We start from the raw sequence: 70,316 nt of genomic DNA on the forward strand, positions 1-70,316 counted from the left end.
ATCATAATGAATGTTCTTTTATTTTAAGGAGTGGAAAGTCCTAATTTTTTAAAAATATTGCACATAAAAAGGAATAATTGGTCTTGAGGGAGTTTGTATATTTTCATGACTGTGTGATGCTCAAGTGGCTCAACATTTATCTCTCCATTGACTTGACATGGTTTTGACTCCTGCAGTACTACACTATGTCCCCTTTCCCCTTTATCTTTTTTATATGACTTCCAATTTCATACTTTAAATAAACAGACAACGAAACAAAATCTATCTCACCTCAGGAAAAGAACAATGGTATGATGTTTATTATATTAGTCTAATATTAAGAATATTACCATGTTATTACTGTAACGTCCCGTAGTATTTTGGGGGATGTCTCTGTTGTGTTTTGGTCCCTATGTCTTTCAGCTCCTGTGATTGGACATCGCACCTGTCAATCTTTGTTTCCAGAGCGACAGCGGTTCCCGTGGGAACCAATGAGACAAACCTAGCCGTATATAAAACCCGGAAGTGACGCAGGCAGGCGCGTGGCTTCTTTTTTTTCATTCATACTGTTACGGCGACGCGGTGATTTGGTGATTTGGTGATTTCTCTCTCTCTCTCTCTCTCTCTCTGTCTGTCTGTCTCTCTCTCTCTCTCTCTCTCTCTCTCTCTCTGTGTGTGTGTGTTTAGTTGACTCCGCCCAGTAAGAGTTCTTGGCCGTATCTCCAGTTCACGGTGTCGAGTCAGTGTTAGTTGACCCGAGTGTGTAGATAATCAACACTAAGAGTCAGATTTAACACTAGTGAGGAGTGAGAGATGATTATTGTACTTCTGTTAGTGTTAGTCAGTGGAGTTAACGACCGCGGTGAAGTTAGTTTGATATTCAGACATTCGACAGACATTCGGAAGCGGTATTTTAGGGACCGTCGACAAATTTCTGTCCAAATGAAAAGTGAAAGTACTTGTTACTTACTTGGCTACGTGCCCCAGTTATTATAATTTATTATTAAACATACAAATGCCATGCATACTGCTTTTGTTTATTATTGATTGTTAAATTAATAGATAATCTCAATTGAGTATTGTGAATTAATTTGCAAATATTATATATATTTTTATTAAATCACTATTTCTTCAATAGCTTTTTGGTTGTGTGACCCAAACTAGTACCAAAATAATCTCATTAAAGCACCCCACAAGGTACACCTCATCTTATCCCAAGATGTCTTCATTGATTTTATTTTATTTTATTTGTTATTTTTAAAAAATGCTATTTCTTCACTATCTTCTAGGTCGTGTGACCTAGTGACCCAATACTGGTACCAAAATAATTAGATCGGAGACCCCCAAAAGGTACACCTGATTTTATCTCAAGATATGTCTTCATTTATTTTATTATAAAAAAAAAAAAACAACAACACTATTTTAATTACAAAAAAAAAAAGAGACAAACCTAAAAAAAAAAAGGCTTTAGAGGTAAATGCTGTGAAATGCTTCAAATGAACAGATTCTGTCTTTGGTGTGAAGGAAAGTTACAGTTCCGCTCTGATGTCTCTAACATTACGGTCAGGGACAGCAAGACTGGATCCAGCAGCCCAACACATCCCACATCATAATACACTGGATCATTAAAGTGGAGATTCATTTTAAAAACCACATACTAGTATAAAAATATAACAAACAAAAACGTAAATTAAAAAAGTATCACTGAACATATTTTGGGTCATATTTGTAAAACAAAGAAAAGAACAATAAGTTCATTATTCAGATCAGTGTAAAGTTAGTATGATTTTAAAAGTGCTATAACTCCACCTGGCACAATTTCATCCCAGTGAAACAATCTGACTACATGTGCAGTGCCATTAAAAATTATTTCCTATTTAACCTCATTAAATTTAATTAAACTAGCAACCTTGAGTATCTACGGTGGCCCAGAATGGCAAATCCTCTCTCTCCTTGCCTTGTAAATGTATGCTTTTTCTCGTGTAAGTGTAATATTTTTCCTGTGTGTGCGCAACTACTTCTTTCCGTGTAAGTGTATGATTTTTCCCATGTGAGAACTCTCTTTCTCCTGTATTTTGCAAGCTAAATGCTAATGCGGAAAGGACTATGGGAGTGAGGTCAAAACGTAATGGAAGAGGGAACCTTACCGGTGTTATGCGCTAAAATTCCCCCCGCCCTCGGATTGTCCCCCTACATAATCTCTATCAAATATTATATTAGAACATAAATTCATAGGTTTATGATTTACGAATCACAAATTACACTAAACAAATTGAATTATAAAATAAGCAATATAAAAAATCCGTGGCAGGGGGTTGGGGGCATTTTAGCACATAACCCTGGCTTCCGAGTTTTAATTTTGTCCGTCGTTGTTGTTGTTGGTCTTTCGGCTGCTCCCGGCAAGGAGTGCCTTCCTGACGTAACCCTCCTATTTTATCCGGGCTTGGGACCGGCACTGCATCCAGTGGCTGGGAGTCGAACGCCTCAAAATCCCATAGTGCCTTGCGCTTAAGCTTTAGCATTTAGCTTGCAACTTAAATGAGAAAGTAAGTTCTCGCACACGGGAGAGATGCTTTGCCTTTCTGGAGCATGTTTTTACGCAGAAGGGCAAATCATCTTTCCCGTATATGTGTGGTTTTTTTCCCTTGAAAATGTGCTTTTTTCCCTTAAAAATGTGCTTTTTTCCCTTATAAATGTATGATTTTTCCGATATAAATGTGCTTTTTTCCCCCTAAAAACGTGTGCTTTTTCCCGTGTAAATGTGTGCTTTTTCCCGTGTAGCCGTCTGCTCTTTCCCGTTTGTGCGCAACTAATTTTTCCTGTGTGAGAACTCTCTTTCTCCCGTATTTTGCAAGCTAAAAGCTAATGCGCAAAGGACTATGGGAGTGAGGTCAAAACGCAACTGAACACGGAACCTTTCCGGATATCAGCTCCAGAACTCAACATCATGGAGTATACAGTGAATTATAGCGTGATAACGTTATAATTTTCACTAAATTTTCAACTGCACACACTTACCAGGTAATGTTTAATATATAAAATTAATCAGATGTTACTGTTTTAGGCACTAATGATAACTTTGTAGCAGTGTTAATACTATTGGAGTGTTTGGGGGAAATGCCGAGCCGAGTGTAAATGGCAGTGATTAAAAGGAATATCATCTCATTTAGACCATTAAACACTGATGTAAACCATCAGCTCCATGGCATCTCTGTAATATACATCCACATATGGATCTATAAGCAAGCTAATATTACTATGCTAACCGATAGCGCTTAGCATGGGGAAACTAGCTTGTTTATTAATATATATTAGTTTAATAGTGTATTTGGACACACATACGTGATGTAAACAGTTAGCTCTATTGTTTCTGTAAAATGCCTGTCCAAATATGGATCTATAAGCAAGCTAATATCACTATGCTAACCGCTAACGATTAGCATGGGGAAACTAGCTTGTTCATTAATATATATTAGTTTAATAGTGTATTTGGACACATATACGTGATGTAAACAGTTAGCTCTATTGTTTTTGTAAAATGCCTGTCCAAATATGAATCTATAAGCAAGCTAATATAATTATGCTAAGCGCTAGCTTACTAAAAAAGCTAAGATAGCAGCAACTATTGCTAATTATCCCTGAGCTGCTCCTGTTATGTGCTAAATGTTACAGATGGTTAACGAATTGTTGTATGTAGTTTATTGGAGCTCCTGAGTGCCATATAATGTATACTGCTGTATAATGTAGTGGTTTTATCATAGCTAGAGATCTTCTGAATAGTTAGTTATGTGCTTACACAATGTATGTAACAGTCAAGAAAAGGGGCTTTTGTTCAGGTTTTATCTATTCTATTATAAAGTCATTAAATATATGTTTATACTCCTTATAATATGTATGATTGTGTATTTTTCTTCTCACAGTGAACTGTGTGTAAATCATCAACTGCCTGTGTATCAGCTGATTTCTACACCAGCTTTACATCCTGAACAGAAGGTGAGTGCTCAGAAGTATTTACCTCTCTTTTCAAGAACACCACTGAGCACATCTTAATCAGGGGACAGGGACACATTTCTCTTCATGGACATGTGTGTGTTAATGAATGGTGGAGATGGGGCCAAATTTTGCAGCAATCCTTAATAGCAAAACCAAATAATTGGTTTTAATACACAGCATTACTAAAAGCTTGCATTCTATGAAATTTTGTGTGCGTGCCTGCCTGCGTGTGTCAAACTGATGTCATATGATGTCAAACATCATGAAGTGATATTAACTTGCTTATAAACCCATATGTGGATGTATATTACAGAGATGCCATATGGAGCTGCATAGTAACACCATGAAGTATTTTTACTAGACACTTATAATAACGTGTCTTTATTTCTCCCCTGTTGTAGATTGTCGTGGAGAGGTCGGACCCTTGATGCTCTGCTTTTTTGCACCACCAATACATACATGTATTTTATTAATTTGTAAATAAAGTCTTTAATATAATTTACAGTTGAGTATTTATTTCTAGTTTGCTTATTATTTAGCAAAACAGTTAAAGTGCATGTAAAGCACATGTTACTCCACTCTGTGTGAGGGTACAGGCTCAGTATGATACAGTATGTGATTTTAGCATCAATAATGTTTTCTGCTAACTAAAGCATGCTGCCTTGGAGATATTAGTGACATCTCTGTTTCAGTTCGAACAACATATTCCATAATATTTATGAATACATTAATCCCATATGTTCAGCAGTTAAAACAGAGGTTCTTAAACATTTTACAGCGAAGGACTCCTTCAACTGTAAAACAAACACCTCTGCATACATTTACTTATAGTGCATTTCCAAAAATATTTTTTTATGTTATTCAAAAAGTAAAACTTTTTGTTTTCATTTAAATGATTACCGAAGATGATCATCTACACCTTCCAGAAGGAGTGTTGTGCACAAACGGGAAAGAGCACACAGTTACATGGGAAAAAACACACTTTTATAAGGGACAAAAAGCACATTTATAAGGGAAAAAGCACACATTTTCGAAGGAAAAAAGGACATTTATAAGGGGGAAAACACATATACGGGAAAGATGATTTGCGCTTTTGGGCCACCGTAATTCCTGACTAGTGAGTGCTGCTGATCTGAGTGTCTCGCTGCTCGCTCACTGTGCACCTCTGCTTCCCTCTGCTGGCGGCCAGTGGTATGTTACAACAGATTACATTATATTAGATTAAATCCTCTTCTTAAAAAATCTAATTTAGACCCGAATGAAATAACAAATTATAGACCGATTTCAAACCTTCCGTTTATATAAAAAATATTAGAAAAGGTAGTATCAGCTCAAATATGCACATTCTTGCAGGAAAACAATATCCTTGAAGAATTTCAGTCAGGTTTCAGGCCCCGTCATAGTATAGGAACTGCACTAGTCAAGATTGCAAATGACTTGTTTTTAGCTTTGGACCAAGGCCGCATCTCAATACTAGTCTTACTTGATCTTAGTGCTGCATTCGACACTATAGATCATAATATTCTCATAGATCGCTTACAAAATCACATAGGTATTCAGGGACAGGCATTAAAATGGTTTAGATCATACCTGTCTGATAGATACCATTTTGTAGATCTAAATGGAGAACCATCTGGTGTAATGCCAGTAAAATATGGGGTCCCACAAAGGTCAGTTTTAGGACCTCTGCTGTTCTCAATATTTTTTCAACATTTTTCTCACACATACACACTTCAATAAATTTTCCTTTTTAAAAATTTATTTCATTTTTGTGAAGCTGCTTTAAGACAATGACCATTGGTAAAAGTGCTATATAAATAACATTTAATTAAATTGTATTTAATAATAATAATTTGTGGTGTAGAAGTTTTTCTTCCCCATTCACTGCCACTAGAGGGCCTAAGAGACCTTATGGATTAACCTTTTGATTTGATTTCTCTCTGGTATTCCAGCAACTCATATATACAGTACAATCAGGTACGCTCTCTCTCTCTCTCTCTCTCTCTCACACACACACACACACACACACACACACACACACAAACACGGTGAAGCATATTTTTATGGGTAAGGACATGGGTGAGGAGGAAAATTATGGGTGGTGAAAAAAAATCTGTGCTCATTACTTTAGTCTTTAGTAGCTGTAACAAAACATCAATATTAAATATTAATATGGATTTCTTCACAACTTTATAGTCTTAACTTACTATATATTACAGGAACAACAGGGAAAAAAAATAATAATCATAAAATGACCACACTTTGTGAACATTGATAAAATTGTGACAGTTTTGAAAATCTCATGTTTCCAAAAAACCTGCAGACGCCATGCACACAGACCCCGGGGTGGGAATTGAATCCGGAACCTGGAGGTGCAAGGTGACAGTGGGTTGGTGAGTTTCCTCCGGGGACTCCTTTCTCCTCCCACAGTCCAAAGACATTAGGCTAACTGCGTTCACAAATTGGCCACTCCAAGGACCTTGCCATCAACCCAATTACAGTACATCATAAATTCAAATTTTGTTCCAAATTAAAATTTTATTTGTCACGTACACAGTCATACACAGTACTATATGCAGTGCAATGCTTATACGCCACCTGTGACCTTAAAATAAAAAAGGTTAAAATAAAAAATAACTTATGGAATAAAATAAGAAATAGAACATAGAAAGATTTAGCTATAGGAAAACATAGCTATTGAAAATAGAACAAAAATATATTTAAAAAATATATATATATTATATATAAATATTATATTTTATATATAAAATATAAAAACTTAAAAGCTATACAATATAGTAAATTATAAAAATCTATAGAAAACCTTAGCTGTAAGGTTTTGTTGTAAATATAAATATACACATTATGTACATTGAAAAAAATGGATTTGTACACTGAAAAATAACTGCATTGTAGTAGAATTTAAGAGAATAGAATTAAATTAAATTTGCACACGGAGTGAAATAAAATAAAAATGTCCAGCGTGTGTGAGAATGTGCCTGAATGTGCTGCTGTCCAGAAATGTGGTGTTCTGATTGAAAGACCTTATCGCCTGTGAGAAGAAGCTTCTCCTCAGTCTCTCTGTGTTGGCCTTCAGGGAACGAAAGCGATTTCCTGACTGCAACAGAGAGTTTAGTCCATTGTTGGGGTGGTTGAAGTGCTTCACGATCTTCCTGGCTTTGGTCCAGCACCACTTGCTGTAGATACTGTAGAGTGCAGGTCAGGGAACTCGGTGTGGATGATGCGTTCAGCTGATCACACCACCCTCTGTAAAACTCGTCTGTCCTGCATGGTGCTGTTCCTAAACCAGGTTGTAATATTTCCCATCATGATGTGCTCTATAGTGCAGAAGTAAAAGTTCCTAAGCACCTTGGATGGTAGTCTGAAGTCTCTCAAGCGTCTGAGTTGGTAGAGATGCTGCTGGGCCTTTTTCACCTCAATGTTGACGTGACAGGACCATGACGCGCTAACGAACGCAACGAATTCCACTCCGCAGGTGCCTTGGATTTTGACTGTGGTGAGTTGACTCCCCTGCCCCTTGTACTCTCTCTTGGCATCTCTGATGGCCTTGCTGATGTCATACATGGCAGCTTTGTAGTCACCAGGGTTCCCCAAATTGAAGACAGATGTCCCTGCTTTTAGCTTAGTGCGGATCGTCTGATTCACCCAAGGCTTTTGTTTAGGGTAGAAGTGGACAGTGGGTTTAGGAACAATGTCTTCAATGCACTTACTAGCCTATATAGTCAGTGTATTTATTAATGTTGCCATCAGCTGTATCATCAAACATCTGCGAATCAGTTGTTTTAAAGCAGTATATTAACACCTCAACAGTCGCTTTGGTCCACTTTTGAATGTCTCTGAAAACAGGTTTATCGTCTTTTCACTTTTTTTTTGTATATATGCTGGCAACAATAGAATTGAGCAGTGGGCTGATTTTCTGAAATCGGGCCGAGGGAAAGGTTTATAGCAGGCTCTCAAAGGAGTATAACAGTGGTCCAGAGTTTGGTTTCCTCTGGTGGGGAAAGTAATGTGCTGTTGATATTTTGGAAGCAGCTTTTTCATATTAATTGTGTTAAAGTCCACCAAAACAATGCTGAATGTGCCCAAAATATGTAATAATCTCCTTAACATTTGATGTTAGATGCATTCCAGAACAACAACCTTTGTGTCTTAATCACATAATAACATGTGTTATTTCATAGTTTTAAAATTCTCAGTAGTGTTCGAGAATGTAGAAAATAAATCACAAAAAAAATTGAATCAGATAATGTATCCAAACTTTTGAATGGTATTGTTCTTTCTAGAATAAAATATTTTAAATATAGACATCACACAATCATAGGAATGTGATATGGTTAGTTTTTCCTTTCATGTCAGTTATGGCCTTTAGGCTTGTTTGCACACAGTGGCGGCCGGTCAATAAGGGTCGCATTCAGTGAGTAATAAAGTCGAGATACTGCAAAAAAAAAAAAAATACATTTGGTTAGGATGTTAAACATTAAACGTTAATTTAGTTGAACAGAGGAGCAAAAAAATCGTAGAAAATGGCTAAAAGATATGAACTGGTTAAATTAAATTCAAACAAATGTGGATCAAACACTTTTCTATTTAAGGGCATACTCTTATTTTTCATAAGAGTTTCATATCCATAATGAATTTGATGCAAGCAGTGGATTTCTGGATCAGTTAACAGCTCGGCACAATATTATTTTTAAATGTATATCCAGTTAGGGCGAATTGCTTCCTGGACAAAGTGTTAAGTACTGAAGAAACAATGGTTTGCCAGCTATGATTCATGGTTATGCTTCGCGCAATATGTGTGTTATCTTGTATTATCTTCTACAAAACATCCTTTGATAAGATAATGCATATAAAGGTAATCTTTGTCATAGACTAAAGCAGCCCAACGTTTGATTTAAAGTAAAGTTTTTTGCAAACGTAGATGTATAAGTATGAGCTCTTTATTAAGTAAGATCAGTCACTGGCAGATGCTGTAATCTTCCCATGCACAATAGAAATATTTAATCTAAATAGAAATATTTGATCATAATAGAAATACTTATTTTACCGAGGAGTTTACCAATTAATTCATTAAAAATCCTACAATGTGATTTTCTGGATTTTTTTTTTCTTATTTTGTCTCTCATAGTTGACCTATACCTACTGTATGATGAAAATTACAGGCCTCCTTCATCTTTTTAAGCGACTTGCACAATTGGTGGCTGACTGAATCCTTTTTTGCCCCACTGTAAACTGCTCTCCATCCAGCAGACACACAACAGTGAACTCTGGGAAACCAGTACTGTATGTCTGAGTGTGACTGCAGTGTAGTGGTACTGCAGAGTATGTCTGTTAATACGTTAAACAACAATAGAACACTAATGACGGAGCAGTGCTCCAGAACCACACAATCTCAATATTTTAATGTCATGTTTTCATGACAAAGGCATGACTCTTATATTGGTGAACTAGTGTATAAATACTCAATATTATGCCATTTTACCCATAAAACATGGATGTCAAATTGGAATTTAAAACCTTCAGACACAGTGTAATTAACCAGTGTGCAATGATCTTATTTATCAAGTTTACCTGCAAAGAAACAGCCCCGTACAGACAGAAATGACCTGATTTTGATTGCTCTGTGCAAACCACCATCTCTATCTGCTGTTTTTTTTTTTTTTTTTTGCAAATACTTAGCATCAATGCAATGCAAATTACTGTGTGACTCATTTAGGGACATCTAGTGACATCTCCAGCATGCTTTAGATACTTTCGAGTGTTAGGCAACACTATATGTAAGTGAAGCCAGACACGCACTAACTCTATCATTGACCGTTGTGTTCTGGTATTACAGTTAGGAATATAAAATACATTTGTAGAGGGTGGGGACTCTGGGTTTTTAGTAAAATACAAACATGTTAAATTAGTTACCACTAGAGCCGCAAATGAAAATTAAATCAGATGGCAGGTCAAGGTAAAATCAGAGCTGCATATGAATCACATAAGAAATTGTACCATGGTACTACAGTAAGGAGGGAGAGGGGGATCTGTACAGGTTGGCAAGGCAGAGAGATAGAGATGGGAAGGATGTGCAGCAGGTTAGAGTGATTAAAGATAGAGATGGAAATGTACTGACAGATGCCAGGAGGGTGATGGGAAGATGAAAGGAGTACTTTAAGGAGTTGATGAATGAGGAAAACGAAAGAGAACAAAGAGTAGAAGAGGTGACTGTTGTGGAACAGGAAGTAGCAAATATTAGTAGAAGTGAGGTGAGAAGGGCGTTGAAGAGGATGAAGAGTGGAAAGACTGGTGGTCCTGATGACATACCTGTGGAGGTATGGAAGTGCTTAAGAGAGGTGGCAGTAGAGTTTCTGACAAGTTTGTTTAACAAAATCTTGGAAAGTGAGAGGATTCCAAAGGAATGGAGGAGAAGTGTATTGGTGCCAATTTTTAAGAACAATGGAGATGTGCAAAGCTGTGGCAATTATAGAGGTATAAAGCTAATGAGCCAGACAATGAAGCTGTGAGTAGTGGAAGCTAGGTTAAGGGCAGAGGTGAGCATTTGTGAGCAGCAATATGGTTTTATGCCTAAAAAGAGTACATCAGATGCAGTATTTGCTTTGAGGATGCTGGCGGAGAAGTACAGAGAAGGTAACAGGGAGTTGCATTGTGTCTTTTTAGATTTAGAGAAAGCGTATGACAGGGTGCCAAGAGAGGAGCTGTGGTATTGTATGAGGAAGTCTGGAGTGGCAGAGAAGTATGTTAGAGTGGTGCAGGACATGTATGAGAGCTGTAAGACAGTGGTGAGATGTGCTGTAGGGGTGACAGAAGAGTTCAAGGTGGAGGTGGGTCTGCATCAAGGATCGGCTCTAAGCCCCTTTTTGTTTGCTCTGGTGATGGACAGGATGACAGATGAGGTAAGACAGGAGTCTCCATGGACTATGATGTTTGCAGATGACATTGTGCTCTGTAGCGAGAGCAGGGAACAGGTGGAGGAAAATTTGGATAGGTGGAGGTATGCTCTGGAAAGCAGAGGAATGAAGGTTAGCCGCAGCAAGACGGAATACATGTGTGTAAATGAGAGGGACCCAGGAGGATCGGTGAGGCTACAGGGAGCAGAGGTAAAGAAGGTGCAGGATTTTAAGTACTTAGGGTCAACGGTCCAGAGCAATGGAGAGTGTTCAAAGGAGGTGAAGAGGCGGGTACAGGCAGGTTGGAATGGGTGGAGAAAAGTGTCAGGTGTGTTGTGCGATAAAAGAGTATCAGCGAGAATGAAAGGAAAGGTGTACAGGACAGTGGTCAGACCAGCAATGCTCTACGGCTTAGAGACAGTGGCGCTGAAGAAAAGACAGGAGGCAGAGTTGGAGGTAGCAGAGCTGAAGATGTTGAGGTTCTCTTTGGGAGTGACAAGGATGGATAGGATCAAGAATGAGTTCATCAGAAGGACAACCCACGTTAGATGTTTTGGAGATAAAGTCAGAGAGGCCAGATTGAGGTGGTTTGGACATGTTCAGAGGAGAGATGGTGAGTATATCGGTAGAAGGATGCTGAGGTTGGAACTGCCAGGCAGGAGGTCTAGAGGAAGACCAAAGAGGAGATTTATGGATGCAGTGAGAGAGGACATGAAGTTAGTTGGTGTGAGACAAGAGGATGCAGAGGATAGGGTTAGATGGAGGCAAATGATTCGCTGTGGCGACCCCTGAAAGGGAACAGCCGAAAGACAAAGAAGAAGAAGACTACAAAGGTAGCTTACCTGCACATACAGTAGAACTGCAACATTTGTAACAGTACCATGACACTTACGTACTGATATAGAAGAGAGAGTAAACACAAATGTTTATTACTTTTCTGTTACTTTAACTAGAATCATGTGTGAAGCACCTGTGCAGATCCTGTGCTTTTTCTGTCCATCACTTGATATTTATTTTTTTGGCTGCTGCTTAATACAACCCATGTGAGCACCATGACACGGCAGAAAAACAGTTTCCACACAAGACGTATTCAAATGTGAGTGACAGGTGAAGCTTGTTGCTACACCTGTCAGGCAAGAAAAAATTAGAGGGTGCTGCTCATAAAAAAAATAAAACTATTATGTGAGCAACAGCTCTATAATAAGCAGAGGAGGATTTAGATATGGGTGACATGGACAAAGGTGCCCAGAGGTGGCAAAAAAAAAGGGAATGTTGGTGAGATTTTTGTAATTGGTTTTCTATTCCTCTTTTGCATGTTACAGTTTTCATGTCACTGTGTGGCTAGTGGCCTGATTCTAGTTTAAGAGACCAGCAGCATAAGAAGGTCTCTCAGTAAGTGTATAAGAAGGAGAGGGGCGGTGAGGTGGAAACCACCTCAGGTCTCGCTACATGAAGCCCAAATGCAGGGAAGAGTGAGGAGAAAGTTTGTACACTGATGCAATTAGTAATCAATCCCACTATAAAATGCTTCAGAATAAACAGATCAGTCATGATATTGTGACCATACATTATATAGTCTCACGGACATGGTACACTTTTTCTGGTTTGTGTAAAATCGATAAAAATAATATAAAACCAGTCTACATGCCCCTATGGTGAAATGGTTTAGTTATGATTCCTAATTGGGGGTGGATCAATGTTCTGGTGTTAGTCAAATTAAACAAAAAAATATATAATATTAATAAATACATTTAAAAACATCAAAGCCATTAGACGCACAGTTTAGAATAAAGGAAAGAAAAGAAGGGAAATAGGCTAAAGATGAAGGTATGCAGCTATGTATCACTCTATATGTATGGATGGACTGAAATAGGCCAGTATAATACTTATGTTTGTTAACCTGCCTTAACATGTTGCTAGCTTACAGAACACAGGATATAATTTTACACATATGTAGCTGGCAGCAAAACCATTACAACCAGAGGCCATAGATGTTTAAAACATATTTGACTTGTTCAGAATCAGTACTCAAATGAGTCTTCTTTATTACACACGGTGTTTACCGTATAAACCTTTTTCTATGTACAGGTGCAATCAGAAAAATGTAACCAGAAAACAGCATATAACTTCAAACTAACATTCATTAGCAATATAAATAACACACCTATGAGGCTAGACAATGGAATAAACTGTGTGGGTGCCAATAATGTCAAACATTTATCTGTTAATTCTTTGACAATACTGCTGCTTTTTGTTGAAACTGGCAGACATAAAAAAATTTTATAAATATAAATTAAAAAAAAAGTAGTTTCTGATGCAATGACTTGAATCAATGTTGGGAACACAGTGTTAATGTGCCTGAGAGGGCGCCGAGGGCGATCACCAATTTGTGTGATGTTTATGGAGAATTTTTAGGGGGGCTGAGTAGAAATGTTAGGGGGGCTAAAGACCCCCCCCCCCCCAAAAAAAATGGCCTAGCGACGCCCATGATTACAACCTAAATAACACATTACTGATCTTACTAACTTTTAGTGATGTGTCATCATAAAGGTTTTCTGTGATTGTATTGTGGTCCAGAGATGACCCTGTGAATTACCAATACTATACGCAACCTTAAAAGACATTATGCTGATATTTTGTCCCCTTTGTGATATATTGAGTCTTTTGCGGTGCATATGCGTAGAATTGGAGGTTCATTTTGTTCCTGTTCTAAATGTCTGAAAAACAACAATAATGTTGCAACAGAAGGGTCATTTCTTCTGCTTCTTCTGTGGTGCTGAAAGGGAGTTTGCCCAGGGCATTATACATGTTACAATCAGAGATGTGAGGTCTCTTTGCTGGTCATTGTTGCCTCCTGAAAAGAGTTCTAATGTGTAGAGAAAGCTTACAACATGGCTTAGATCATCAATGAGTCAAACAAGGCTGAATATTGTGGCCATACAGTATGTCATCTGCATCAGGAGAAACTGGACAGACTGGCTTTCATGGAAGTCAGTAATATGCTGAAAAAGACATTTGGATCCCATGGATGTAGCTACAGAGAAAGCATTGGAGTGGATCAAATCATTTTTCTTTCTTCCTTCCTTTAACCATGCTCTGGTTAAATGTTTTAGTGGCCTCCAATAGGTATCACTGCCATCCAATCCCCCTGTTCTGAAAATGATAGCAAATGTAAAAGTAACACAAAAGTAACAAGTTACTTTATATAGTAACTAATAACAATAACCTATTACTTTTATAAATATCTAGCTCAACACTGACTATGGTACATATTTGTACTATGGTACAATGACACATACCACAATATGGTACACACTTCTACTATGGTACAGACTTTGATACATCAGTACCAAATTCCATGTACTATAGTATAGTTCCATAGACTGATACATACTATAACATACATACATATGTTAAATTATTGAAAATAGTAGTAGCAAAGGAAAAACTAATAATGCTACACAGCATAGGAGAAAAGGCATCCATGAATAAGTATCCTCATCCACATAATGTATATTCAGTCACCACTTACACTTAAAATTAGCTGGGCAAGATTGTTACACACAATACTTTATGAGATCATAGAAAATGCTCTGTGTGTTGTTTTGGTGGCTGGTGACTCATAACTGCTTAGATTCCCTTTAAATTCCTTGTAATTGCACATGCACCTCTTCATTTGTAGCAACTCTCTTAACACTAACAAACCACATGTTGCTTCCTGTTGCATTTTAACTGCTAGTGAGTCACCTTGAAAAAAAAAAAACATTGTGAAGCATATGACTATCCACCCAACATGTGTTGCAATCTTATAATAATCAAATCTGTAAATGCATATCATTTACCATGTTCCAATTTTCAAAAACCAAATAATAATAATACTATTAATTAGTAATGTGATATATGCTAATTAAGCACCGCTGAGGCTTTTCCTAATAACTCTTTGTTAATATAACTGCAAAAAAGTAAAAGTTATGTAAATAAGCATGCAAACATTCAAACAAACAAATAAGCAATAATAAACTGTAAGCATATTTTAATTAAATATATTTGTGTATGCAGCAATGTAACAAAATAATAATATTAATCAACATAATATTCATCTTAGTGAAATAATATAGAGGTTAAGTGAGAAAAGCAGACAGGTTGTAAAACATAGCAGTAAGGGCATGGTTAGAGTGACCCAGGTAAGACAAGATAAGGTGCCAGGTGTCGGACTTGGCCTAATGAAGGATTGAAACAAGTGTTGGATACACGTATACATGTCTAAGTAAGAATATAGACAAATATCCACACAATCAGTTTTAGGAATACTGAGTTTAATAAAAGTAGACACAAAAATAAACTAGTATGTGCATCTACCAAATAAAGACATGCTCATACATGGTCTGTCTCTTGAGAACTGTAGAATAAACCAGGAACAACCAACTGATAGAAAAAACCAAGGGCAAAGCAGGGAGGATAAAATCCTGGAAAAACCAACTAAAACCCAAGGACAGAAGAAATAATCAGGTGACAGACACCAGATAAGCACAAGGCACTAGAAACCAGATAAAAAGAGGGGCTAACGAGGTGTACGGGAAACTATGTAATAAACTATACACTGAAACTAAACTTGAAAGAATCAGGGGAATCTCCCTGCGAGACAGCGTGTGTGTGTGTGTGTGTGTGTGTAGATGGCCATGTGGGCAGACTGAACGGGCAGATAAGAAATAGGAAAAATCAGAGACACGGAGCTAGTCTTGTAAATAAAATATTTTAACAAAAGTAGACACAGAATAAAAAGGCATATCTACATGGTAATAATATAAAATACAAAGTATAAAAGCCCAATGTAAAATACAAAACATAAGGGGCCAGGGTAAAAGCGTCAACAGAAATAAAATTCCTCAGAAGGAACACGGTCTGAACTGCCCTGGCTGTCCGAATCATCCAAAGGGATGAAGTCATCAATGGAGAAGTCGCAGTTGGCTATAAAATAGAATAAAATGTATAAAAACATTGAATAGGGTAAAATAAGGCAAATAAGTAAAATAGTGTAAAGGAGATGCTTACCCATGGCTGGTCTCTTGAAAAATGAAGAACATACCAAAGAAAAACAAGGAAAAAGCCTTGAAAACAAGCGGCACCCCTATATTTTTATAAAAAAAATATGAAAAGTGTAAAGATAATAGCAAATAATTATTAAAGAAGATGTATTATAATGGAGAGAAGTTTCGAGCATAGTAAGAGTCAGATAAGCGCAGGAAGAAGTCAAATAACGAGGTGTAAATATAAAGGGAAAGAGTTGTGAGCATGGAGAGGAGTCAGATAGCGAGGTGTATGACATAATGGTACAAAATAAGAGAAATGTAATTTTAATGGAAAAATTAATTGGATTATAATGGATTAAAATTTTGCTGTGGTCAAACGAGGTGAAGGTACAGGGGAGGAGACTGGAGATCCCCCCTCTCAGAAACTGTATAAAAGGAGCGTGATTTTGACTGTGAATTCAGTCTAGACTTGGCACTGCTTTGGTTCTGATCCAAGGCATGGCTAGTCTGGCTCATCTGGGTTCTTATTGCTGCAATAAAAGCCTGACTTACTTCATCCAGCTCTGCGTGGCGTAATCTTCTTTAATTCTTCTTTAATTCTCTTTGTTAATGATTTGTTAACTGATTGATATTTTAATCTAACAGCAACATCAACAGGTGGAAGAATTTTCTCCCACATTTATTGGTGACCCCGACGTGATTGCCGTTGAGGGGTGACCCCTCTGGGGACCTGGGACCACCGCGGGCCGACAGACCATTAACTTGTGCCGGCATAGAAAAGGTAAGCAGAAAACCTGTTTGATCAAATTTCTGCATTAGAAGTTCATGGTCTGTTAGTGTGCGTGTTTCCGGCTGGAGGGAGTAACTCCTAAGGTATATTGAACACATTTTGTTGAATGTTGCTAATATTGATAAAATAAGCGCTACATTTATTTTAATATAAAAAGACTGGATGAAGTAACAAAGAACTGGGAGATCTCTGAAAGTTTTTGTTTTCTGATTTTTGTTGTTTATATTCTCTTTATTATTTTTTGTGTTCTGTGACATCTGAGGTAACGCCACTGTGTTGGGGCTAGAGCCCGTATATGAGGAATCGCCAACAAGTGGGGCTGGACCCAGATGGTCCGTTTTGATATATGGTATAAGATATCTGACGTAACGCCACCGTGTTGGGGCTAGAGCCCGTACACGAGGATTCGCCAACAGGTGGGGCTGGACCCAGATGGTTTAAAGTCCTGCAGATCACTAGGTAGAGGACGGAAGCAAATCCTCAGACGTGGCAGGTGGAAAAAGTCCTGTAATAAGCCGCTAGGTATAGAACTCATTAAAAAGCGAGGTGTTTCTAAGACGCGGCGCTGAACAGGTGGTTATTGTGAAAAAGTCCTGTAGGTGGTTGTGCTGTATCTCGAGTCCTAGGGCTAGAACCCACTTGTGTGAGGTATCGCTAGGAACAGTGCTGCAATCACGTTCCCTAGGGCTAGAACCCATATATATGAGGTATCGCTGGGGAACGAAAGGAGATTGCTATTTGAAAATTCCTACAGGTGGTATTGAAGTTTTCTGGGCCCAGGTTGTGTTGTGTGATAAAAGGTTTTACTTGATGTTGATGTTGTTTTGAGTACTCAAATTGTTAAAAACTGTTGTGAAAAGTAGAAAAACGTTTGTGCTGTGTGTCTTTTGTATCTGTGAGTGTCCTTTAAAAGTGTGCGTGCATTAAATTTATGTGCACAGTCCTGAACTTATGTGTATGTGTAAGAATATAGTAAGTGATACGATATTAGAGATAACTTAATGAGAAGATAGAAGAATTCAAAAACACCTTTTTGGATTTTCTGACTTGCTATAATTATTAGCATAGGCGTCGCTAGGCCAACATTTGTACTCAGCCCCCCTAAAAATTCTCTATAAAATTTACACACATTGCTGGTCGCCCATCGTCCCCTTTAAATTTGATATGAAAGCGGTGACAGACTTCGGCTCCTTCGCGTCTTTCAGCGGGTCTTTAATTTGCCATCACAGAGGGAGGATTAAGTCAAGTGTGTGTTTTTTCCATAAATTGTTATATCTGCATCAGTTCAGTCCTTTTTCATAAATACAGTTTACTAAATATCATGATGGATTAATCAGTTAAATCTTCGCTGTGTTCACCCTCATCACACCAGCTGTTTCCTCTAGTGAAAATGAAGCCCTTAATACACACTCTATGAACCTATATTCTACTTTATAAAACGATCATGCCGTTACTGTTTCAATTGGAAAACCTACCAGTCTATATAAAACATTGCACAGTGCATATGGCATTAACTACCATAGAGTTATGCACATAAATGATTAAAAATACTGACAGATAGCATTCAGTGCACTCGCTTTAACTGCATAGCAGTGGGATTTACAGAGAGAGAAAAATCATTTTTGTAATAAATGTATTGTATTAAAAAATGTCCCAAATCGTAAAATACATTTATTAGTGTTAGAGTAGGGTTTTTGTCACTTTGATTTAGAAAAAGTTACTTTTTAATGAATAGAAACAACAACAAAAAAAGAATGATAACATTGAAAATGATTAACAGATAAATGTTTGACACAATTGGCACCACACAGTTTATTCCATTGTCCAGCCTCATAGGTTTATTTATTTTGCTAATCAATGTAAGTTTAAAGTTATATGCTGTTTTCTGGTTACATTTTTCTAATTGTACCTGTACATTAAAAAAAAGGTTTATACAGTAAACAGTGTGTGTGCGTGCATGTGTGATCAGGAAGACTTATTTGAGTACTGATTATGAACAAGCCAAATATGTGTTAAACATCTATGGGGGCTGAGCCCCCTTTAACGGAAGATCCTAGAAACGCCCCTGATTTTAATAAATATAAGAAATACATAATAATAAGTTTAAATAATAGCGTATAAGATAAAAGCATATAAGTGATACATATAATATTTATAGTATTAAAGAAAACGTGTGGTTATGGTACGCGCCGTTAGACATAGAACTCACTGTGACATAAGCTTCCTCTGTAACACGAAACTGGTACAGGTGTTGAATGTACCAGCATAGTAGTATTATAAAATAATAATATTTTTGGATTAGTGTACATATGCGCAGCAACATATTAGTTATTAATGATAAGCTTAAATAAGATATAAAAGGTACCTTTACGTGTTGTGTAGTCAACGACACAATACTAAGAACAATAAACATAGTGCATAAAGTAATAAATGCACCTAGGTTACACATAAAACAAATATTAAATATAACAAATGGAGGAGATCACATGATAAGTGGAGTTAGAGAAATTAACTGGGATGAGCAGATAAGAGAAGAAGAAGTTTTAACTAAGCGCGAACGGGAGTTTAGAATTTTAGAGTCAGATCAGAGTGAAAGATATAGATGTTTATTGAATAATCCTGAGAAGGATTTACTTTTAGAAAAAGAGTGTGACAAGGGAGAGTGGATACATAGGCTCTCATTAAGACCTGTTGTGTTAGATCTTGACGGCAACACACACTTTATTACTTACATCATATTTTAGGATGGAGAAATGATTTTTATTGGGTTAGTTCTTAGAGAGATTCGTTTAAAAGTAATAAATAGTACGATGGAATTTGGAGGAATAAGTGGACCCCCCTCCACTTCCTTGTTTAACGCTCATTTCACTGCTGCAAGCATACCCAGATTTTGATATATTGCGTTTAGAGGAAGGCGCGGGAGGTTGGAAAGTAAAAAGATATAGACTAATAAGAGCAGAGGCAGGTCCGGTAGTGCTGAGTCGTATGTGGGTGATTAATAACAATAGTGAATTTGCGTTAATACATGAGGGACCAGACGGGAGAATAATTTTTCAGACCCTTGACAGGATAGTTATGCCTCTGATATTGACACCAGTGGAATATTAGTGCTTAAATATGTATGTGTATCTGTTTATGTGTATGTGTATGTATGTGTGTATATGTATGTATGTGTGTATGTATATATATATATATATGAAAAAAACAGCTATTATAAATCGGTAGCAGCTAAAAAGTACACAGTAAGAGAGCTATAGGGAAGAGGCACAAAGGAATTTACACCATAAATCAAGACAGAGGTGTGTGATGGGGAAGCCATTCTGCAGTAAACAAAAAAACAAAACAAAAAAGCATGGCCAAAGCCAGCGACACCTGCAGACATAAATTATAACTAAACATAAAGAAGATGAAAAAATATTAGAAAGTGTATGATAAATTGGCATGACGGGACATCAGGAGAATTGCAATGGCTTAAACAAGAAACTTTTAACGAAGAATGTTGTAAGGACGTAAAAAAAAAAAAAAAAAGCTCAGACACACAACTACAGAAAAGGGTAGCAAAAAAAAAAAAAGGGTCATTGTTAAATGATTTGAAAAGGAAGAATAAGAAAAGGATAAAAGAAGACAAACTGAAGAAGAAAAACAGGAAACAAAGTTAGAGAAAGAGGATCAGGAGTCAGGAGGGAGCGAAGACAGGAAAGAAAAAGCTCATGAGGGAAGAAAAGAGAAGACAAACTCAGAGACCACCACCATACACTGAGGAACACATACAACAGAGGAATAGGGGAATGTACCCACTACAGGAGCTGCATGAACAAGATAAAGGAACATGGGGATGTGAAGGACATGTGTTGGAAGAAAAAAAAAAAAAAAAAAAACTGATGTCATTTGACTCTGAGTGGATGCCCAGACAAACAGAAGAAACAAGACAAGAGTCAACAACTCCCAGGCATGATAGTGACAACAAAAAAGAATGGAGTGAAGAAGAAGAAACAGAGTTACACATGCTAACAGAGAATGAGGAGCTGGAGAGAATGAGAAAACAAAGTACACAATACCTGAGGGAAAGAAAAGGGCCCGGAGATAAATGGCAAGCCATATCTGACAAAGGAATAATGGAACAAGTGGAATGTGCCATGAAGGAAAGAAAAAGAGAAGAAGAAGACCTGGAAGAAAGGGAAGACACAGACGTATGTCCCAGAGAATCCTGCTCGTCGCCATGTCACAAGTCTGACACAGAAGAGGTAGAAACCGAGGAGGATAAAATAATCGAAAGAGCTCAGAAGGAACAAGTGAAAAGGAAAGTAAAAGGGTTCATGATCATTGAACCTAAAAAAGATGCAATAAAAAGAACAGAAAGGAAAGACCGGATGAGCACTTCAAGACGCAGCGTTTAAACATACCCAAGAGGTGGAGAACGCACGCAACGATGACCAGACTGCAGAAGAGTGACCCTGCCATTGCACAGAAATCATGTATTATGACACAGGAAGTCAAGATGAAGAATATGCACAGCTGTGGACCGATGTTATGGAAGACTCTATCACCTAGGAGACATAATCTTAGGTGCCGCAGGAGCAGCCATTACTGTACATTTGACTGAACAACTGGAACACTGGCATCAAGTATCTAACACAGCACCTCACATTTCTCTGCTAGTGAGAGAAGAAAACACAATCTAAAGAACTACAGTATGACTGATGATCAAGCAAGCAGCTGAAGTAACTAGGTGGGAACAAACCTCTAATCCTTCTGTACATATTTTACAAGATCAAAGATTTTTTTGAAAGAAAAAAAAAAAAAAAAAAATTTCAGGATTAGAATGAGGGTAACACACACAGAGATAGATGGGAACATGCTGTTGTCAACACACCCTCAGAGGGGGATGTGTAACATTCTGTTGTCATCGCACACACAAATGTCACTAAGATGGCAGGACGGATAGATAAAAAAAGAATTAGCAATAGAGGAGGAATAGCTGAAAACAATCCCAGAGAAACTATGGACAAGACATTCCACAGAGGTAGGATTAGTTAAGGCTGGAGGACAAGTGTTAATAACAATAAGACAAATGCAACATTGCCTCATCAAAGACAATATCCACTGACACCTCAAGCTATAACAGGTATTAAGCTTACAATAGATGGGTTATTAGAAGCTGGAGTAGTAATGCCCACTAAAAGTCCTTGTAATACTCCCATATTTCCTGTCAGAAAGCCCAACTTAGATAATAGAGACTTGTGCATGACTTATGAGCCATAGATAAAATTGTAGAAGCAGAATTGCCTGTAATGCCTGATCCTCACACACCACTGTCTAATATACCAGAAGATACTCGGTGGCACACTGTCATAGATTTATGTTTAGCATTTGTTAGTATTCCACTACATGTGAAAATGGACAAAGCTAGTAGAGAAAAGTTGGAAGTAGAATATCTAGGCAGAGTATTGAAAGGAACATCTAGACACATATCTCCTGAACATATAGAAGTAATATTAAAAGCCCCTAAACCACGGACTGTAAAAGAGATGCTGTCTTTTCTAGGTAGGATTTAGTAGAGACTGGATTTGTGATCCATTGAGAGCAATAGTTAAAGCAGCTGAACAGAAAAAAAAAAATAGTGCAGTGTTAGAATGGACACCTGAAGCACTGGAGGCTTTTGAACAGCTAAAGAGAGAACTCTGTACAGCACCAGCACTCGCTAGTCCAGAGTATAATAAGCCATTCCACCTGTATGTCTCAGAGTGTAGCTGTTTTGCCACGGGGGTTCTGACTCAACAACAAGGTCCTAGCAAGCAACCAATCGCTTATTATAGTACAGCGCTTGATAATATTGGAAAAGGCATGCCACCCTGCTACCGAGCAGCAGCATTTGTTTTTTGACAAGTCTCATCAATTACCATGGGACATCCAGTCGTATACCACCCACCTATTACATGCACTCCTGACCAGCCATAGTTTGTAATTACAAATGCTAGAAGAAAAGAATATTATGTAATACTTTCTGCACCTGAGTTAACTATATATATATATAGACACGCCAAGATTTAGAGAATCAACCTCTGTCGCATACAGATTGTATATTTTTTGTAGATGGGTTGTGTTTTAGAGATGGGGATAGCAATAAAGCAGGCTATGCTATAGTAACACCAGCTCTAGATGGAAAAGCATTTAGAATAGTACAAGCAGAACATGTGCCACTACCTTGTACCCAGTTAGCCGAGTTGATCGCTTTGTCAGGCACCTGTAAGATAGGAGAAGGAAAAGCATGCACTATATATACTGATTTAGCTTACGCATATGGAATATGCCATTTGTATGGCCCCATATGGGCACAAAGAGGTTATGAAAGAGCGGACGGAACATCAGTAGTACATGGAGAAGCAATAGCAGAGCTATTAGATGCAATCAAACTACCATCAAGTCTAGCCATAGTCAAATGTGTACAGCACATAGAAAAGATAGTACTTTTGTTAGTGATGGAAATGAAGCAGCAGATGAAGTAGCAAAGAAACTAGCAGTAAAACAGATAAACAGGAAGCCAGAATAAAAAATAATGACACTAATTTATGGCAAAGTGCAGATGGGCGTTGTTTTGCTCCACAAAGTTTTCTCATAACCTTGATAAAACAAGCTCATGGTAAAGATCATGTAGCAAGAGGGGAAGTGATAAAAAGAATCCAAAGGAATGGTGGTCACCCTATTTAGGCCCCATGGTTCATCGAACGCTATCACAGTTCTTCGACATCTTTGCTAGATTAAACAATAAAAAGCACTTTACATCACCAATAGAACATATTCCAGAACCATACGGACCATTTAGACACATAATGTGTGACTTTGTAGACATCGGTGAGCCTAGGTTCCAAGATAAACGATACATCTTAGTGGTTGTTGATATATTCAGCAGATGGGTAGAAGCTGTAGCAACAGCTAAGGAGGATGCAACTGCTGTAGTAAAATTCCTGTGCAGAGAAGTAATACCAAGATTTGGAATCCCAGACACCCTAAGCTCAGATAACGGAAAGCACTTTGCAAACAAGGTAATACAGAAACATCAAGCATAGATTCGGATGTGTGTATTGTCCCAATCTCAGGGGATGGTAGAAAGAGAGAGAACAGCATTTTAAAAATGAAATTGGCTAAAATATGTGTAGATACAGGTATGAGCTGGTCACAAGCTTTACCGCTAGCTCTAATGTGCATGAGATCGCGAAACTAACCAAAACGCACATTTAACACCGTATGAAATGCTTACTGGCAGACCAATGCTGACATCCTTTGTTCGAGGACCCTATAAAGGTCCATCTCACGAATAACTACAAAGTGAACTTGATCATTATGTAAAACACTAATCTGAAATGCACAAAGTTATTTTCCAACAGGTTAAGGGAGCGACAGTGCTTGATGACAACAGGCAGAGACCAGCTAACGACGCAGAGGAGACAGACAAAAGAACAGTGCTGCCTGGTGATTGGGTATTTATTCGAGTGTTCAGAAGAAGGTGGAATCAAGCTAGAAGAGAAGGACGATACAAGAATGGACCCTATAGAACCTGTACCAGAGGGGGAAGCAAGGCCGTATCCACAGTAGAAAATCTCCTGTACGATCTGCACCGAGATCTGGAAGCAGACTACGGCACGGACCCCCAGGAAATATGGGTAGCATTACGACATGATCTGGTTGACTGGTATCCACGCTACCCAACACAGCTTAAGAAATTCATCACCATGGCAGACGTAGTGACTCAGGACCTTAAGTGGGTTACAGCAAAGGCACGGGACATGGTTTCCCTTGATGAGAACTGAGGACTTCTAGAGACAACATCATACCAACTAGAGAGATACTTTAAGTTTGGCTGCTGCACTACTGCAAACAGTAAAGAGCATGGCGAAAGGTATGGACCGTTTGGGACGATTGAATTCGAACATGTCTATCTAACAGCATCAAAGACCATAACTAAGGTACGGTTGGGAGAAGACGTTTTATGAACAGATACTCCAATCGCCACACAATGAATGTTGGATGCATTGCCCACGCCAGGGCACTGGTTAGATCTTCTTTGTCAAGGAGGAGACGAACTGTTTTTCGAACCGCTATCATTCCTCCTGACCTGTACAGACTTACACATCCTTGACTACACTAAGGAGGACCGCAAACTGATGATGGACGAGGGAAGTGAAAACCTGGACTCTCTATCTTTGTTCTACAGGGACCCTAATTCTATGTTCGACCCGTCTTTCAATGTATACGTATGATATTTGCTTTATATACAAAGGGATAAGTTCAGGTGATGAATACACTGTCGAGCATAAGATGCTGGCAAGGTGTGGAATTTTCCCTCTGGATTGGCTAAACTTGAGGGTTTTTCGCCCACCTCTGAACTCATCATATATACCCATCATATATACCCGTTAATTACCAGCTATTTACTTAAGTTTGTAACCAACATACTCATTATTACTTCTTATTTACTCACCATATGTTTACACCTGATTATACTGTATACGTTAATGCTTAATTTCAGGGTGGTCCGTTGATTGAGGGGGTAATATGTAAGAAGGACAGAAAAATGTAAGAAGGACAGAAAAATGTAAGAAGGACAGAAAAATTGATTAATAAGAAAAGTCGCAGAGTTTTTCTTTATGCGACTTAAAAGTCGCAGAGGGGGAAATATGTAAGCATATTTTAATTAAATATATTTGTGTATGCAGCAATGTAACAAAATAATAATATTAATCAACATAATATTAATCTTAGTGAAATAATATAGAGGTTAAGTGAGAAAAGCAGACAGGTTGTAAAACATAGCAGTAAGGGCATGGTTAGAGTGACCCAGATAAGACAAGATAAGGTGCCAGGTGTCGGACTTGGCCTAATGAAGGATTGAAACAAGTGTTGGATACACGTATACATGTCTAAGTAAGAATATAGACAAATATCCAAAAGACACACAATCAGTTTTAGGAATACTGAGTTTAATAAAAGTAGACACAAAAATAAACTAGTATGTGCATCTACCAAATAAAGAGATGCTCATACATGGTCTGTCTCTTGAGAACTGTAGAATAAACCAGGAACAACCAACTGATAGAAAAAACCAAGGGCAAAGCAGGGAGGATAAAATCCTGGAAAAACCAACTAAAACCCAAGGACAGAAGAAATAATCAGGTGACAGACACCAGATAAGCACAAGGCACTAGAAACCAGATAAAAAGAGGGGCTAACGAGGTGTACGGGAAACTATGTAATAAACTATACACTGAAACTAAACTTGAAAGAATCAGGGGAATCTCCCTGCGAGACAGCGTGTGTGTGTGTGTGTGTGTAGATGGCCATGTGGGCAGACTGAACGGGCAGATAAGAAATAGGAAAAATCAGAGACACGGAGCTAGTCTTGTAAATAAAATATTTTAACAAAAGTAGACACAGAATAAAAAGGCATATCTACATGGTAATAATATAAAATACAAAGTATAAAAGCCCAATGTAAAATACAAAACATAAGGGGCCAGGATAAAAGCGTCAACAGAAATAAAATTCCTCAGAAGGAACACGGTCTGAACTGCCCTGGCTGTCCGAATCATCCAAAGGGATGAAGTCATCAATGGAGAAGTCGCAGTTGGCTATAAAATAGAATAAAATGTATAAAAACATTGAATGGGGTAAAATAAGGCAAATAAGTAAAATAGTGTAAAGAAGATGCTTACCCATGGCTGGTCTCTTGAAAAATGAAGAACATACCAAAGAAAAACAAGTAAAAAGCCTTGAAAACAAGCGGCACCCCTATATTTTTATAAAAAAGATATGAAAAGTGTAAAGATAATAGCAAATAATTATTAAAGAAGATGTATTATAATGGAGAAAAGTTTCGAGCATAGTAAGAGTCAGATAAGCGCAGGAAGAAGTCAAATAACGAGGTGTAAATATAAAGGGAAAGAGTTGTGAGCATGGAGAGGAGTCAGATAGGGAGGTGTATGACATAATGGTACAAAATAAGAGAAATGTAATTTTAATGGAAAAATTAATTGATAAAAACTGGATTATAATGGATTAAAATTTTGCTGTGGTCAAACGAGGTGAAGGTACAGGGGAGGAGACTGGAGATCCCCCCTCTCAGAAACTGTATAAAAGGAGCGTGATTTTGACTGTGAATTCAGTCTAGACTTGGCACTGCTTTGGTTCTGATCCAAGGCATGGCTAGTCTGGCTCATCTGGGTTCTTATTGCTGCAATAAAAGCCTGACTTACTTCATCCAGCTCTGCGTGGCGTAATCTTCTTTAATTCTTCTTTAATTCTCTTTGTTAATGATTTGTTAACTGATTGATATTTTAATCTAACAGCAACATCAACAGGTGGAAGAATTTTCTCCCACAAAACCCAAATATAACCCAGATATTTTGTTGGCCCGTCGGCAAAATTTTGGTAACCTTGCTAATTTTGACATCAGTGCTCTGACGTCTGCTCAATGTTGGGCCATTGGCAGTGCATACATTAGGCCCATATTGGCATCAGTGGTTGGCGCAATGACATTTTGTCTGTTGGCCCATTCTTGGCCTATTGTACAAAGACAGACATTGTTTTTTTTTTGAGGATTGCTAGCTATTTGTAAGTATAGGTCTGTTTCCTAAATATTGACTATATATTTTATATATTGACTATATAAGGCTCGATTCTCTTCTTTGTGTGCATGGAGTTTGCATGTTTTCCCTGTGCTTGGTGGGTTCCACCTTACTTGTTTATTTTGTAGTTTATTATCATAAGGGTTGCATATATTTTCTTAGTTTGTAATCATTTTATCAAAAATAAAATAAATAAATGGTGAAAAGAGTCTAACTTTGCCATTATTTATTGAACCAAAATTGGGCCAACATTTCTTTGGCCTCATCAATGAGCCATCGTTGGGACATTGGGCCAACCACTGATGCCAACATTGGCCCAACATATGCACTGCCGTTGGCCCAATGTTGGTCATTCAGCAGTGTGCTATCTGGGTATAATTTAATTTCCGAATTACAACCTTGCCATTATCTACTGAACCAACGATGTGTCAACTTTGGGCAAACCTAACTTTGGCCCCACTAATGAGCCAACTCTGGGTCAATGGACAAAATGATATTGGGCCAACAACTGATGTCAACATTGGCCCAACGTACGCACTGCTGTTGGCTCAGCGTTTGCCCTTCACCAGTGTGCTATCTGTGTGGACGGTACAAGAATTCCCAATATTTTAAAGGGGTCCGTAATCTTCACAAAAAAAAGATGGACACATTGGTTCAAAGTGTGTCTGTGTAAATTTCACAATAAATATCACCTCATCATAAACTTCATCTTTTTGTAGACAATGTAGAGTAATATTTAAAACTAAAAGCAATAGATTTCTCGCTCCCAATACAACCAGCAAGATACAAGCAAAGGATCAAGGCATAAGAAAAACATGCAAAGCCCACTGACAATCGAACACTTGGTTCAATTGGTCAGTAAGTCTTGAAAAGATAAAACAGTGTAAACAGTTATTGTTTAATTACAATGAATAAAGCTATTTTTAAAATGTGGCTTTGCATATGAAAAAAAAAATCCTAGTTAATTACGTTTCCTATTCTTAAACTAACCCCTGATAAAGGTTATTGGTTAAAATAAACTAATTTCTGAAAGTCCAGTCAGGTTTGTTGTAACACATGTTGGCCCCCCATTGAGCCGGCCTTACTTGAAAGTATTTCTATGTATTCTATCTTTGAAAATGATGCCCAAAAAGTTATGTAAAAATATCCTAATGCAAATAAATAACTATCAAGTAAGGCCGGCTCAATGGGGGGCCAAGACAAGTAAATGTCTTGCCCCCTCAAATCAAAATTTAAAAAGTTTTGAGAGAGCACATGTTAATATACTCACAAAATGAATTTATTACAAGTTGATAAAATGATCTGTGGTAGCGGAAAAATCCACCGAAATAAGGGACACTACACAATACGGTATTAGATTTCCCTTATGTCTCTGTCCCTCCGCTGTGTGTATTTTTTCATTCACACACACACACACACACACACACAGGGGCGCTGCTAAGGATTTTGGGCCCCATGAAAAGAATCTTGACAGGGCACCCAACACAGCTGAGACTTTTTCATATTAATTTACATAAAATCATGCGCTTTTATGGTATTTTGACTAACATTCTCATATATTTAAGTCAATCAGACAATTGAACTCCATACCATGTCCACACCCGTAATTTGTCCTCTGTAATACTGCATATTAAACTAATACTAATAGCCGCTCACCTTCTTCTTCATGTGGGAGCGCAGGGGCTGATTCAGGGGATGCTGAAGTTAGGGGTTGGGAGACAGCCGGACCAGTTGCTGCTGCTGGTTCATTTGACTCTGTTTGGAACTAGGCATGATTTTCACAAAGAGAATGTTTACATAATTCATTATATAGAAAAAGCCTTAAAATGCTCATTATGAGTTTACAGAATCAGATTATGGATGCAATTCATAATTTAATGCTGCAAATTAATTTACAGTTTTTTGTAATAGCAATATATCTAATGTAGGACATTTAACTAACAGAACACATTTGACTCAGTCAACTGATGTGATTAAGACAGCTTAAATATATAAAATATTTAAAAATTATATCAAATATTTGAGTCTGTTTTCTTTCACACTAGTGTGAATTGCTGGACGAAGACCTTTAAATAAGCAAATAAAGCATGTGTTTCAGCAAATACTTTTGCTTAGAGATGTGGCTTTACACACACACACACACACACACACACACACCCAATACACACATTTCTGCATTAAGTCAAATTAAACTAATTAGAATTACTTGAGAATTTGTTCCAAGTTTGATAAAAATAATCAGTTCAATTAGGTATATACAGATTTCATCATTCATCATTATTAACAACCACTACACAGTGTAGGTTTATGACCAGAGCTTCTACAAATCTAATATTTTCTTAGTCAGGTACATCATAAAGAATTTGATTTGTGCACTGCATATTATGTGATGTACACACATTACCCTACTCTGCTGTGTTATTGACTTACAGTAGAATACACAACAGATGTATACTCCGATTCATCACAGCTCATCCTCTTTTTCTTCTTAGAGAACTGTAGAGAAAAAGAGATTATTTATTTTATGATTTATTTAATTTAACTGATTACAATTATACTGTGTATTGTATAATGTTAATTTAGATTTGACATCGCTATTAACTTAATAAGTCTACTGTACACAGTTAAAGAATTATAATGTTCCAATTTAATTAAATTATGTGCAATAAGATGGAATAATGGGAGAAACATTTAATATAGAGAAAATTCTAAATAAAGTGTATTTAATAAGGGGTAGAGAATGAATCTTGCTCTTTTTTCCATTCTACATATTTTCTATTCACTATACATTTGGAAGCAGTATCTCCTTTGCAGTATGCTATACAGTGTTGTCCTGGTGTAAGGTCCATTTGAGTCTCATCATCATGATCCCAGTGCATGGAAACAGTTTCTTCAAGAATTTCCATTAATTTCCCTTTGATAATTCGAGTTTTGGCAGTACCATGAGGACAGAAACAGCCACATACTGTAATTCATCCTCCTCTGAACTTCAATGAATGTATGGTTCTTTAAAGGCTCATGTGGCAATGTGGACAGTAGGGTCTTCCCCTTTGGTTCATAGGTAGGTGATTAGTTATTAATGGTAGCCAATCAAAATGGTCCCCAATGGTATTTAAGGCTGGTTTTTGTCCCACCTGGCGTACGTCACAAACGATACCGCTCTCATGGTGTGTGTATGGACCGAAGGTGTGGGTGAGTGTCATTTGTAGCTGGGTGGCTAATGAACAGATGGGCCTGTACCTTTTAATGTGACGGTTTATTCTTCCATTAGTGCGTCTGTGGGATAAGTGTCATCTGGTTGAGCTTCTCCATTAGCGTGTCCATTGGATTATTGCCACTCGGCAGAGTCAGACTGTTCACTTGTTGCTAGGTAGGTACATGCTCCTTACGCGCTGTATGTTCGGCCGTTGGGTGGTGCTAATCGGTATTTGTTTACCATTTAGCCACAGAGTTTCTTTTGTGCTGGCGTTACACTGCATGGCTTACTGCGAACTGTGGGCGGCGTTACAACTCGCGCAGCACAACGGGTCATCTGGGTAAGTGAGTTTCGCTTCTTCTAGCTCATAATAAGAAATGTGGGATGGTTATGTCTCTTTTCTTTTAGTAAGCTACGAACATTTGAGTGTTGATGCGCCTTGTGAGAGCGGAGGTATTAACTTTCCGCCTTGACTGAGGACGGCGCTGCTGTCTCTTCTCCGTTGGTTCTTCTTCGTCGTCTCTTCTTTGTTTTGTCTTCGGTGTTTCTTCTTCGATGGTTTTTGTGAACTGTCTTTTTGTTATTTTATTCGCCGTGACAGCAGTAATGGTTCAGGGCTGCCCTCTGGTGGTCTGAAGTCACGGTGGAAGATGCCATAATATAGCGTTGGGAGAACTCTGACCTTTGCGTGGTATTTTGGTGAGCTGTCCGAACTGTGTTAATTTATATCTGTTTTGTTTTTCTTTATTTCCTTTATTGGTTAAATTGTAATAGTTGTTGTTGTTTTTTTTGTCTGTTTGTCTTTGTGTTTAAGGCAACCAGAATAGTCTATCTGTTGCATTTGTTTTTGTTTATATATATATATATATATATATATTATTTTGTGTCTGTTTATTTTGGGTACGGTTGGGTTGGGAGGCTAGCTTCTAAATACTGGTGGGTAGTGTAACTGTTTGAAGTGCAGCGCAGCTGGTGTTCACGGTTTTTCCTTTGCGTGGAGGTGTGGATATGTATGAAGTGCACCTGTAAGGTTGATACCTCCTTTAGTCGGCTTTGGCCGCCCCGAAGCCTGTGCCCGAATTTATTGTTCTTGTTTGTGTTTTCTTTCATTTCTAGTGTGTGTGTGTGTGTGTGTGTGTGTGTGTGTGTACACAGAGTGCCGTGTTCGTGTTTTATGGTACGTGACGATTCTCCGGATATTCGGTATTGCATGCTAAGGAGTGATATTTGGCATTGCATGCTATGGAGTGCTGGTTTTCTTTAAACTGTTTTTAAATAGTAAATTATAATAAAGTTTGTACATTTGTACCCTTGTCTCTCATTTATTAGCCTAGCGAACCTCTTTCTTATGGGTGTTATTTCCCCGGTTAACTTCGGGGTGGCGTAATCGGGTCTACCAAATTTTACATTCATTTGCCCTACCACGGCGTTGCCACATTTTTGGCGTAATCGGCAGGATAGGCTGTTTTTCTTTGTGAGAGACCTGGGAACAGATGTACATACATTTTTTTGGTTGATCTGTGTACTTTATTTTGGTTGGTTGGTTTGTTTTTCTTTTTGTGTTTTTGTTTTAGGAAGACGTTGAGTCGGAGAAGAGACAGCGGCGGTGTCCGGTGTGCCTCCATTGTGTTTTAGATATGGAGGAGGAATTGCGTGAGTTAAGGGAGATGGTAGCTCAGTTACGAGCAGATAACGAGCGGTTGCGGCAAGAGCAATCGTCCGCCCAGCCAGGTCCCAGTGGGCCATCTGTTGCCAATGAACCTCCCCTCCCCACGTTGCAGTCGGGTGCGGAGCGTGCTGTTTTGCCAGAAAGGTATGTCTTGGTACCTCGAGATCGCAGGTGCGCAAAATTTAGTGGCAGGTCCGGTGTAGCTATTGAGGAATGGATTGAGGAAGCCCAGGCTTGTATGCAGTCTCGTCATATGTCGGCGGTTGATGAGGCTTTCTTCCTCTTTGATCATTTGGAGGGAGAGGCCAGGGAGGAGATTCGCTACCGTTCCGCAGACGAACGTAATGATCCGGCAAAAATCATTTCTGTGCTAAGAGAATTTTATGGTTGCTCACAGTCGTATGTTTCTCTGCAGGAGGCTTTCTTCTCCAGGAAACAGCGGGAGGGAGAGTCTTTGTTGGAGTTTTCCCTTGCTTTAATCGGTCTCCTGGAGCAGGTAAAGCAAAAGTCACCTTACACCATGCCAAATTTTCAAGTGTTGTTGCGGGACCAGTTTATTGAGCACGTTATTGATGATGCCCTTCGGCGAGAGCTTAAACAGCTGGTACGAAGTCGGCCTGCTCTGACCATGTTAGAGGTACGGGGTGAAGCACTCCGATGGGAATGAGAGGGTATGCCTGGGAGTTCGAGGGGACGCAGTCACTCACTTCCTTCTGCTTATGGTATCCAGTACGGGGTACGAGGGGAGCCTCGTGGGAACTCCGCGCAGTTTTTGCAAGAGTCTGAGTTGGGTGAGGTTAAGGAAATGCTGCGGCTGCAGCAGGAACAAATAAGTAAGTTAACTCAAAGTATCGCCCGTTTGCAGACTCCTCAGTATAATAGTCAGTCCTCTCGTCGTAGCCAAATGGTGTGCCGAAGATGTCAGAAACCGGGTCACTTCGCTCGAGAGTGCGATGGGGAGCGTCTGCCTACTCGGTTTCCGTCGATTACTACGACGCGAACTAATAGTGCACAGTCTGACTCATCCGTGCCGTCGGGAAACTAGACCCCACCGCGTTGCAGAGTCAAAGCGCGGTTGGGGAGGGGAATGGCTCAGGTACTGCTTTTTCTCATTTAATGTCATCTTGTCCTCATCTTCTTGTCCACATTGGTAAGGTCCAAGTGCCCTGTTTGGTTGACACTGGGTCTATGGTGTCCACCATTACCGAAAGCTGCTTTCAAACGCATTTTCAGTCCTGGGGTGTAGATCGTTTAAAGTCATGCCATTGGCTCCAGCTCCGTGCGGCCAATGGGTTGTCGATTCCTTACATTGGCTACATGGAGTTGGATATTGAAATGTGTAATCGATTGCTTCCTAAGTGTGGGATTTTGGTGGTTCGGGATCCCCCTGGGGATATCAGTACTGGAGTTCCTGGGGTGTTGGGGATGAATGTCCTTAGCCGATGCTACCAGGAACTTTTCGGTCAGTATGGTCCTGGCTTGTTTAAGTGTCCTTCCTTAGCGCAGGCCCCAAAGTTTGTTTTACAGGCATTACAACATTGTCACTTAGCGGAGGATCAGTCTTCAGTACTACGCCCGGGGAAGGCCAGATTGCGGGGTCGTAAGTCGTGTCGCGTTCCAGGTGGGATGTTAAAACTTGTACCAGCCACATGCTCTGAACAGTATGCCGAGGGGACGGTTTTGTTTGAGCCTCCGGTATCTGGGTTGCCCGCGGGTTTGCTGGCATCACCTGCGCTTGTTAGAGTCGTCCGTGGTACAGTTTATTTGCCTATGGTGAATGTGGGGACCGTAGATGTAATGCTGTATGCTGGAACGATGCTAGGAACACTTAATAGCGTTCAGGTGGTAAGTCTGCCAGCAGGAATAACTGAGGATGAGTCAGTGGCGGTGTCGATGCATTCGCAGGTCGTGGAAACAGTTGCTCCAATACAAGACCAAATTGAAGCTGTTGACTTATCTGTTTTGTCGCAGGAGGAGCAAGGTGAGGTTAGATCCCTGTTGAGGCGATATCAGTCGGTGTTTTCAGCCCATGAGGGTGATCTGGGTTGCACCGATGTGATTTCGCATGAGATTCCGTTGTTGGATGTAGTGCCTGTTCGTCAGCGCTATAGGCGAATTCCGCCATCGGAATATGAGGTTGTTAAGTCGCATATTAATCAGCTCCTGGAGGCTAATGTTATTAGGGAGAGTTGCAGTCCCTATGCGTCGCCTATAGTGCTCGTCCGGAAAAAGGATGGGAGCCTGCGTATGTGTGTCGACTACCGGCAATTAAATGCAAAGACGAGGAAGGATGCTTTTCCTCTTCCGCGCATTGAGGAGTCGCTCGATTTCCTGACGGGGGCCAGGTGGTTCTCCACTATGGACTTGGCTAGTGGCTATAACCAAGTCCCTGTCCTCGAAAAGGATAGAGCTAAGACCGCATTTTGTACTCCCTTCGGCCTCTTTGAGTTCAATCGTATGCCTTTCGGGCTGTGTAATGCTCCAAGCACGTTTCAGCGCCTGATGGAGCGATTGTTTGGGGATCAACAGGGTAGTTCACTATTGTTGTATTTAGATGACATTGTGGTGTTCTCCTCTTCCGTTTCGCAGCATTTGGAGCGGCTGGAGGTTGTGTTGGGTCGCTTGGAGCATGAGGGCTTGAAGGCTAAATTGGCGAAGTGCGCGTTCTTCCGGAAAGAGGTAAAGTATCTAGGACATGTTATTTCTGCTCAGGGTGTTTCCACTGACCCAGGTAAGATCGAGGCAGTTTCACAGTGGCGGTGTCCCACCAGTGCGTCTGAGCTACGCTCGTTTTTGGGGTTCGCCAGCTACTATCGGCGTTTTGTGCAAGGCTTCGCAAAGTTGGCGGCTCCCTTGCATCGGGCGGTGGCGGAGTGTGCTGCTGTCAAACCCCGAGTACGAGTTGGCAGGAGTTTTTCTGACGTTTGGTCGGAGCAGTGTCAGCAGAGCTTCGAGGAGTTAAAGGTCAGGCTCACCACAGCCCCTGTGCTGGCCTATGCTGATTTCTCTCTTCCATTCATTCTAGAGGTGGATGCAAGTCATGGTGGTTTGGGGGCAGTCCTTTCCCAGGAGCAGGGTGGAAAAGTGCGGCCTATTGCGTATGCTAGCCGGAGTCTTAGGCCTACTGAGCGCAATATGGTTAACTATAGCTCCATGAAGTTGGAATTTTTGGCGCTCAAGTGGGCCATGACTGAAAAGTTTCGGGAGTATTTGTTGGGGCATAAATGTATTGTTTATACCGACAACAATCCTCTTAGCCATTTGACTACAGCTAAACTTGCTGCTACCGAACAACGTTGGGCGGCCCAGCTTGCAGCATTTGATTTTTCCATCAAGTACCGATCCGGTAGGAGTAATAAAAATGCAGATGCCCTTTCGAGGCAGGACCCTTCCGGTCAGGGCGAAGTACGTGCACTGCTGCCGGGAGTTGAGGTACCGGTTAGTGTTCAGCAGGTGTTTGCGGCAGGGTTGCGTCCATCGGCAACTCAGGCGGTGGTCTCTGTGCTGCCCGGTTTTGGGGGTGACCTGGGTTTGTGTCAGCAGGACGACCCGGTTATTGGACAGGTGTTAAAGTTCTGGCGACAAGGGGCTCTCCCGTCTTCAGTTGAGCGTAGACAGATGTCTAAAGCTGCCCTGGTGTTGCTTCGCCAATGGGGTCGATTGGTGGACAAGGAGGGTGTGTTGTATCGCCGTGTCTGTCGACCAGATGGAGGTGAGGAAAGTTTGCAGTTGGTCCTGCCGTCTGCTTTGCAGGGGGAGGTTTTGGCTAGGGTTCATGAAGGGCATGGGCACCAGGGTATCGACCGCACCACTGAACTGGTTCGTCAACGCTGTTATTGGCCAGGCCTGACAGCTGATGTGGCTCAGTGGTGCCGTAAGTGTGAGCGATGCCAGGCGGCCAAGGATACACAGCTGGCGCCTCAGAGTTTTATGGGCCATTTGTTGGCAGAAAGACCAAATGAGATCTTGGCCATTGACTTTACGTTGCTGGAGCCCTCGCGCTCGGGAGTCGAGAACGTATTGGTAATGACTGATGTGTTTACTAAATTCACGCAGGCGATCCCTACTCGGAACCAGCGGGCCGAAACTGTGGCTCAGGTGTTGGTGTCCGAGTGGTTTTGCAAGTTTGGTGTCCCTGCTCGCATCCACTCGGACCAGGGCCGCAGTTTTGAGTCGTCCCTCATACAGCAGCTGTGTAGTTTGTACCAGGTGGAAAAGTCTCGCACCACCCCGTGGCACCCTGCGGGTAATGGGCAGTGTGAGCGGTTTAATCGGACGCTGCATAATTTGTTGCGCACTCTGCCCAGTTCACGGAAGGAGGATTGGGTTTCTGCACTCCCCCAGTTACTTTATTGTTATAATACAACTCCTCATCAAGTGACTGGGGAGTCTCCGTATTTTCTGATGTTTGGGCAAGAACCACGACTGCCTGTCGATTTTCTGTTGGGTCGTGGCCAGGAGGAGGGTCCTGGTAGTGTTAATAACTGGGTGCTAGAGCATCAGACGAGGTTGCGGGTGGCTTTTGAAGGGGTCCGGGAACAGTTACAATTAGCCGCTGAACGCCGTAAGGAAAGGCATGACTCTCGCGTCCGGGATGTACCCTTGGATGTAGGTCAGCTAGTTTATCTCCGTAACTATGGTTTCAAGGGTCGTCATAAGATTCAGGACTGCTGGAGTTCAGTGGTGTACCAGGTGGTAAAGGCCCCTGGGACAGGAGGTTCCGTTTACGGCTGGAGGTTGTGTTGGGTCGCTTGGAGCATGAGGGCTTGAAGGCTAAATTGGCGAAGTGCGCGTTCTTCCGGAAAGAGGTAAAGTATCTAGGACATGTTATTTCTGCTCAGGGTGTTTCCACTGACCCAGGTAAGATCGAGGCAGTTTCACAGTGGCGGTGTCCCACCAGTGCGTCTGAGCTACGCTCGTTTTTGGGGTTCGCCAGCTACTATCGGCGTTTTGTGCAAGGCTTCGCAAAGTTGGCGGCTCCCTTGCATCGGGCGGTGGCGGAGTGTGCTGCTGTCAATAACTGGGTGCTAGAGCATCAGACGAGGTTGCGGGTGGCTTTTGAAGGGGTCCGGGAACAGTTACAATTAGCCGCTGAACGCCGTAAGGAAAGGCATGACTCTCGCGTCCGGGATGTACCCTTGGATGTAGGTCAGCTAGTTTATCTCCGTAACTATGGTTTCAAGGGTCGTCATAAGATTCAGGACTGCTGGAGTTCAGTGGTGTACCAGGTGGTAAAGGCCCCTGGGACAGGAGGTTCCGTTTACGCCATTGCACCAGTAAATGATGTGAATCGGGTAAAGCATGTTCATCGCTCGTTGTTAAAGGCAAGAATAGGGGGAGAAGCTTTAGCGTCTTCTCCAGAAGGTACGTCACTAGTTATCGACGAGCCGTTGCCAGAGGAGCTTTCCTCCCTTGAGGACGTTGACCTGGTTCGAGTGGTACCGGAGACTCAGCCCGCTGCTATCGAGCTACAGAGTCAGGGCCGGGATCTGGCCGGCCCCAGTTCATCGGTAGTGGGAGGAGGTGCTGACGTTGAGGACCCGGTGAGTTCCGAACTATTAGGGCAGGGCGCCGTAAGTCAATTACCTGTGATCAATCCTGGTTCTACAGGTCCCTCTTGTGGTGGGACCGTGAGACGCACGGGGCGATCTACGGCCGGACATCATTCTAATCCCTACCATCTTCCTCGGGCCGTAGCGGGGGTGGTAAGTGTTGAGGCTGTTGGTGCCTCGGTTAACCCTGCGTCTGCATTGTTCAGGCCTTGGGTTTAGGTCCATTGGGCAATCGTCGGGCCGACGATTCAAGAGCTATGGATAGATTGTGGCAATGTGGACAGTAGGGTCTTCCCCTTTGGTTCATAGGTAGGTGATTAGTTATTAATGGTAGCCAATCAAAATGGTCCCCAATGGTATTTAAGGCTGGTTTTTGTCCCACCTGGCGTACGTCACAAACGATACCGCTCTCATGGTGTGTGTATGGACCGAAGGTGTGGGTGAGTGTCATTTGTAGCTAGGTGGCTAATGAACAGATGGGCCTGTACCTTTTAATGTGACGGTTTATTCTTCCATTAGTGCGTCTGTGGGATAAGTGTCATCTGGTTGAGCTTCTCCATTAGCGTGTCCATTGGATTATTGCCACTTGGCAGAGTCAGACTGTTCACTTGTTGCTAGGTAGGTACATGCTCCTTACGCGCTGTATGTTCGGCCGTTGGGTGGTGCTAATCGGTATTTGTTTACCATTTAGCCACAGAGTTTCTTTTGTGCTGGCGTTACACTGCATGGCTCACTGCGAACTGTGGGCGGCGTTACAACTCGCGCAGCACAACGGGTCATCTGGGTAAGTGAGTTTTGCTTCCTCTAGCTCATAATAAGACATGTGGGATGGTTATGTCTCTTTTCTTTTAGTAAGCTACGAACACTTGAGTGTTGATGCGCCTTGTGAGAGCGGAGGTATTAACTTTCCGCCTTGACTGAGGACGGCGCTGCTGTTTCTTCTCCGTTGGTTCTTCTTCGTCGTCTCTTCTTGTTTCTTCTTTGGTGGTTTTTGTAAACTGTCTTTTTGTTATTTTATTCGCCGTGACAGCAGTAATGGTTCAGGGCTGCCCTCTGGTGGTCTGAAGTCACGGTGGAAGATGCCATAATATAGCGTTGGGAGAACTCTGACCTTTGCGTGGTATTTTGGTGAGCTGTCCGAACTGTGTTAATTTATATCTGTTTTGTTTTTCTTTATTTCCTTTATTGGTTAAATTGTAATAGTTGTTGTTGTTTTTTTTGTCTGTTTGTCTTTGTGTTTAAGGCAACCAGAATAGTCTATCTGTTGCATTTGTTTTTGTTTATATATATATATATATATATATATATATTATTTTGTGTCTGTTTATTTTGGGTACGGTTGGGTTGGGAGGCTAGCTTCTAAATACTGGTGGGTAGTGTAACTGTTTGAAGTGCAGCGCAGCTGGTGTTCACGGTTTTTCCTTTGCGTGGAGGTGTGGATATGTATGAAGTGCACCTGTAAGGTTGATACCTCCTTTAGTCGGCTTTGGCCGCCCCGAAGCCTGTGCCCGAATTTATTGTTCTTGTTTGTGTTTTCTTTCATTTCTAGTGTGTGTGTGTGTGTGTGTGTGTGTGTGTGTGTACACAGAGTGCCGTGTTCGTGTTTTATGGTACGTGACGATTCTCCGGATATTCGGTATTGCATGCTAAGGAGTGATATTTGGCATTGCATGCTATGGAGTGCTGGTTTTCTTTAAACTGTTTTTAAATAGTAAATTATAATAAAGTTTGTACATTTGTACCCTTGTCTCTCATTTATTAGCCTAGCGAACCTCTTTCTTATGGGTGTTATTTCCCCGGTTAACTTCGGGGTGGCGTAATCGGGTCTACCAAATTTTACATTCATTTGCCCTACCACGGCGTTGCCACATTTTATGCAGAGCCAAACAAGGCATGACTAGGTATTGTCTGTGGGTGAGGGAGAGGTTTCTGCAGGACTAGAGTGTGAGGAATTTTGACAACCAGATGCAGTTACAGATCATCTCCTAGAGGAACTCTCCAAATAAAGGTGGTCTTTGCTCACCTTCTGCTCACAGCTGTTCACACCATCCTTGCTTGTGTCATTGTTTTGGACATTGTCCCATCTTCCTGCTCTACATCTGACCTTGCTGCATCACAGACACTTCTAAAGACATCAACCAGGTTTACTGCCATCTTGCTTAGAACAGGACTTTGCTTTTTCACACACACATGAGCATCATGCTTTCACCATGCCCTGATGAGAACATTTCTCTTGTATTTTATCCTGCTGAAAATTACACTTTGACAACAAACCCTGCTGAGAAAGTGGATCCATGTATTACTGAAAAGACCACACTTACACTACACTTTCCCCTGATTGGGTTATGTATTTAAGTTTGGGCTTTCCATTTTAATTTGTCTTACTTATGTTGTGCTTAATGTGTTGCTGCATGCTAATGACTATAGCTCATGGTTACAGTGTTTCTGTGTTGAGACTAGATGCTGTCTTCACAATGCTTATTACAGAGGATTGGCACTTGTATCCAACTGTGCCTCAATTCCTTTACTATTTTTTTTAAAGAAAAATACTTCTTCTTCTTCTGCCTCTTCTTCCTCTTCTTTTTTTCTTCTTCCACCACTACTACTCCTTCTTCTACTAGAACTCCTTCTTCTTCTATTAGTACTACTTATAATTCTAAAGTAGTTAAAATTATAACGTATAAGCTGGAGGCATTAAATGGTTTCTCAACAAAGTGTGACAAAATGAGTAAAATATGGAGATCAGTGTGGGTCCCGTTTTAGTTTACACAATTTAGTCTTAAATTTACCTTGTTATCTTCTGCTTCAGCACCTAAAGCAACATACATAGAGAAAATTATTTTTATTATTATTATTAGTAGTAGTAGTAGTAAGATGTAGTAATAAAAAAAGCATTTACATTTATGACATTTATCCGACTCCCTTATCCAGAGAGACTTACAGAATGCTTTCTATGAATAAATTTATTATGACTCATAATGCCATTAAGCAAAAATTGTGCTGGCGATGTAATATAGGAAGAAAAGTACACAATTTCTGAAGTGCTAGTTAAACATCATTTGAAGACTCAAAGTGACTCAGCTGTACAGACATCTAGTCAAAGTTCCTAGTGTACTGATGCAAGCCATCCTTTTACCCTGGGAGATGGTGTGACCAGTCAAGCAGTTCTGGAAGATCGGAAGGAGCTTGGTGCAATGTGGGGTGTGAAAAGTGCTTGGATCTAAGTAGTAGCTGGTCTGTTTTTGTCCTTGAAGGTAAGCATCAGTGTTAAATTTCATTTGGGCAGCTACCTGAAAACCAGTGGGAATGCATTCTGAATCATCTGCAGTTGGCATTTGGGAGGCAGACCTGCCAGGACTGTCTAGTTGGAATAACAAAAGACGGAACAAGTACCTGACTGGCCTGTGTGGAGCAAGCTGGACAAATTTTTCTGATATTACAATAAAGAAATCAACATAAGAGTGTAATGTTAGCAATGTGAGAGGAAAAGAAGAGTTGTCGGGGATAACCACAAGGTTTCTGACAGCGACTAAAGTTGTGATCTGTCCAGGGAGACTAAAGTTGTCCAGGGAAATCATAAGTCGCAAAGGGGGTGAATCATGAATCATCTGAGATAAACTGCAGCTTACTTTTGCTAATATTAACTTTCAGATATTGAGCTGCCATGACTTCACCAAAAGATCAAGTATAGAGGATGAACTGAAGAGTACCAAATACTGAGCCTGGAGGACACCAGTGAAAAATGTGTGTAGAGGAGATGTAGATCCTAGCCACATCACCTCACATGACAGACCTTCTAGGTAGGAAGCAAATTATTTCTGTGCTGTACTACAGACTTCAAGGCTTCTAGAGAATCTAATCTAAGGGAATCTTGTGGCTGACTGTGTCAAATGCTATGGAAAAGTGAAGGAAAATGAGAACTGATGATTTTTTGTTGATCACCAAGAGTTAGATTACCAGCATCAAGCTTTTCTGGGAGGCCAAATAAGATGTCTTAGTGGAATGTACCTGAATAGACTGGTTAGAATCTTGGAAGTTGCTCTGTGAGGGATAAAGAGACAGTGTCTTTGAGGAATTTAGAAAGAAAAGAATAGTGTAATGCAGGTCAGTAGTTCCTGGTGTGATGGATCCAGAGTGAGTATTTTTAGAAAGAGCATAACCCATCCTCTGTTGAATGCAGTTTTTACATGAGCAGATGCTATGGAGCTATTGAGAATAGTGGTGCTAAAAGGCAGGAAATCTTGGTAGATAGTCTGCAGCAATATGAAAGGGCTTAGATCTAATGTTACAGTGTTTCAAGCAGTCAAGCAAACCTTCTACTTTGATGGTATCCAAGCACTAGTGAAACACTGGAATAAGTGCAATGGTGTAGCAGGCGGTTATATAGAGAAATAAAGTACACACACAATCAAAAGTTCTGGTTGGACTTGAATGTACCTTGTATATTAGTCAAGTAGGTTTTTAACCAACATTTTAACTTAATTTTATCAAACTGGTAACTCATATTTGTTTTCATATGTGAATGGTGTGAGAAACAGTTGGTAGTCAAAAGCAGGTGAAACACCATGCCTTGCAATTGTAAAACAAATGCACTCAAACATAGGTGTCAGCTCTGTGTGATCTGGGCAGCTGATGTGCAAGTTTGAACAAAGACCTGTGGTTAGAGAGAGCTGGTCTACACGAGTCTGCAGAAAACTGACAAAATGCTGGCTAAAAATAGTATAGTTTACCTATGTGAGTTTTTCCGTCTTTCAGTACAATGATCAGGACACTGAGAAGAATTACAGTCGCTGCAGCAAACACCAAGATCAGCATGAAGAACACAGCAGGGCAGTCTGAGCCTGGGATCACAGTAAAGTACATATGTTTAACTTTAAACCTGCACTTTATTTTGAGGTAAAATGTAAAGAAGTCTTTTGGGAAAAGAAAACCAACAAACCTTCAGCTCTTTCTGTGATTTTAGAAACAGTTTTATTTTGCCCTAAAAGTAAACATCATTTTTTTTTATCCCAGTCATTAAATTCATGTCTTATTGAAACTATTCACTTTATATTTGTATACCTTTCACTCTTAAGTAGACTGAATCACTATATGTAATCCGATTCTGTTCCATGTACCCGCAGTAATAGAGTCCCGTATCAGAGACATTTACTGCAGTGATGGTGAGCGACGTGTTCTTGCGATAAACAGACATCATTATTCTCTTACTTTCAGTAAAGAAGTAACACGTTTCCGATGGAGCTGATGTAAAAAACTGTTTACACCCCATAGGAAGTGGAACTGAATCACTTATGTGTTTAAACCAAGAGACGTAACCTGTAACAGTCAGGTCGTGTTGGCACCAAATCGTGACTTTATCTCCAATTTCTGCCACCAAAGTTAAAGAGTACAGTGTCTCTGAGAGCAAACCTGCAACACAGACACACACACACACAAAACTAAAACTAGAGCTGTTTATAATAGTTTCTAAATGGATGCGTAAATTATAAATGTAATACATTAATTATAGTTTGAATGTAAAAGGTGTAATGTGGTTTGTATTCAGACTAAACCCAAATTTATCTAGTGTTTTTTTTTTACAAACATTTATCCATTTAATAAAACAATAAATGAGATGAATACTTACCCATGACACAGAGACACACAGGAAGAGCTACATACTGGACCATTGTGTATCAGACAAGAGACAAAGAGGAAATGGTGACTTGGGCAAATAGAATGGTGGTTATCACTATGTGTGTGCGTGTGTGTAGGTGTGTGTGTGTGTGTGTGTGTGTGTGTGTGTGTGTGATTGTTGTTTCTCTTGAGTAGGAAAAGCTCTTCATCTGGAAGTGGAATGAGCGGTGTATGACCACACACACACACACACACACACTTGTAGATATGATAGATTACTATAGACACACTGTACACTCAGTGTTGAAGTGGTTAGTGGTTAAAGTTGTGTGCGCAGCGTTGCTAGGCAACTGGGAAACATGGCTACTGAGTGTAAGCTAGCTAATCAGTGAGGTTAGCGACTCGTGCAGCTAGCAGGTAGCAGTTAAGTGTTGTTTACAGACCGCGTGAAGACGCAGTGACCAGGAAATGTCACAAAATTATAAATGACATCAGAATTTACCTCAGAAATGGTGTGAATTTACTAAAACCAGCTAAATTACCACAGGTTCCGCCATTTTAAAGAAACACTACAGCGTAGCACATGTGCTATCGGAAAATCTTGACTTTTGGAGTATGAGTTACCACACAAGCATCTGTAATCAAAGCTAACAAAGCTGCCCTGATCAATATCACTTGTGATTATTATAGCCAAACATAGCATGCTAAAACACCTAGCTAGCGTTTAAGAAAACCTAGCTAATGTTTATCTGATGATAAAGTCCTTCGTCAGGCAGCCAATAACATACACACCACTTCAATACATCCTGTACTGACTTGTGTGTGTGTGTGTGTGTGTGTGTGTGTGTGTGTGTGTAAGAGGGCTCGTCTCCTCATGAAGCAGCTGCAAAAACACAGCAGGTAAAGTGTCCTTTTTTTGCTGATGTCATGCGTCGCCAGCTTTACATGTTTTTCAGCTAGCGGTTCTGGTGTGTGTGTGTGTGTGTGTGTGTGTAAAGGAAAGGTACAGTAAACCTAGCTTGTTTTATAAAACTACAACTACTGGTTTTTATCTGATAAGGAGTAGAGCTTATTAAAAACCTTATTATATGCCATCATTACAATAGGTAGCTTAGAGTTTTAGCTTTGTTAAAAGTCTCAGGTAGGTGATAGTTAGCTAACAAGTTGCTACGGTTGTTTATAAAAAGTGTTTTTTTTTTTTAAGTAGATGATAATAAATTGATAAACAAATATATTAAATAAATTGATAAACTGGCGTACTTTGTTGCTAAAACTACCATTTATGCAAAAAAATACATAAATTAAAAAATCTAACTCCATGCCCCACCCAGTTAATCCAAGAAATTTAGCAAAGTAAAAACCATGTGTAGTTTGCAGTATTCAAAATTGATAAGGGGAGGGAAGTGTTCTGAAAGGCAGTCAATTTGTGTGTGTGTGTGTGTGTGTGTGTGTGTGCATCTTTCATAAAAGACCCAAGAGGCAAAAGAAAGAAAAAAAATTCTCTGTAAACTATAACACTGTTGTCACTTGATCACTTAATGATGTGTTAAGAGCATTCAAACATACTAACAAGTTTCATTACCCTTACAGTAATGTACATTATATTTGGTTTTAACTTTGGCTGTGCATTTGTCAAAAAATCTTTAGTTTTCTATCAGAATCAACATTTTCTATAAGATACTATACTACAAAATACTCCCACAAATGTGGGCCATTGATTGCAAACAAGATTTGTTAATTTGCACACACAAAAAAGTGATTTTGCATACAAAGACAGTATGTGCAGCTATAAACAGGCTCTAAAAACTGCTAGGACCGAGGATCTTGCCAACTGATAGCAAGAAGTTCTTATTTAGTACAGTGGCTCACCTAACAAAACCTAAAATGCCCGCAGAGAGTATCCCATCACAGTTTAGAAGTGAAGACTTTATGGACTTCTTTAATGAAAAGATTGATAGTGTCAGGAAGAAAATGAGGGAGGTTCAACCTCTTATAGCATCTCATGATCCAGTCCAGTCTAAAGCTTCACATTTAGATTTTCAGTGCTTTACCGGTATAAAGCAGGAAGAGCTTTATAAACTTATCACCTCAGCTAAATCAACAACGTGTCTGTTAGACCCAATCCAAACCAGATTTTTAAAAGAATTGATGCATAGGGTTGGAGAGCCACTTTATTATTAATTCTTCATTATATCTAGGTCATGTCCCTAAACCTTTCAAGTTGGCAGTTATTAAGCCGCTTCTTAAAAAATCTAATTTTGATGCGAATGAAATAACAAATTACACACCGATTCCAAACCTTCCCATTATATAAAAAATATTAAAAAAGTAGCACATTATATGCACTAATATGCACATTCTTGCAGAAAAACAATATCCTTGAAGAATTTCAGTCAGATTTCAGGCCCCATCATACTGCACTAGTCAAGATTGCAAATGACTTGTTTTTAGCTTCTGACCAAGGCTGCATCTCAATACTAGTCTTACTTGATCTTAGGGCTGCATTCGACACTATAGATCATAATATTCTCATAGATCGCTTACAAAATCACATAGATATTCAGGGACAGGCATTAAAATGGTTTAGACCATACCTGTCTGATCGATACCATTTTGTAGATCTAAATGGAGAACCGTCTGGTGTAATGCCAGTGAAATATGGGGTCCCACAAGGGTCAGTTTTAGGACCTCAGCTGTTACATGCTTCCCTTGGGTAACATCATTAGAAGACATGGGATTAGTTTCCATCGTTATGCTGATGATACCCAATTTAATATCTCAACAAAACCAGATGAAATACATAGGTTGTCTAGATTAACCGAGTGTGTCCAGGACATAAAAGATTGGATGACCAATAACTTTCTTTTACTAAACTCACACATTTTTCTCACATTTTTCTCTATACCCGGTCTCTTGATAAGGTCATATCATTGCATGGATTTTCATGCCATTGTTATGCAGATGACACCCAACTTGTTCTCTCCTTTCCCCCCTCTGACACTCAGGTTTCCACCCGGATCTCAGCATGTCTGGCAGACATCTTATTCTGGATGGCTGCTCATCAGCTGAAGCTCAATCTCAGTAAAACCGAACTGTTTATGCCTTGTGACTCATCCCTAGGTCAAGACCTTGTGATATCCCTGGACAACAACCAAATCACTCGCTCAGACACCGCCCGCAATCTTGGGGTAACCGTGGACAATCATTTTTCATTTTTCCCACACATCGCTAACCTTACTCGCTCTTGTCGATTTCTTCTTTACAATATCAGAAGAATTCGCCCATTTCTTTCTTCACAGGCTACTCAGGTGCTTGTTCAGTTTCCCTTGTTATTTCAAGACTGGACTACTGCAACTCACTCCTGGCAGGCCTGCCTCTGTTCACGATTCATCCTCTGCAACTGATCCAGAATGCAGCAGCACGTCTCGTTTTTAACCTTCCCAAGTTCTCCCACACCACCCCACTCCTCCGCTCCCTGCACTGGCTTCAGTAGTCAAATTCAAAACACTGATGCTTGCCTACAAAGCTAAAAATGGCCCAGCACCCACTTACCTCTCTACGCTAATTACACCAAATACCGCACCACGTTCCCTCCGATCCTCCAGCACTGCTTGCCTCATCCCACCATCTCTCAGGGATTGAGGGCTGCACTCATCTAGGCTCTTTTCTGTTCTGGCACCTAGGTGGTGGAATGAACTTCCTCTAGATGTCCGTACAGCAGAAACTTTGACTATCTTTAAACGACGACTAAAGACGCATCTGTTTCTCCAGTACTTGGACTACCCCCCCCCCCCAAAAAAAAAAAAATAAATAAATAAATAAATAAATAAAATAAATAAAAACTCTTCCCAGTTGTGTTGGACTAATGCCACTTAGTTATTAACCTAGTTAACCCAGTGTAAGAATGTATCCAATTATGTAAACATTAAAGCACTTTTTGTAAGTCGCTCTGGATAAGAGCATCTGCCAAATGCCTAAATGTAAACTATGGGCAGATGATATAATTTTGATTAATTAAATAAATTGGACCTCTTATGCTCAATTTTAAACAAGTTTACACAAGACTTACAGCATGGCTCTCCAAAACATGTCTATTAATGATGCAGCTAAAATACAGCTCAGATCCTACATTATGGCATGCTGCGTTTTCTTTCTGTTTTGTTTCCAAATATGCTGTTTCAGTGTTTGTAGCTTTAAACATTCCCTTGGTTAAGTTTTTGTTTGCTCATATTGTATAATTAGCAGTAGTATAAATTGCTTAGTGAATGATGCATATTAATTAACATTCTGAGTTAATTTTAGGAAAATAGAAACTCCTGTAATGATTCATATGTGTTTTAATTGTGAAAAGCAGCTGGTAATGTGAAGCAGATGAAACACAAGTCTTGGTGTTAGACATTTTTGCAGTTATAAGGTCATGTAGTTGCATGCAGACATACAGAGTGTCAGGTCTGGGGCTGGAAAACATTTATACCCTAAAACAGACAATTAATGAGCTGGTAATTTCCTCTACCTAATCTGCCTAAATAAGTAATCTTACCTGCATACTGAAGGGTCCCACAGTGATTGGAGCAGCTCAATGCTCTTGGTGCTTAAATTTGATGGGTCTAGTAGTGTGTGGACGATAGAAAAGTCAGTGTGGGGTCTAAATTTAATACAGTGGAACCTTGGATTGCGAGTAACTTGATCTGCAAGTGTTTGGCAAATTAAGCAATTTTTTAAAATAAATTTAAACTTAATAAACAAGTGAGGTCTTGACATACGTGTTTTGTAGTCTGTGTGTGCTTTGTCTGCCAAGTGTAACACTGTAACCATGTGTGTGTGTGTGTGTGTTTCTGTGTGTGCGCGCACATGCATAAAGCAAAGGCGAGCATCATTAGAGAAGTTCCTTGTTGAAGATCCAGAATCTCTCTCTGTCAGAAAGCAGTGATTTCATCACTGTGTGCCCGCACAAGTGTCATTAGAGATGTTCCTTGTTAAAGAACTTTCCCGACAGAGCAGTGTTTTCCTCCTCCTTTCCTCTCTCATCGTACTCCAGCCACGATTCTCAGCCAAAGTCTAAGTAGATACATGGGGTATCAATGATGCTAAGAATGGTGAAGAATCATCCCAGAACTACACGGGAGGAGCTGGTCTTTCAACATGACAAACCAAGGAGAGGCTCCGTAAGAAGCATATGGACTATTTAAAAGCAAAACAACTGGTCTTTGAGGGTCAGAAAACTGGCTTATAAGCAAGTGATCAAATACTTATTTGACAAAGTAATTCACAAATAAATAGTTAAAAAAATCATACAATGTGATTGTAGGGTGGCTTTCATACACACACAATAAGGGATTGGGAATGACTGCCGTCTGGCTCACGGATTAATTCAATTTAATTCAATTCAATTTTATTTGTATAGCACTTTTAGCAATTCTTCATTGCCGCAAAGCAGCTTTACACAGACAAAAGAATTATTTAAGTTTGTATGAAATGTGAATTTGTATGAATCAAAATGGTCAGTTTGTCCCTGGTGAGCAAGCCGAGGGCGACAGTGGCAAGGAAAAACTCCCTGAGATGGTAATAGGAAGAAACCTTGAGAGGAACCAGACTCAACAGGGAACCCATCCTCATTTGGGTGAAACAGAAAGCAGTAAATGATCTGCATTTATACAGTGTGTAGGGTGGGAGGCAGTTCAGCTATAATAGCTGATGTTAATTGATGTTAATATGGAGTCCAGGTGGTTATTGAAGACCCAGGTAGACTTGTAAGAAGTTCCAGTCATGAACTATCGAACTGTCAAGTCCCCAGAGAAACAGTTGCCAACACCAGTCAAGGCCAGAACCATTTTCTAGGTAGAGAGAATCATTCCCAGACACCAGACGCATCCCAGAGAGACACACGGGGCATCCATGTGACGAGATCTTCAGCCAGAAGCGGGGCACCAGGATGGGTCAGACAGGTCCGGAGGGCAGAGGGAGTCTGGATCACTGGCAGCTCAGGAACGACATGTGTAGCTCGACAGAGAGAGAGAGAAAGAGTGAAAGGGGGAGACAGGAGGAGAGAGGAAAGAGAAAGAGGGGGGGAAAGAGAAGAAGAAGAGAGATGGCAGTTAGGTATGGTCACAGTCACACAATGTATAATGTGAATGTATATTAACTGTAGAGTGCAAGCAGAGACTCCGGCAGGACTAACTATGACAGCATAACTAAAAGGGAGAGCCAGAAGGAAACACAAACATGAGGGCTTCCTGACATGTAAAGCAAACAATCACCTCACCGTCAGCAAACCTGAGTGATCAATGAGAGTGAGGAAGACAGCATCCAAACATACAAGTTCACCATAATACTCTACGTCCATGAGTCCCCCAGATCTGCTCCTTTACCTATGGCAAATCTATTTATAAAAATGCTTGGCTAAATAAATAGGTTTTTAGCCTGGACTTAAACACTGAGACTGTGTCTGAGTCCCGAACACTATTTGGAAGACTATTCCATAATTTTGGGGCTTTGTAAGAAAAAGCTCTGCCCCCAGCTGTATTTTTCATAATACGCGGTACTGACAAGCAGCCTGCATCCTTTGATCGAAGTAGGCGTGGCGGATCGTAAGACACTAGCAGTTCGCTCAGGTATTGTGGCGCGAGACCATTTAATGCTTTATATGTCAAGAGTAGTATTTTAAAATCAATGCGAAATTTCACAGGGAGCCAATGGAGTGAAGATAAGATAGGGGTGATGTGCTCATATCTTCTGGTTCTAGTGAGGACTCTCGCTGCTGCATTCTGGACTAGCTGAAGCTTATTTATGCATCTAGCTGAACAACCAGACAGTAAGGCATTACAATAGTCCAACCTAGAGGTGATAAAAGCATGAACTAGTTTTTCTGCATCGTTTAGCGACAATAAATTTCTTATCCTGGCAATATTTCTGAGGTGAAAGAATGCTATCTTGGTAATATTATCTACATGTGCTTCAAATGAAAGGCTGGAATCAATAATCACACCAAGGTCTTTCACTGTTGCATTTGATGGAACAGAAAGGCCATCTAAAGTTACGGTGTGATCTAAAATTTTACTCCTAGCTGTATGCGGTCCTATGACTAGAACTTCTGTCTTATCCGGATTTAGCAGAAGGAAGTTAATTAGCATCCAATTTCTTATGTCCTGCACACATTGCTCAATTTTAGTAAGCTGTTTTTTCTCATCAGGTTTTGCTGAGACATATAACTGTGTATCGTCAGCATAACAATGAAAACTAATACCATGCTTACGGATTATGTTGCCCAGAGGAAGCATGTAAAGGGAAAAAAGCAGTGGACCTAAAACTGAACCCTGCGGAACGCCAAACTCCACTAGAGAGCATGCGGAATAATCACCATTTAAGTCTACATACTGATAACGATGGGTCAGATAGGATCTGAGCCAGGAGAGGGCTGTACCCTTAATTCCTACTACATTTTCTAATCTGTGAAGAAGAATAGCGTGATCAACGGTGTCAAAAGCTGCACTGAGGTCAAGTAATACAAGCATAGTTACACAACCCTGATCAGAGGCCAATAGAATGTCATTTACTACTTTAACGAGTGCTGTCTCTGTACTGTGATGAGGCCTAAATCCTGACTGATACAGTTCATGTATGCCATTTCTATGTATATATGAGCATAGCTGCTCCGCTTCTATCTTTTCCAGAATCTTAGAGATAAAGGGGAGGTTTGATATTGGCCTGTAACTGGACAGCTGACAGGGGTCGAGGTCAGGTTTCTTAATTATTGGTTTGATAACTGCTAATTTAAAAGATTTTGGAACATAACCAATGCTGAGTGAAGAATTAATTATTCTCAACAGGGGTTCTGTTATTGCTGGTACTATCTGTTTAAGAAAATGTGTCGGTACAGGATCTAATATACAGGTTGATGAATTTGCAGAAGAGATGAGTGAAATTAGTTCATTCTCTTCAAGGGGAGTAAAGTATTCTAGGTTCTGATCTGACATGGCTAGATTAACATCTGCATCAATTACATTGTTCGGTTTCAAAACCTCAATTTTATGCCTAATATTTACAATTTTATTATTAAAAAAGTTCATGAAGTCCTCACTATTGCATGATGTTGTTGTGGAAATTTCTGCAGTGGTCTTATTTCTGGTTAATTTGGCTACAGCATTAAATAAGAATCTAGGATTATTTTTGTTATTTTCTATAAGAGTGGAGAGATATGTTGATCTAGCTACACTAAGAGCTTTTCTATAGTTCAGGATGCTCTCCTTCCATGCTTTTTGAAATACTAGTAATTTAGTTTGACGCCATTTACGTTCTAATTTCCGAGCGGTCTGTTTTAAAGTGCGCGTGTGATCGTTATACCAGGGAGCAAGTTTCTTATCTCTAATAATTTTTCTTTTAACTGGAGCTACATTATCTAAGGTATAGCGAAATGTCGACTCTAAATATTCAGTCGCCTGATCGAGTTCTGTGGGGTCAGACGGTGATCTAATCGAAGTTGGGAACTCTGGAGATTACTGATAAAACTCTGTTTGGTAGTTGATGTGAATGTACGTTTCATACGGTAGCGCGGCGCTGTGCGTACATTATTACTGTGACACACTTTATTACATAAACTGTCTAAATAACAGATTCCATTTTTAAAAATATAAGTAAATGAGAACCTAAATGGTGGACCTAATGCGTTAGATTACTCGTCACTTAAAAAAAGTAATCCGAGTACTCCAACGCGTTACTTTGTAATGCGTTACACCCAACAGATTATAATATTTACTGAGTCCATTCAGTCTCATCAAAATGTTTTTTAGGCGTGGTGAGTCTACTGCATTTGGAGCGTAAATTTTTAAAGTGTGTATTACTGCTGAAAGCCCTGAATGTGTTTTACCTTCATTATGATTAAATCTCTGCTTTGCTCGATTGTAATACTGATCTGTCATATACTGTTCTCACTGTCCCAGTAATGTGCATAATTAACTGTAATCTTTTTCATCCACTCTGTCTTTGGGATAATCTGTTAATTACTGCTTATTACTGCTGTTGCTGTTATAGTACACAATCTGCTGTCCATCCACCAGACCCACAGCAGTGAAATTCCCATTGAAAGTGTAGAGGTACTGTACTGCAGAGAGTGTGTGTCTGTAAAAGTTTACATAGATTCAGAGAATAATACCATATAAAACTATAAAGTTTCATAAGTTGTGAAATACTTAGGATGACGTCACCAACATCCACAACACCTACTGACTAACTGACTGAATGAGGACACAGTATGGGGGATAAAATTACAAAAATAAATAAATAAATAAATAAATAAATAAATAAAAATACCAAGACAGATAACATGTTTATTACTTTGCTAACATCAGCTAATTTCATATAGCAGAAAAAGAGCAAAGAACTACTAATGTTCTGTACAATTTATACGTTGATTTAGTACTGTAATTAAATTTAATTGGTGTCAAATTTATACTTTTAAGTCTCTTTAAAAATAAATGTTTCCTGACTCTGTGGTGTTTTTACATGTGTTATACAAAAATCAACACACTAACTCACATGCTCTCTCCCCATATGTCTCTGTGTGCATCAATACTTAAATAACAGTAAATATCATAGCACTTATTAGACATTATTCTATGCAGTAACAGTATATATTTTTTTCAAACAAAAAATAATTAAATATTTTTGTTATGGAGTTATCTTATTATTTCAACTTAAAACTTTTACTAATGTTTCAAATATTACACATGATTTCTAAAAATAAAATATGTTGTGTTCTCTGTTTTTGTTTTTACAAAGACATTTTAAAATAACATATTTTAGAGCTATAATCAAAATACTGCAATAGGACTGCACCTACGTTTATTAATTGATTAATCTATTGGTTCTTTATTTGTCAATTAATCTACTGATTATTTTTAAATAATATCACTTCATTAATTTTCTGGTTGGATAATTAATCCCTTATATAATTTTCCAGTAAATAATTATCATAGCTTTGATGTTTAATCTTTTAACCTCTTACTCAAGCCTTTTCTCAAAAAAATATTTATTTTACAAATAAAAATTTCTCCACATGAAAAAAAGCCATGTAATAAATATTATTACCCCTATTAATATATTATATTTTAAGATTAATATTACCATTAATAGAGTATAATTTTATGTATATTTCATCTGAATTATTTAGAAATGTGCTCTTTAAACCCTGAGTTATGACAGAGTTATCAAATATGGACACACCACCCAACTCTACATCTGTAGTAATAATAAATAATAAATTACATGTTTATTGATAAGCATTGTTGCTAATATGCTAAAAGTACTGAACCTGAGAGCTGGTTTACTTATAGAGACAGTTTTTAAGTTAACCTCCTCCTGCTCCATCCTCTCTGACTGCTGATGACTTTGCCACATTCTACAATGGGAAAATTGCAGCAATCCACCAGTGCTTTGCTTCCAACCCAACTCCTGAACCAGAACTTCCCTCCCCTCACTTAGCAGAATTCTCCAACATGTCTGAGTCATCTAATGAGATTCAGCAGATCATCTCATCATCCAACCCCACCACCTGTTCATTAGCCCCAATCCCTTCCACAATGCTCAAGACCATCTTATAAGACCTCTTGCCCTTAACCACAACCATCATCAACCATTTCATATCATCTGGTCATGTTCCTGCTGCTTTTAAGAACGCAAGGGTTATTCCCATCCTCAAGAAACCCTGCCTGGATGCAGCAGAAGTTAGCAATGATCACCCAGTATCGCTTCTCTCTCACTCATTCACTCACTCATCTTCTATACCGCTTTATCCTGTATTCAGGGTCGTGGGGACCTGGAGTCTATGCCAAAAGGCTTAGGGCACAAAGCAGGGTACACCCTGGACAGAGTGCCAATGCATCACAGCGCTTCTCTCACAGAACAACCTTTTTCTAATCAGCCAAAATGTCAAATTCAAATTTTATTTGTCACATACACACTCATACACATACACAGTACGATATGCAGTGAAATGCTTTAGACAACTGCCCGTGACCTTAAAATAAAAGATTATAAAATAGAAAAATAAATATGAAAAGGAAAACAGAAGGTAAATTTAACTAAGTAAGAGTAAAATAAAAATATAGAATTAAAATAAAATAACATAACTTAATTGTACAGTACAAAATATGCAATAAAAGAAACATATATGAAAAATATAGATAATAAGAGACAGCAATACGAAGATACAGTGGAACCTCGGATTACGAGTAACGTGGTTTACGAGTGTTTTGCATGACGAGCAACAATTTTTAATAATTTTTTACTTGAAAAACGAGCATTGTCTTAGTTAACGAGCACCGAGTATCATGTTTCACGCATGCGCTTCTTGTTTTAACAACGAGCGTTACGTCATCACAAGTGAGCCAACGGTTTTTCTCTCTCTTGCAGCAGAATTGTAGGTAATCGTCTCTCCTGCTGGGTGAATACACACACGCGCTGTGTGTGTGTGTGCGTGTGTGAGATGTGCACACACACACACACACACACATTAACGGAGAGACCGTTTTTAAAACCGTTTAAAATTTAGCAAGGAAAATCGCTAGTCACACTCGCGTGAGTGCATACTAACGGGATTACTACTGTAAAGTAAAACAACAACAACAACAACAACAACAAAAATTAAACAGCTCCTCACCTTTGAAAACAGTCGCGACAGAGAAGAGTTTGTGTGTTTATTTGGCAACCTGAGAGAAGGGGAGCTGTAAAGCCGAGACCTATCGTCTCCCCTGCTGGGTCTTAGAGCCTGCAGTGTTTTTGAGTGTGTGTGTTTGTGTCTGTGTAAGGCAGGGAGTTTGTGTGTTTGTTTGGCAACCTGAGAGAAGGGGGCTGTAAACGCGAGCGAGCCCCCCTTCATCCCCCCTCCTCTCAGGTTGCCAAATAAACACACAAACTTCTCTCTGTCGCGATTGTTTTCAAAGGTGAGGAGCTGTTTAATTTGTTTTTTGTTGTTGTTGTTTTACTTACAGCAGTGATCCTGTTAGTATGCGCTCACGTGAGTGTGACTAGGAATGTTCCTTGCTAATTTTTAAATGGTTTTAAAAACGGTCTATCCGTTAATGTGTGTGTGTGTGTGCGCGCGCGCACATTTTACACACATACACTCTGCATGCACAAACGAAAACCCTTATCTGTTGGGGTTTAATTTTATATTTTTTTAAGGTAAAGTACAGGTTAATTTGTTTTATTTTTACTTTATATTTTGTATTAATTATATTTATGTATTTATTTTTTTGGGCTGTAGAACGAATAATTTAAGTTTCCATTATTTCCTATGGGAAAATTAAATTTGGTTTAAGAGTGTTTTGGAATACGAGCCCACTTCCGGAACGAATTAAGCTCGTAATCCGAGGTTCCACTGTATATAATTTAGGACTATGTGTGGGAATGAGGTTAAATATGAATTGATTATAAATAGAAATGTCGCGGATTTAAAGTGTTTAAAGTGTTTAAAGTGACTGTGCATCCGGGTAACAGAATGTCCAGGGGATGTGCAAATATACTTGAAGTAACATATTTAAAGTGACTTGTGATAATTTAACTTAACTAATGTCCACGAATGTGTAATTGTGCAGTGGCCACTAGTGTAAGTGAATGTCCAGAATGTCCACAGTGAGTGCAAAAACCATGTGTGTGGATGTGCGAAATGGATCAGTACTGTGTGGTGTACTGATTAAGAGACCGTATCGCCTGCGGGAAGAAGCTCCTCCTCAGTCTCTCTGTGTTGGTCTTTAGGGAGTGGAATCGCTTTCCTGACCTCAACTGGCAGAAGAGTCCATTGTTGGGATGGCTGAGGTCCTTCACAATCTTCCTGGCCTTGGTCCAGCACCACTTGCTGTAGATCGAGTGCAGGTCAGGGAGCTCGGTGCGGATGATGCGCTCAGCTGATCGCACCACCCTCTGTAGAGCTCGTCTGTCCTGCATAGTGCTGTTCCCAAACCAAGATGAGATGTTTCCCGTCAGAATGCTCTCTATGGTGCAGGAGTAAAAGTTCCTGAGCACCTTGGAGGGCAGTCGGAAGTCTCTCAAGCGTCTGAGGTGGTAGAGACACTGTCGGGCCTTTTTCACCATGGTGTTGATGTGACAGGACCATGACAGGTCCTGCGTGATGTGAACACTGAGGTATTTGAAGCTCTTCACTCTCTCCACTGGGCTCTCGTTGATGATGGGGGTCTTGTAGTTCCTCTCCTGCTTAGTGCTGAAGTCCACTATCAGCTCCTTTGTCTTGCTGACGTTCAGGAGGAGATTGTTCCTCTGGCACTAGTTCTCCAGATTCCCAATCTTCTTCAGGTAGGCCGATTCATCGTTGTCAGAGATCAGGCCCACCACGACTGTGTCATCAGCAAACTTAATGATGGTGGTGGAGCTGGAAGTGTCCGCACAGTCATATGACATGTCATATCTCTGAGATAAAGAGATGTTGAATATTTCAGTGAACACAGGTGCTAGCTGGTCTGAGCAGGCTCTGAGAATACGACCTGAGATGCCGTCTGGTCCTGCTGCTTTCCTGGTGTTCACTCTCTTGAAGGCTCTCCTCACGTCATGCTAGGAGATGATGAACGTGTTTCTGGTGCTGGCAGTGTCTTCCTGTCTGCAGCCGTTAGCGCCGCTAGCATAAGCATCGCTAGCGTCTTTAGCTGCAGCCTCGAAGCGAGCATAGAAAGTGTTCAGCTCGTCTGCCAAAGTCACGGCCGCGTTCGTCATACCGGATGTTGGTGTTTTATAGTCCGTAATTGTCCTAAATCCCTGCCACAGGCTCCTAGAGTCACTCTGTTGGAGTTGTGACTCTAGTTTTCTAGAACTAGAGCTGCTTCGCCTCTTTCACCCCCTTCCGGACGTTGTATGAAGCAGCCTTATACAGTACGGGTCCATGTCCCCCGACGCAAGTCCAGTGTTATAGGCAGCGGTGCAAAATCTCACTGTCCACCCACGGCTTCTGGTTGGGAAACGTTCTAATAGTCTTTTTCTCCACGGTATCATCCGCTAGTTTCCCGATGAATCCCACAACCGCTTCTGTAAACACGCTGATGTCCACGCAGCGCGCGACCTCCCTCTGAACCAGAACTTTCTGTTTCAGCCTTTGTTTGTATTTTGGCATGAGGAAGATGGCGGCGTGGTCGGATTTACCAAACGGTGGACGAGATTGAGCCTTGTAGCCATCCTTGACTGTCGTGTAACAGTGGTCCAGTGTCCTTTCGCCCCTGGTGGGGCAGGTGATGTGCTGATAAAAGTTTGGCGCATCGTCCCGGTGTTGTGTCTGGTGCTGTGTGAGAGCCTCATGCAGCTCGCATAAGGCAGTGTCCATGTCCGCTTGTGGTGGAATATAAGCGGCGCTGATTATGACCGATGTGAACTCCCGAGGTAGATAAAAAGGACGACACATGATGGACAGTAGTTCCAGATTTGGTGTGCAGGAGCGTGTGAAAGGAACAACGCTCGCGCTGCTCACGCTTGCGTTTCCCTCGAGGCCGCCGCTTCGCGTCGTGTCCTTTGTTGTCCCTCAGGATCTCACTCGGCCAGCTCGGATCCGGAGTTAAAAACGTCGAATTGTAAGTACATTGTATACCAATAGAAACAAGAGTGTCTCTATCATAACTAATGTACTCCATGGTGTTGGTTTTGCCAATTTAAAAACGCTGAAAACTAACGTAAAAAACAAAAACAAAGAAAAGGTGGTCGGAGCAGTCATGACGGCAGCTGACCTTACCGGGGCCATCTTGGATTTATTCATGTGTTTGACATGTTTAATATTAAACATGTCAAACACACGTATTGTGGTGTTTGTTGAATAAACACTCTTGGAATTAAATGTATGAACTGGCGTGTAGCCTCTTTATTTGTCAACACTCAAAACTTTCTTTTTACCACCGTGTTCTAACCTGTTATCCTTATATCTCGTTTAGCACTACTGCCATCTAGAGGACAATAACAGTAATCACTACATTCCCTTTTCTTTAAAATTGAATATAAGCTGTAGTGCATTACCAACAGAGGTAATATTAAATTGTATTATATTAATATTAAACAGAATTATCAAATTGTCACTAAACAGGCATTTAAAACAAAAAACAAAATAAAGCATTTGTTCACTGCTTTTAAATATAACTAGACAATCATTTACAAATTAAGTCGATCAGGTTTCTTTATGATACGCGATGATCTTCTTAGCATTGAAGAGTCATTGGTTTCTGCAGACTGACCATTATCCAGGTGAATGGAACATGAGGACAAAGACAGCGTGCTTGGTGGTGCTTGTTCTTCAGGTGAGACCAGAATGTATTCTCCTTTCTTGTCAGCTAATGTTTTGTTTGTTTCTCGCATCTTCAGGAGACTTCTGCGATTTCTTCTCAGAATTTGTCCATTCTTTGTTTCGACAACATATGATCTTGGATTTACTTTTTCCAAAACAACAGCTTTCTTGTCCCAGCAATTTGCATCTTCCACTCGCACAATGTCATTCTTTGATAACACTTTCAGCATTTTTGTCTGTTTATCATAGTTTGTCTTCTGTCTCTTTTGAAGAGCCTTTTGTTTGAGCCTTACATTTGCACTGGTCATCTTGTCTTGTTTCGTGTTAATTCTGAAGGGAAGCATCGTTTTTATCTTACGAATTAAGAGCTCTGCTGGAGATGCACCATGCTCAAGAGATGTTGCCCGATAGCTCAGAAGAGCTAGATATGAATCTGACTTGCCTTCCCATGCTTTCTTGAGCAATTGCTTCACAATATGCACTCCTTTTTTCTGCTTTCCCGTTAGACTGAGCATGATGGGGACTTGAGATCACATGTTTGAAATCATAGTGAGCAGCAAAATCCTGAAATTCTCTTGAATGGTAGCATGGGCCGTTGTCACTCACAACTACCAGCGGAATGCATGCCTGGCAAAAATCGACTTCATATGCTGAATCACACATGCACTTGAGGAGTTAGACAGCAGGGCTATTTCTGGAAAACTAGAAAAGTAATCTACCACCAGCAAGTACTCTTTTCCATGGAAATAAAACAAATCGGTACCCACTTTCTGCCAGGGATACTGAGGTAGGTCTGTTGTGATCATGGGTTCTCTTGCTTGCCTGTTCTGGTGTTTAAGACATACTTTACAACTACTGACCATTTTCTCAATGTTCGAATTTATTCCAGGCCAATAGACAGAATCTCTGGATCTCCTTTTGCACTTCTCCATTCCAAGATGTCCTTCATGTATCCTGGAAAGCATCTCTTCTCTCAGCACTTGTGGAACGACTATTCTATCTCGTCTCAGAAGAACAGCATTAGCCAAACTGAGCTCAGATCTAACATTATAGAATTGTGCACAAGATCTTTTGACCCAGTCATTGTTCAGATTGTCAATTACAGATTGGAGAACTGGATCTTTTGCTGTCTTCTCAACTATTTGCTTGAGCTTCTGATCAGAGACTGGAAAAGATTCAACAACTAGATTCACATGCATCTTCACATAATCCTCTGTGGAACTCACATCTGAGAATTTGCATGTTAATGGTGTATCAGCTATGACTATGTATTTGCCTGAAATATAGACTAATTCAAAGTCATACCGTTGCAGTCTCATCATTAGATGTTGAATGCGTGGAGACTTCTTATTCAGATTTTTCTTTTTGATTGCAATTAAAGGCTTATGATCCGTTTTTGCTGTGAACGATGGTAAGCCATAGACATAGTCGTGAAATTTCTCAAATCCAAAAACGAGTCCAAGGCATTCCTTTTCGATTTGAGCATATCTGCACTCAGATTGCGTCATAGTCCTGGAGGCATAAGCTATGGGTTTCCAGCCTTCAGGATCCTCTTGGAGTAAGACTGCACCTAATCCATCCTTTGATGCATCTGTGGAGATTTTGATACTTTTAGAAGAATCAAAGTAGGTGAGAACTGGTTCCATTGTCAGTGTTGACTTGACGATTTTTTCATTCTTGCTCGTGCTTACGTATCCACTTGAACTCAGCTTTATGATTCAACAGTTCTCTGAGGCTCGCAGTTTTTGCAGAGAGATTTTGAATAAATTTACCAATGAAGTTTACCATTCCCATTATCCTCAGCACACCTGCTTTGTCCACTGGACTTGGCATATCCAGGATTGCCTGAATTTTGCTTTTGTCAGGTTCCACACCACGTCCAGACAACTTGTCATCTAAAAAAGTCATTTCAGTGACACCAAACAGACATTTACAGTGGTGTGAAAAACTATTTGCCCCCTTCCTGATTTCTTATTCTTTTGCATGTTTGTCACACAAAATGTTTCTGATCATCAAACACATTTAACTATTAGTCAAAGATAACACAAGTAAACACAAAATGCAGTTTTTAAATGATGGTTTTTATTATTTAGGGAGAAAAAAAAGCCAAACCTAAAAAAAGTATTTGCCCCCTGAACCTAATAACAAAAAGTAATTGCCCCCTGAACCTAATAACTGGTTGGGCCACCCTTAGCAGCGTTTGCGATAACTTGCAGCGAGTCTTTTACAGCGCTCTGGAGGAATTTTGGCCCACTCATCTTTGCAGAATTGTTGTAATTCAGCTTTATTTGAGGGTTTTCTAGCATGAACCGCCTTTGTAGATTTGGAGATTAGAGTTTTTTTCTCCCTTAATAACGTAAACCTTCATTTAAAAACTGCATTTTGTGTTCAATTATGTTATCTTTGACTATTAGTTAATGGTTTTTGATGAGCAGAAACATTTAAGTGTGACAAACATGCAAAAGAATAAGAAATCAGGAATCACCATTTCTAGCAATTATCATAAAATAAAGTTGCATCACCGCCACCTACAGCTTTTTTATAGTTTTATACTCCCCCTAGTTCTTGGAGCTATGTCATCATATCCAACCTCTCCTGAATATAAAGTTTGTCCTGCACAAGGGCAGTTATATGCTCGACAATCTGACTTTGATGATATTCCTCACAGAATCCCGTTAAGTGTTTACCTACTGTAAGTAAAATGCTGTTGAGGTTGCTGTGTCCAATTCCTGCTAATTAATACGTCCTCTTAAAAGTAACTCAATGAGCTGGGTACATTTCATTCAGACTGGACTTTATAACTGCTGTAACCTCTGCGCCTCTGTAACCTAAATGCCACACGCTTCATGTGGCTTCATCTGCCATCACTACTTCAGACCTGTGAACAGACCGGAATCTTCTTCTTCCTCATCTTATTCTTCTTTAAAGTTCAATAATAATAATAATAATAAGAAGAAGAAGAAGACAATGAAATTAAAGTATATATAAGGTAATAAAGTAAAAACAGGTGCTGGGAGTGTTTTATGCATTTATTTAAAAGATAATAAATATAAAGCACTGTCCAAATAACAATGATCTTGAAGAACTTGGCATGAACACTCCTACCTGGAATTTATTGGCAAAGTGACTTTTGTACAAAACTAAGATCTGAGTGGGAAGAAAATTAACAAAACAAAACACACATACAGTGACGAATTCAAAAATAGAGATCAAAATACATTTTTTTTAAGAGTGTTCCTGAATTTCAATAGTTTGAGGTATCAGCAGTATCATTTGAGGTATCAGCAGTATCATCATTATCATCAGCAGCATAAAATGAGTTAAAATGTCATTTAAAAATACTGCAGTGACGCCACAATACACTGCATTCTGTCAGCTTATCCTGTGGTAACAGCTCAGGAGTGATAATCTATGGAAATATTCCTTAACATAAATAACTCTGAAATTAATGTACCTTTAATTAAATTAATTATTAGGTTTTTTTTTTAAATAAATTGCACAATTGAGGAACTCGGCTGTGAGTTATTGCTACATCCCCTGTACAGTCCTGACCTCGCTCCAAACCATTTCTACATGTTTAGGCCATTAAAGGAGTTCCTGGGAGGCTAGCGTTGCAAATGTGTAGCAGGCAGTCTGATCATGGCACCAGTGTACTCAGTAAACGTTCTACTTTGATGGTGTCCAAAGACTAGTGAAACACTGGGAGAAGTGCATTAGGGTAGCTGGGGATTATATAGAGAAATAAAGGGAGTCTCTCTCATTACCTCGGTCATTCTGTCATTCTGCACAAGCAACTTTGACTTGAATGGCCCTTGTAACATGACCATGTAGGGAAATTGGATTAAATTTAATACTGTGTATTGACAAGAATAAAGACATATAGCATGAAATGACAGTTTTGTACCTGAGCCTTGAATAAGGAATGTGGATTCTGTGTTAGCTTAAAGACATCTTCTGTTATATTGCACTTTCAGCTGCGACTTTACAATTGGAGTGTGAATGTTAGCGTTTTTTGGTTTGTTTCCAAAGTATTTGATTTTGGCATTTTATGTAAACAGCATGGCTCTTGTCCATCTCCCTAGTGCATTCATATAAAACAAGACAAAATAAGTGCATAAAAAACTGCCGAGTACAAATCTTTAAACTTCAAATTAAAAATGAAATGTACAGTATCACATTTCAGATATCTATACAGTATCATAAAATATAATCTGACATTACATGGGCTGATATAGTCTTACACACCAAATTCAGTCAGCAATCGTTTAAAACCGTTAAAGATCTAACCGGATGATGTACCTTCGGTGACCGTGTACTTGTAAGCAGCTCAGTTAGATCTGTGGTCAGTACAGTACATTCTGTATCGAAAGCAGTGCAACGAGTCCATTTTGCAGCCGTCCAACCATCTAATGCCTTTGGGCAAAGTTCCAGATCTTTTAATTCTATAATCTCCTCTGCGTGGTCCTCTGTAAACTCTGTCCTCAACCCCTCTCCTCGTCTCTCCTACTGTAGAAAAACAGACAGACGGAAACAGGATGAGCTCTGAGCAGAGACTGAATGTTAACGCAGGCTTTTCTGCTGGATTTTCACTCCACACACAGATTGTTATTCCATTTTTTTTTACTCCATGCTGATGATACCCAGGTATATATATCATCAAAACCAGATGAAATACCTAAGTTTGGATGACCAATAACTTTCTTTTACTAAATTGAGAAAAGACAGAGATATTACTTATCGGCCCAAAAACCAGCACACAACAGCTTTCACAATTCAGCCTGCGTTTAGAAGGATGTACTGTTACTACCAGCTCGACAGTAAAAGACCTGGGCGTAATATTAGACAGTAACTTGTCCTTTGAAAATCATATTTCCAATACCACAAAAACAGTCTTTTTCCATCTTAGAAATATCCCCAAACTTAGGAGCATCTTATCCGTATCTGATGCAGAAAAGCTAGTTCATGCATTCATGACCTCCAGACTGGACTATTGTAATGCATTACTAGGTGGTTGTCCTGCATCCTCAATAAACAAGCTTCAGTCGCCAAAATGCAGCTGCCAGGGTTCTCACTAGATCCAGAAAATATGATCATATAACCCCAATATTATCATCCCTGCACTGGCTACCTGTTCAGTTTAGAATTAATTACAAAATAGTATTACTTACATACAAGGCTTTAAATGGTTTAGCTCCCACATACCTAACCAGTCTTCTGATACGCTATAATCCACCACGCTCCTTAAGATCACAAAACTCCGGACTTCTGGTAGTTCCCAGAATTTAAAAATCTACAAAAGTGGGTAGGGCATTTTCATATTTAGCTCCAAAGCTTTGGAATAGCCCTCCAGACAGTGTTTGGGGCTCAGACACAGTTTCCCAGTTTAAAAGTAGACTCAAGACACATCTCTTCAATCTGGCATACGCGTAACTCATCCCATAACCTCGGACTCCAGTATGTCTAAATGCACATTCTTCTTATGCAATTCACATCTGGAGCTGTCTGACTCCATGTTAACTTAGACATCTTCAGTTATAATAAACTTCCAGTATTACTGCAGATCAATTCCTGCTATCCAATTTCACCCAAATGAGGATGGGTTCCCTGTTGAGTCTGTTTTCTAACAAGGTTTCCATTTCAGGAAGTTTTTCCTTGCCACCGTCTCTGTTGCCCTCGGTTTGCTCATCAGGCAGAGTCTGATCATTATGATCTATACACATTTTTTCTTTCTCCTACACGTTTCCATAATTTTCTTTTAATTTTGTGAAGCTGCTTTGGGACAATGACAATTGTTAAAAGCGCTATATAAATAAAATTGAATCAAATTCCATATGACACAGTAAACTACATCATGTCTTACTCTCTCAGTTCAGCAGGACGATACACAGTCACAGTGTTAGAGTTGTTGGAGGAAGAATCTCCTTCAGGGACTGTAAAACAGATAAATCATTATTAGTATGAATTTGGATTAACACAGAAATTAAAGAAGAAAAAAAAAGTAAAAAATAAATAAATAAAAATTAGGCCAGCTAACAGCAGCAGTTAACATAAACGTGTTTACACAGTGACTGTTTAAGGTGGTGTATCTATGTGTTTAATTTTAAAAAGCTATAAGGGGTTAAATAATGGCAGATCATTAGAGTCACAGGGATTGTGTTCAGTTTTTGTCATTAGTATATTGATGTACTTTCATATTATTTTGCATGACTGCTATGATCAGAGCCCTGCTTCAGAAAAAGATGAATGAGTGTCAGCAGCGCCGGTGTGGGACTGATTTTCACTCTGAGAACAAGATCTCCAGTGGAACCATCTCAAACTTGGTGCAAAACACACTGTTTTAGAGTTATGAGGATCCACTTCTGCTCCCCTGACTTTTAACTTGCTTGTTTTGTTCCCATAATAAAATGACTAAACACTATGTAGTTTAAGGATAAAGGAAATGCATACTGTATATACCACCTGGAAATTGTAGGTGATATCACACTTTTACACGAGAATTTAAAAGTCAATACAAATATATAGTTGCAAGCAACAATGACAGGCCCAAGCACCCTGTGCCATCATCACCCGGGTCCACTGCACAACCTGTGTTTTATTTGAGCGTGTTAAGAACTACAAAAAGCCATCGCAGCCTGAGTGCACCGCACAACGTGCACACTTCACACACTATATAGAGCTGATGTCAGCTTAGGCCCTAAATATTTGTCATGTCGTCTGTGTCTGTCCGTGTTCGTGCGTGAGTGTTAACATTTGTGATGTGTACGTGTTTACAATAGGCCGCAGATGCTGAAAGGAAAGCATCACACTATGATGTTACTCAATGTGATGTCATTCAGCGTAAGTTTAAGGCATTGTCATGGCTGACCTGTTTGAGATATCAAGAATCCCTCTACGATTCTGCATCCTCTGCATCCGTGAATGTGTATGAGCTATACAGCAAAATCTCATGTGGGGGCTCCGGGCCACATGACTCTCAGGCATCCTAATTGCAGATTCCAGCCTGCCAATGTTCATGATTTCATATATTCTCAATATTTATGAGCATTTTAGGACCCCCAAATAGTGCTAAATACCGACCTTACCAAATTACTGTTCCAAAATATTGTCAAGTGTTAAGAATGCATGTATTTTATTCATGTTGACAAAATTTGGGTAGGTCTTTATAACCAGGATATCACAGATCTCTCTTCTCCATAATCTTTAAAACAAAGCCACCACGCTCTTAGCTTCAAACATGAGAGAGATGGCTTTCTCCCCCCCCCCCCGTACATTCAGTAATGCAAATACAGTCACCCTTTTCCTTAAAAGCAGCCACAGCAAACATGCTATTTACACTGTGTTAAACTGATGTTGCTTAGAGGTTGCTAAAAGAGGGCATCGGCTTTGCTTTGAATATAGCAATTACGGTGGAAGGAATATTTTAGGGCATTTTTTTTTTGTGGAACAGACTGTGATATCCTGAAAGTGAAGGTATAAAGTGTGGTATACTAATGGACAATGGCATGTTCTGTGAATAAGAGATACCTGCTCCAGTCGTCCTCTCACCGGAGTTCTTCTTCTTCCAAACCACAATTTCAGCAACAACGGCAACGATGACAATGATGACAACAATGATGATAGCAATCATTGCTCTGTCTGATCCTCCGTCCAATCCTCCCTTTGTTCCTTCATCTGTTAAATCAGCACAGAGTCTTTATTATCTGCTGCAGCAAGAAATTAGCTTTCACTCTCTACAGCTCTAGTTTATTAGGACCTTTTGGTACTTCTCGCACTAACTCCTTCTCCAAGCTGCTGTGCTGAACCACGCAGGTGTAGTTGTGTTTCTGCAGCTCCTCAGCTGGGACTTTCAGAATGCTTCTCTTCTGGAAGCTTCCATCCTGGTTGGGTAACGTCTCTCTGAGCTCCACGTCTTCATGCACGTCCTCTCCGCCCTCCTGCCAGGTGATGTTTAGTGGTTTGGGGAAGAAACCAGTAGCGAGACACACCACCTCTGGAGAAGGATAGTGTTTATGGAACACTGACACCTCGGGAACAACTGCAGAGACACACAGTGACATTAATATTACAACACTATCAGTATTATTAATTTATGAAGTCTTTTAAATACGAATAAACCTACTAAAAGTTGGACGTCTTTTTGCTTTTTATAGGTATTGTAACCATAAATTAAAATTTAACAATTAAGTTACAGTAACAAGCGTTTCAGTTAATCACATGACAATAATCTAGTATAGAGTGTATGCAGTTGATGTCACAGTTTGGCCTTGACTATCTTCCAGGAGTCTGTTTACTGGATAATTTCCACATCATTTGAGAACTGTACAAAGTTGAGATCATAATAAATGTCAGATGAATGAAAGTTTGTATGGGTCTGATTAGTTCAATCTGGAGAGGTAGGATTCCTGTCTTTTTTGCTGAACAGCAGGGGCGTAATTGCTTGCGCCCCCCCCCCCCCACCCCACCCCACCCTGCACAAATTCATCACCACCATTTATACTCATGAAACTGTCCTCTGAAATGAATGATCATGTGCATTATTACACCTAAACGTGCAGCATAGTTGACCTCTTTTGCCTGTGGACCCAGACCCTCCACCACTTTTTCAAAACCCCAAACAGAAAGGGTTAAACACTTTACCTTCTCTTATGTAAGATGTTAACTTCTTTAAATAATCTGCACAGTTATTCTCCAGGTAGTTCTTCCAGTGTTTAGCTTCTTTAGGCTTCCAATTCAGTTCGATTAAGAGAGACCCATCATTAGCTGAGGTCCAGGTTCCAGTTGTCAGATCCAGACTGATGAAATCCTCTCCATCATAAGCGTACAGATCGTATCCTCTAGTGGTGCCGTCATCATCCAGCTCACAGCCGTACATCCTCTGAAGTGTGTGAGCCCCTAAAGCAAAACACACACACACAACCAACAGGAAAAAAACACTCTCATTCAGTGCTATACTGATATAGGCTAGTGTCCATAAATATTTGAACTGACAACAAACAAAATTAAGTACAACTAAGCTGAGATGGTTTGTGTTTTATTCCAATGAATATTGTAAACTTAATTGAAAAATCAAAAGAAATAAAAATATTGCCTGTAATAGTAATAAACAACACCGATATACTGAGAGCAATTAAAGGACACAAAACATTTTTTTTTCATGAGTCACTGTTCTCGTGTAATTGTTTAATTGTTGAGGTATTCAATGTTTAAGATACTACATGAGAAGGACATCAGTGCATCAGTGAACACAGAGTGGACATACTGGACTGAGTGCATTTCAGATGGAGAATTCTATGGCAAAATCAGGAAGCGCAAATGAGATACAAGGCATTATTATGTGACTTGGTGCACCTGTGTTAGCCCGCACACTGCTCAGAAGCGCATGTGAAGATTTTATTTACATCGGAATCACTTGGTTAATATCATTCCTCATTAATCAATTCCACAAGTTCAAAACACTCACGTCGGACCTTCACTAAATCTCAAAATGTCAAGTTTGGATGCTGTATTGACATGATAAGGAGCACAGGGCACAGCTCTGCATCATATTATATAATATAGAGATGGATATAAAAATTAGTTATGATTCGCGATTATTTTGTGTGGTGATTCATGTATCGCTCTAAAATAAAAATGTTTTTAATAGTTTTATTTTTATTATAAAGTTTGGCCAGTGACTCGGCTGGTTTTCAGTTTGATTGGTCGTGAATGGTGATCGGCCCCAGATATAAACTATTCTGTACCACAGAAGCTTCTGAGTGATGCAACAGAAACACATTTTTATGGCATTACATTATCAAAAATTGTGCACGTTAAAAGTCTCTAAATGCATTCAGATTTGAATTCATTTACACACAAAACTAATATATCTGCTCATAAAGGAGAAGACACACACTAAAATCTTAAATTGTGAGTAACTGTGTCTGCAAGTTTTTTGCAAGACGAGTAAAATCTTTAAACAAATTTTAACTTAATAAATGAGCGAGGTCCTGAAATACGAGTAGTACGCATGCGCTTTGTCTGCCAAGTGCCACGTGTTCACAACTGAGCCAACGATTTTTCTCTCCTGTGCTGTGGGATTGTGGGTAATCGTGTAATCGTGTAATCACTTGTTTTGTCAACATCCGTGCGCGCGTGTACTGTTACTATAACATCATGACCAATTTTGTGTCCGTGTTTAGTGACTGTCCTTTAGTAACTGTCCTGCAACAACGGCCCTAGTAATGAAAAAAAATTTAAAGGCTGTAGCAGTGCGGGAGATGAATCTGTTTAACGGCAATGCAACGTCACATTTCCGCAAAATCCTCAAAAGGAAGCAAAAGCAAGCGTCTTTAGAGAGGTTCTTTGTTAAAGATTCCAGTTTAACATTCCAGAGACTCAGTGATTCTGTGTGTGTGTGTGTGTGTGTGTGTGTGAGAAAGTTGTCCCACACAATACTTTTTTCCCTCTCTCTCATCTCCCTCACAACAGATTCATTATTTTCAAAGGTAAAGTACAGATTAATTTCTTTAATTTTTACTTTATATTTTGTATTCATTATTTTTAAATGAATATTTTTGGGTTGCGATTCATCCAAGTTTCCATTTTTTCTTCTTAATTCTGACATACAGGTGTTTTGGATTACGAGTACGCTTCTGGAAAGAATTACGTTTTTATTCCAAGGTTTAACTAATTATATACTATATATAAATATAAAAAGGGCTGTAACTAAGTACTATTTTAATAATTGATTCATCTATCGATTATTGAAATGATTAATTGGATAACTATCATCACAATAACTTAATAGCGCTTATATTTAAATTTAGCTTGAGGGTTGTTTTATGCAAGATGAATATTTTAAAAAATGTCTGTAATAAACTTTCATGATGAACAAAATCTAAAACCAAAAAAAACTAAGTATAATAATGAATATAATATTTATAATTATAATTATATATAAAAATATAATAATTAATTAAAGCTTGAAGATGATGGTTGGCAAATTATGAGTTAAGTTGAAATGATAAGAAAACTGAGATTAAGTCTGTGGCGAATAGCGTAAACCAGCATAAACCAAACTGTAAACCAACAGCTGGGTGTTCATGTTTAAATCAAGCAAAAAAAAAAAAAAAAAAAACATCCCTAAGTAAATTAAAACATCATGAGGGCACTATTGAGCTGTGTCTTTTTGCCTAGTGGAGCATTATGTATTTACACATGAACAGGCATATGGTATGTAATTAATATAAAAGATAAACGAATAAAATCCATGTCTTAGTTAGAATTATAGCCAGTATACCATAGAAAACACCATCATATCAACATATCAACCAGCTAAAGACCAAGAAAATGGAGAAAAATTACTCAATTAAAAACTAATTAATTATGAGAAACTGTACAGAAATGGCCTTGTAGTATATTTTGTTTATCTATAATAATTACAACCTCATCTCAGAAATTCCATAAAAACTTTCTTTGTCATTAAATGATGAATCTAAACTATGGTTGCCACCTGTCCCTTATAACAGGGAGCTGTCCTGTACTGAACAATATATATGTATATTAAAAAAAAATATATATTTTATATATATACAGTGAAACCTCGGATTACGAGCTTAATTCGTTCCGGAAGTGGGCTCGTATTCCAAAACACTCGTAAACCAAATTTAATTTTCCCATAGGAAATAATGGAAACTTAAATTATTCGTTCT

The 70,316-nt window shown here is 39.5% G+C and overlaps 2 protein-coding genes across 5 annotated transcripts in view; both read right to left on the reverse strand.

The window, feature by feature from the left end:
• Positions 1-15,037: 15,037 nt before the first annotated feature.
• On the reverse strand, positions 15,038-43,420 carry LOC128509423 (uncharacterized). 3 transcript variants are annotated; one of them, XM_053481164.1, is made up of 9 exons: positions 43,372-43,420; positions 42,807-43,154; positions 42,685-42,726; positions 42,476-42,586; positions 40,535-40,557; positions 29,759-29,824; positions 28,985-29,093; positions 15,939-16,014; positions 15,038-15,854 (listed from the first exon to the last, which is right to left on the reverse strand). In XM_053481164.1, exons 1-9 carry the CDS (start codon positions 43,412-43,414, stop codon positions 15,833-15,835), a joined length of 840 nt encoding a protein of 279 aa, XP_053337139.1. In that variant the 5' UTR covers positions 43,415-43,420; the 3' UTR covers positions 15,038-15,832. The 3 variants fall into 3 exon arrangements, with proteins under 3 accessions (XP_053337139.1, XP_053337140.1, XP_053337141.1); XM_053481165.1 differs by lacking the exon at positions 42,685-42,726; XM_053481166.1 differs by lacking the exons at positions 15,038-15,854; positions 15,939-16,014 and having other exon boundaries at positions 28,824-29,083.
• Positions 43,421-61,678: 18,258 nt separating this feature from the next.
• LOC128509416 (H-2 class I histocompatibility antigen, alpha chain-like) overlaps positions 61,679-70,316 on the reverse strand; it is a 17,687-nt gene continuing 9,049 nt past the window's right edge. Inside the window, exons 3-7 of one of the 2 annotated variants that reach the window (XM_053481152.1) lie at positions 67,264-67,518; positions 66,380-66,661; positions 66,151-66,297; positions 64,487-64,556; positions 61,679-63,132 (exon numbers count right to left, since the gene is read on the reverse strand). In XM_053481152.1, coding sequence (XP_053337127.1) covers positions 63,108-63,132; positions 64,487-64,556; positions 66,151-66,297; positions 66,380-66,661; positions 67,264-67,518 — 779 coding nt within the window. In that variant the 3' untranslated portion in view covers positions 61,679-63,107. Of the gene's footprint in view, positions 63,133-64,486; positions 64,557-65,884; positions 66,298-66,379; positions 66,662-67,263; positions 67,519-70,316 lie in introns of those variants that run through there. The other variant, XM_053481151.1, reaches the window with a different exon arrangement.

The sequence above is a fragment of the Clarias gariepinus genome, chromosome 21, assembly GCF_024256425.1.
Source record: "Clarias gariepinus isolate MV-2021 ecotype Netherlands chromosome 21, CGAR_prim_01v2, whole genome shotgun sequence".
Taxonomy (NCBI): Eukaryota; Metazoa; Chordata; class Actinopteri; order Siluriformes; family Clariidae; genus Clarias; species Clarias gariepinus.

Bases quoted from the DNA above. Each gene is read 5' to 3' on its own strand.
- LOC128509423 (XM_053481164.1), bottom strand. From the start codon at position 43,414: ATGGTCCAGTATGTAGCTCTTCCTGTGTGTCTCTGTGTCATGG. The intron at 42,587-42,684 runs GTTTGTTGGTTT...CTGTGATCCCAG, and splicing joins AATCACAGAAAGAGCTGAAG to GCTCAGACTGCCCTGCTGTG. The intron at 16,015-28,984 runs GTGAGCGGCTAT...ATAAAAATATAG, and splicing joins GCTCCCACATGAAGAAGAAG to GGGTGCCGCTTGTTTTCAAG.